At 34.9% G+C, this 55,976-nt stretch overlaps 2 protein-coding genes and 1 pseudogene across 2 annotated transcripts; 1 reads left to right on the top strand and 2 right to left on the bottom strand.

Annotated features, from left to right (window-relative positions):
- Window positions 1-3,166: 3,166 nt before the first annotated feature.
- Window positions 3,167-10,842, bottom strand: LOC106875831 (uncharacterized). Its single transcript, XM_089360343.1, has 2 exons — window positions 10,781-10,842; window positions 3,167-4,469 (listed from the first exon to the last, which is right to left on the bottom strand). Exon 2 carries the CDS (start codon window positions 4,435-4,437, stop codon window positions 3,307-3,309), a length of 1,131 nt encoding a protein of 376 aa, XP_089216469.1. The 5' UTR covers window positions 4,438-4,469; window positions 10,781-10,842; the 3' UTR covers window positions 3,167-3,306.
- A 10,695-nt stretch (window positions 10,843-21,537) lies between these two features.
- LOC106882379 (uncharacterized) lies at window positions 21,538-22,293 on the bottom strand (annotated as a pseudogene).
- Window positions 22,294-28,068: 5,775 nt separating this feature from the next.
- LOC149137809 (uncharacterized) lies at window positions 28,069-32,866 on the top strand. The gene is made up of 2 exons (XM_089360296.1): window positions 28,069-28,132; window positions 31,551-32,866. Exon 2 carries the CDS (start codon window positions 31,598-31,600, stop codon window positions 32,726-32,728), a length of 1,131 nt encoding a protein of 376 aa, XP_089216422.1. The 5' UTR covers window positions 28,069-28,132; window positions 31,551-31,597; the 3' UTR covers window positions 32,729-32,866.
- The last annotated feature ends 23,110 nt before the right edge of the window (window positions 32,867-55,976 follow it).

Genomic DNA, 55,976 nt, shown 5'->3' with positions numbered 1-55,976 from the left:
CTCTTTTCCTACGTGAATTGAGAGTATTGCTGCCTGGGAGACATCTTATGGTAGAGGAATAGTTTTTAACTGCTATTTCTAAATTTCGGTATGTGGTGAAGCTATTTGCTGAACCCTAATTATAATTATGCTTATAATTATAGAATATATATATATATATATATATATATATATATATATATATATATATATATATATATATATATATACAGACTGGAGCGAACACGTTACAATGAAGTAGAGAAATTTGAAAAGACAACACGAAACCGGTTATTTCTCAAAATACAATGTTTATATACCAAAAAGATTTTATAACATTTTTCTAACATTTTTCTGACATAATTTAAATATATACTTTAACCATGTAACACAAGCCTTCTGTAGTTTTTTCACTCTTATTATCTTTTATACATCCAACCACGTGCTTTCACATACCAACTTTCTCACCTATATATATATATATATATATATATATATATATATATATATACGTGTGAGAGTGCGTGTGTGTGTGTATTGTGTGTGTGTGTGTGTGTATGTGTGCGTGCGTGCGTGTGTGTGTGTGTGTGTGTGTGTCTATATATGGGTAAATGTATGTATGCATGAATAAGTACGTTTGTAGATGAGCAAAGAAGTGCAGTAACGATTCTGCCAGATCGCCGCCTGAAGGAATTATTTTGAATTAAAAAGGTGTATGATTGGAGTATCTTGGAATGACGATGAACTGAAGGCGGATGGTTCAGTGGTTAGGGTGTTGATTATAAGATTGTGGTTTCGATTCCTAGAGCGGGCGATATTCTCGTTCGGCTGTTGTGATATAAACACACCATTTCACATTGCTCCAGTCTACTTAGCTGGCAAAAATGAGTAATCCTGCGACAGATTAGCGGCCTGTCCAGGAGTCATATATATACGTCACAGAATCCGGGAATTCCGCCTAATGAACCGAAGGCGTGTAAAGGAACTTTGATCTTTTTTTTTTTTTTTTTTTTTAGTTACGATGATGAAATGTTATAGTTTTTCTTTAACAATATGCGCTTTGACGCTGTTGACGAGTTTAAAAGTTCAGAGAACACCATTCAAAAATTATTTTCCATCATTTTACCGAAAATCTAAATAGTAGGAATGGGTAGATTACTTCAGTACAGAGAATCTCGTCGATCGATTTAGGTTGTCATTAGAATACATCTCTTTTGAGATATATCTAGTTAATAAAATCGGGTTTAGAGGAGATTTTGAGAAGACACGCAGCCATGGAGTATCCTCAAAGAAGGCTTCCTTTCCAATTACGAACAGAGACCATTGCCAGCAATTTAATTGGAAGGTGATAAGGGTTTTATTAACCAATGAGGGATTAATGTCCCTTTATTTCTTTGTGGTATCTGAGCAGATAACCTACTTTCATTAGTTTCCAGCTCATTTTCATAATGGTGACATTACACAGGAATATACACTTATGGATATGAACATAGTTCATACAGTCTCATTTGTACGGACACACTTACAATTTATGCGGTTTCACTTATATGGATTCACACACATATCCACCCCCATACAAATCCTTTCTTGCTTTACACTTCTGCGGATTGTTTCTTGTAGAAAAACGCAGCTTTCTACTTATTGTTTGCTATGAATTATTTCATAAACATTGTAATATCTTTTGAATTGCATGGCTTGCTTCGCCAGCATTACCATTCAGTTGAAATAGATAGTTTTGTACCTTCTGCAGCATTTTTGACATCCGGGTTGCTCACAATGAATACAAGTGAAATATACATTCCATTCGGTATTTCATACAGATTGCAATGATCTTATAAGTCTGTAAGCTCATTATCTTTAATCATAGCCACCGCTGTACATTTGTACTTTGTGTATCAGACACATCTTAATTTAACAGATTGTCTATTTTTCACTTTAGCGACCAGCATAAAACAAGATTCACTACATATATCGCTAAAATCTTTACTTCCTTACCTTTGCAGATTTCAGTAAAAATATAATTAAGCTTCAATTATCAGAAAATCTTTTGATTGTAATATGAAAAGCCTTTGCTAATCGTCCGATTATATTAATTGCCCATAGACAAGACAACAGCTTTTGGACTATCAAGATGGCTGCTGTATCAACTGAAATGGTCACTGAAATATTGGCTTTCCCCCATTACAAAGCAAATACACAATACGTGTGACTAAATATGTCTAAATACACAATTAAACTTATTGTTTACCTTTTATCTAATATGATTATTTGAAGTAATATGATATATATTTTCACTCCCATAAACAAAGTTCAGCCCCGACCACAACCAACAGACTTATTTTAAGTGTGGCCTATGAATGATACCATTTTGTATACACACACTCACACACACACACACACACACACACACACACACACACACACACACACACACACACACACACGTATATATATATATATATATATATATATATATATATAAATCACTTCAGTCAATATCCGGAAGATGATCAAAAGCTCGATGATAAATAAATTAATTTTAGTGTATTTGATACATTTGGTAAGTTTTATCCCAAATATAAACCAAATTTATCAGTTCGTTTCTATTTTATATACAACTACAGTAAAGAGCGACGATGTGACTATGAGCGCCCTTTCAAATTCAATAACTCTTATTCAAATATTTTTTACTGTGATTTTATCTCACCATCATTCTTACTTCCTAGAATTGCTTTTTCATTTCATTGTATTATCATTGTTTTAACTCTGTTGTATTTTTTTAATGACTCTAAAATTGCTGCATTTTATTTGTTAAAACACATTGGTAACAAAAATGTTCATACCTTTCAATAATCAGCAAAAGGTTCTATAAAGTTTAAAAAGTCACAACGTATGCCTTCAATTTCTAAAGGTAAAGGAGTTCAAGCAGCAATTAAACACTTCAAATTAATCTAAATCTGTCACCTACAGTCGCAAACTAATAACAATACAATTTATATATCGTATAAAACTATAGTTTCTTTACTTAAATATAGTGGTAACAAATTGAATAGGAAGGAACTCTTGAATTACCTTAATAAATATAATTCTAATAAGTTTATGAAAACAGTCAGTCTTACATTGATTATTTTTTATTTTACGAATTAAACAAAATTGTAAAGAAAATATTAAAACATAACACAAGATATTCATATGTTGCAACAAAGTTTTATTGATATCAATTTCAATGTGTCCGAATATTGAGGACGCTAAAAAAATTGTCAAGTTTCCAGTTAACATTAGCCAGTAGAATTTCCGAAAAGTCTTGTCGTTTGTGTGATTTCAAAATTAAAATCTGTGCATGTTCATCCAGCGCCCATTGAAGTCCATCTCATAGTGAGACATATCAAAGAATCTTTCTGGGTAGTCGTAGAACCTATGTCCCCAGCTGTAGTTATGGTAGGGATAATGGTTATAGTAATGGCTCCCTCTGTGGTAATGGTCATAACCAAAGAAAGGATGGGAGTAATGATTGTACATGTCCATCCAGTTACCATCGAAATCCATTTGGTAATGGGACATATCATAGAACATGTCGTAATAGTTGTGGTACCTACGTCCCTGACTGTAACTGTGGTAAGGGTAGTAACCCGAATGATGATAACCGTGGTAGCCACTGAATGAATGGAAAGGATGATAGCCATGATCATACATGTTCATCCAGTGCCCATTGAAGTCCATCTGGTAGTGGGACATATCAAAGTACCTTTCTGGGTAGTTGTAAAATCTATGTCCCCAGCTGTAGTTAGAGTAGGGATAATAATTGTAGTAGTTGCTCTCCCTATAGTAATGGTTGTGACCAAAGAAAGGATGGGCATCATGATTATACATGTCCATCCAATGACCATTAAAATCCATCTGGTAATGGGACATATCAAAGAATCTCTCGGGATGGTACATATGACGGAAATTCATATATGGACAATACATATAACGCCTGTAATAGTTGTCATATGGGCTACAGTGACGTCCGTATCTGTCCATGTATCGGCCATACATGTCCATTTGGTAGTGGGACATGTCCATGAATCTCTCAGGACAGAACCCGTAACGACCATAGTAGTAGCTAGGGTTGTAGCCATGTCTTGAAGAATTAAACATGTAGGAGTAGGGGCTAGAGTAGTGTCCGTGCATGTCCATCCACCTTCCATACATGTCCATCTGATAACCGGACATATCCATAAACATATCTGGGAAATTCATGAAATAATCAAATCTATGGAACCTATCGAAATCATGGGAATTGTGATTGTTGTACATAGATCTACCATAGTACCTATCTTGGTCATGATATCTGCCATAGAAGCCATAGGATCTGGGATCAACCATTCTTCCATAAGAATCCATGTATCTGCCATGGAAGTCCATTGACATCATGTGCATTGGTTCCATTCTACCGTTGTACCTGTGCCCGAACATTTCGGAAGAGAATTGGTTACCAAACTTTGTGTCTGAAATTGAAGGATAAATGCAGGAATTAGTGAAAAGTACAAAAGAATATTTATTTTCTGACGGTTTTCTGTGGGTCTAAATACGTATATAATACTTATGTTCAAATACCTAACTATTTCCCCTCACTTTGTAATATTTCCTTACGTATACAAATGCTACCATCTACCATTATATTTGCTTTCTGAACATTAGATTGTTATAAGAGTTCTACCAACAAGAAATTTAAATATTAAAACTTCATTTCTTGTCATTTTTACATCCAATGCAAATTACTACCTGATCATGCTGACTTTTTAATAAGGTATCACTGCTAATTAAACTTTAGAAATGAAACTTTCTCCACTGGTTAAATAAACTAGTCAACTCTAATATTATGAAAAATATATACACATATATATTCATGCATATGTATGCGTATGCATATATATCTCTCTATATATATATATGTATAAATATATATATACATGTATGTGTGTATTTATGTATATATGAATGTATCTATCCATCTATCTATCTATATATCTATATATATATATATATATATATATATATATATATATATATATATATATATATATATATATACATACATACATACATACATACATACATACATACATACATACATACATACATACATACATACATACATGTATGTATGTATACACACATATACACACACATACAAAAAAGAAAACACCAACAGATGAAGTTGGTTATAATGTGACCGATAGGTTAAAAGAATATTGGTGAAACTTAAAAATTAAAACAGTCACCAAATAAAAACACAACCGAACATATATCGTTGTATGGGACCACGATGAAATAACATGCTCTGGAAATTAGCTGCCCATGGATACCAGTGCGGTTAGTAAAATACAAGAGAAAGAGGACGTCTATGAATCATTGATAAGGGATTTGCAAATCCAATACCCAAGGTATACTTTCAGCTTTATATTTATTATTATTGGAGCAATAATTTATGTACCAATCCATCTAGAGCAAAGTTTGGCTCAACTTAGTTCTCGGGGAGAGAACACAACTTCTTCATACCCTACAAATGATCACAACATCTGGGACTATGACATTTTTATAAAACCTTCTTAAAATTTAAAGATAATGAACAAAACAAGACGCTTTCCTTCACAACTTTGCGACCAAGCAAGTGGCCGGTCAGAATTAACTCAAAATTAAAAAAGAGAAAGGGAACATACATGCACAAAATTGCAAACATGATGGCTGTCCCTTCGCAGACGAGTATGACCATCACTGAGAAATTATCTTATCCTAGATACTTAGGACAATGGCTGTCAGCAAGTACTCGCGCTGAAATCAAAAGTGAATAAATAACAGAGCTAAGATTCTACAAAAGCCAGAAACAAGCATGAACAAGATCACCGGCCTCGCAATAAGACGCTTGTTATTTTAGGAATTTACTTCTCCTAGAAAGAGGTCTAAGCAAAGACTAAGGTATTTCAATCTTCATACTGTTGGATGGCCGTTGACTCTTGAGTTCATCTGTTCTTTGTGTAATTTTGTTTTTCGTTCTGCAAGATATCCAAGTAGTCGGCGACGACCAGACCATGACACAGGTTGTAGTGAGTTACGTTTCCAGTCGTATCAAAAGTAACCTGACATATACATATTTTTAACTGGCACTCCGTCGGTTACAACGGCACAGGCTGCAGCTGGTCCGAAGGCAACAGCCTACTCGGAAAATTAACGTGCAAGTCACTGAGCACACCATGGACACGCGTATCTCTAACATTGTTCTCGGAGAAACTCAGCGTGACACAGAATATGGCAAAGCTGGACCTTTGAAATACAGCTGGCTTTGAAATACAAGTGGTTCCTTAGAAATACAGCTGGCCCTTTGAAATACTACACATTTTTGCCAACTGGGTGGACTAGGGTAACGTGAAATAGAGTGTCCTGATCAAGGACACAACGCACCGCCAGGTATCGAACTCACGATCTTACGATCGTAAGGTTGCAAGTTCAACACCTGGTGATACTAAACGAGTCACTCCCCTTTTTCTATCTGCAATTGAGATAACAGCAGCTGTTTTACCATTTTACTTTTTTACTTGTTTCAGCCATTTGACAGCGGCCATGTGGGACACTGCCTTTTAGTTGAATTAGTCGAACCCAGGACTTATTCTATCGGGCTCTTTTGCTGAACCACTGTTACGGGGACGTAAACACACCAACATCGGTTGTCAAGCGATGGTGAGGGAGAAACACAGACACACAAATACTTTTATATATATATACTTTTATATATATATAGCCCGAGGCTATAGTAGAAGACACTTGCCCAACGTGCTTCGCAGTGGGACTGAACCCGGAACCATGTGGTTGTGAAGCAAGCTTCTTACTACACAGCCACCCCTGCGCCTGTGTTTGTTTACATTTGTCTGAAATCTTTTGTTTTAACAAGTTTTTTTAACTGACACATAGAAGATATTTAAGGCTATAGCTGTTTCTTTCTATGAGCAACAAAAGCTATAAAAACGTTGCTAGAACTATTAGGTTGGTCGATATGCCAGTTTATAGTATTTAATATTCACTAACTATAAGGCGGCGAGCTGGCAGAAACGTTAGCACGCCGGGCGAAATGCTTAGCGGTATTTCGTCTGCCTTTACGTTCTGAGTTCAAATTCTGCCGAGGTCGACTTTGCCTTTCATCCTTTCGGGGCCGATAAATTAAGTACCAGTTACGCACTGGGTCGATATAATCGACTTAATCCGTTTGTCTGTCCTTGTTTGTCCCCTCTGAGTGTAGCCCCTTGTGGGCAGTAAAGAAATTAGAAACGTTAGCACGCCAGGCGAAATGCTTAGCAGTATTTCGTCTGTCGTTACGTTCTGAGTTCAAATTCCGCCGAGGTCGACTTTGCCTTTCATCCTTTCGGTGTCGATAAATTAAGTACCAGTTGCGTATTAGGGTCGATCTAATGGACTGACCCTCTCCCCATAAATTTTGAGCCTTGTGCCAAGAGTAGAAAAGAATATTTACTATCTATTGCTTGCTACTTTCATACATTTAGTTTCCAGCGTAAAATACGAGTGATAAGCAAATCAGTTCCATTAGATTCAAACTCAATACAAAAAACAAATAATCTGCACAAAATTCTTCACCATTTTCTATCTTTTTTCCTCTGTTACTTGTTTCAGTCACTAGACTGCAGGCATGCTGGGATACCACCTTCACGAATTTTAAGTCGAACGAATCGACCAAAGTACTTATTTTAAAACCTGATAATATTTTCTCGGTCTTTTTTCCCGAACCGATAGCTTAGAAGAACTTAAATACACTGACGCCGTTTGTCAAGCGGTGGTGGGTGACAAACACAGACACACACACACACACACACTTTCGTTTGGCCCTATTCTGTTTATTGTTTTGTCCCTCGTCCGTTTACTATCAGTCTCGTCTCGAACCCGTCTCGTCTTGTTATGCTTTTGTCCAATTCCCGGCAAGTTTCTTGCCGCTGCTTCCAGAGTGGAAGCAATATTATCGATAATGGCAGAAATTGCGCTTTGACCCTCTGGCCGATAACTGAAGAGGAATTAGTGACCTTCTGTGTATTTAGTATATATTCATATGGGATCTTTCTGATTTGGCGGACACCATTTTTTATTTAGTGTGTTTTCTACCGAAACACTTTAAAACTTCGTATACTTGTATATTTTGTCTTATAGAACAGAGAACAAATTTTATATTCGAAGTTATTTCATATTAAAAGTTGTTGTATTTCGGTAATTTCAACCAATCACTGACGTCTATTGAGGTGAAAACAATTACTGCTGTGGATTGTCAACAAGACGTTGTGGCGGTGTAATGGGATCTTTTCCCTTGAATAGAATTAGTGCCGTTGTTTGTCAACAACGACTATCGGCGGTACTGTTATTTATGACATCGTTCGTGCGTTTGTACTGGTTTTAGCTTTTGGGTTTTAGGGTTAGTGTTCGGGTTTTAGAGTTAGGGTTAGGGTTAGAGTTAGGGTTATGAGTATTTTTGCCAAATTTGGTGCAAATCTGTTCAATACACCGCCACAAATTTTTCACCAAATTTGGCAAAAATACTCATAACCCTAACCCTAACCCAAAAACCCTAACCCTAACCCTAACCCTAACCCTAACCCTAACCCTAACTCTAAAGCCCGAACGCTAACCCTAAAACCCTAAAGCTAAAACCAGTACAAACGCACGAACGGTGTCATAAATAACAGTACCGCCGATAATTGTTGTTGACAAACAACGGCACTAATTTTATTCAAGGAAAAAGATCCCATTACACCGCCACAACGTCTTGTTGACAGTAATTGTTTTCACCTCAATAGACGTCAGTGATTGGTTGAAATTACCGAAATACGACAATTTTAACACGAAATAAAATTTAAAATATAAACTTTTCTCAACAACACTAAGAGTAAAAGATGTTTTATATGACACATTCTACCAGTATCCCAAGTTTGAAAGTGTTTCGTTAAGAAAACAAGTGGCGTCCGCCAAATCAGAAAGATCCTTCATATGTTCATTTACTACACGTTTTTATGAATTATATATATACAGGTAGGCGTAGGAGTGGCTGTGTGGTAAGTAGCTTGCTTACCAACCACATGGTCCCGGGTTCAGTCCCACTGCGTGGCATCTTGGGCAAGTGTCTTCTACTATAGCCTCGGGCCGACCAAAGCCTTGTGAGTGGATTTGGTAGACAGAAACTGAAATAAGCCCGTCGTATATATGTATATACATATGTATGTGTGTATGTGTTTGTGTGTCTGTGTTTGTCCCCCCAACATCGCTTGACAACCGATGCTGGTGTGTTTATGTCCCCGTAACTTAGCGGTTCGGCAAAAGAGACCGATAGAATAAGTACTAGGCTTCTAAAGAATAAGTCCTGGGGTCGATTTGCTCGACTAAAGGCGGTGCTCCAGCATGGCCACAGTCAAAAGACTGGAACAAGTAAAAGAGTAAAAGAGTAAAAGAGTAAAAGAGGTATGTCATATTTTCAGCTTGTTGTCTTTTTATTTAATGTATGTATGTATGTATGTATGTATGTATACGACAAGTGTCTTTCAGTTTTTATCTACCAAATCCACTCACAAGACTTTTGTCGGCCTGAGGCTACAATAGCAGACACTTGTCCAAAGTGCGAAGCATTGTGATTGAACTCGGAAACATGTAGTTGGGAAGCAAACAGGAAAGTAAATAATATTTTTGTGGTCGTATATTAATGAAGTAGTATAAAATATGCTGAATAATTTAAGTTTTCCATTTTTTAAGTACTATGGAAATGTTATCCTACATGTAAGAAATCTCTCTCTCTCTCTCTCTCTCTCGCTCTCTCTCTCTCTCTCTCTCTCTCTCTGTCTCTCGCTCTCTGTCTCTGTCTCTCGCTCTCTCTCTCTCTCTCTCGCCCTCTCTCTCTCTCTCTCTCTCTCTCTCTCTCTCTCTCTCTCTTTTTTTCTGTCTCTGTCTCTCTCTCTCTCTCTCTCTATTTCTCTCTCTTTCTCTCTCTTCCCTTCTCTTCTCTATTGCTGAACAATTCACGATATAGAATGAAGAAAAAAATTCAAGAATCCCTTTTGAACTATGACCTATCTTTTCTCGATGACATACATCACTTCGTAAAATGTTAAATTTAGCTTAATTTATTTGTCTCATGTTATGATGTGTTGACAATTCCAAAGGATGATGAAATATGCTAAACATAGCTATCAATGAGTAGATACTTTAAGAAATTTATAATATGTAGAAAACAAATTAAATGTATATGCTCTGTACCCTTTCGTTATTTTTTACTCTAAATTCCAAACTTTGAAACTTGGCTCAACTTAGTTTAATCTAGAAGAAATTGTCCCCACTATAATAATTAGTGTCCATGAAAGCATCACGTGTTTAGATAATATCAAAATTATCTGTTAATTTGTGTGTTAAAAGTCACTAAAATGCATTATTGTTGAATAGGAATTAATTACAAACTAGCGATTATGAAATTGAGTTGAAAACAAACTAATGTAAGAGAGAAATTAATTTATGAAAGGAAACATGCATGATTAGGATGTACTGGACGTTACATTTGCAAAATGTAAAGAAGAAAATATATTCATAAAGAATTCTTGCAATTCCGCCCAATAAAAGATTAAAAGAATATGTTTTATCATTTAACATTCAAATGCAAAGAGATAGATATGAATTAACATTGAAACGATAAAATATCGAAAACATCGATCATTTACTAAATGAAGGAATTTAGCTACGCTTTGATAAATTGCTTTGTAGAATAATAATAAATTAGTCTCACCTTAACGAACAAGATTTGAAGCCAGCGAAGAACAGGCAAGAACGGTTGTTCTCGAAAGCAATATTTTACAGTTGAAACTTACCACTTTATATACTTTTGTATGATAATTAACAAGGTGTGGTAATTTAATTAGTTAATTATATGAGAAGTATTTAACGAATGTATATTAAATGAATTGCGAAACAGAGTAATTTTAATTACTTTAATGGAATCAAAAAACATCTTTAGTTTGTATATATTACTAAGTATGTGGTATTTACGTATATAGTAAAAGTCATTTCAATTTCATCTGTATGATTCATCATTCTTTCTTTATTAAATGATCACCATTGCCCTGTTGCTGGAATGAAGCTATTTTCCATTGATATAACTGGTTTTGCAATTAGTGTTATCCACTTGAAATATTTCAAACCTATGCCGAAGAGACAAATAGATTATTTTCTAATTTAGTACTTACTTATTGCATACTCGGAAATAATTTCAATTATTACAACACTAAATGTTTAATTTTTAAAGAGATAAATTCTCGTATAGATATTTCATATCGGTTTATCTTTCTTCTCGACCTAGTTTCGTTCACGGAAAAAATGTTTCTGTGGCAGTTTTTACTGTTGAAATACTGACACGTTGTAGTATCCGAGTCCATAAAATATATTCCACAGTACACCTGTATATGATATCCTAAAAGTTATATTTTTATTCATCTACAAGAAGTAATAGTAGACTACCAATATAAACAACAATGTTTTTTTTTATCAAATTTTATAAAGAACAAGGCTAAAATACTAAATTTCAACTAAATCTAAGATAACTTTTTAACCACAAACATTATTTCACCGTCTTCAAAACCACAAAATATACTTTCAAACAAATTAAGGTTTCAAAGAAAAGAAAGTCAAAATATTATACAAAATATTATAGAGCATGTAATTTTATTTTTTATGTTTATTATTTTGCAGGACATCTTAAGTAGTATAATGCACATCTGTTCCAAAATACCAAACCTCTTATTATTTATCGGCGAGCTTGTAGAATCGTTAGCACGCCGGGGGAAATGCTAAGCAGTATTTCGTCTGTTGCTACATTCTGAGTTCAAATTCTGCCGAGGTCGACTTTGCCTTTCATCCTTTTGGGGGTCGATGAAATAAGTACCAGTTACGCACTGGGGTCGATGTAATTGACTATCCCCATTCCCCAAGATTTTCATGGCCTTGTGCCTAGAGTAGAAACAATTATTTATCGACGTTAAGGCGACAAGCTGGCAGAGTCGTTCGCACGTTGGACGAAATGCTTCGCGGTATTTCGCCCATCGCTAAATTCTGCTGTTAGCACACCGGAAAAATTGCGTAGCGGTATTTTGCCTGTCTTTAAGATGTGTTCAAATACCGTTGTTGTCGATTTTGTTTTTCAACCTTTGAGAGTCGATGAAATAAGTGCCTGTCGGGCACTAGAATCCAAATAATCGACCCATAAATTTTAGGCCTTGTGTCTATAATAGAAAGGATTATTTATCTACGCTTTAAGGTGGTGAGCTGACAGAATCGTTAGCACGCCGGGCAAAATGCTTAGCAGCATTTCGTCTGTCTTTATGTTCTGAGTTCAAATTCCGCCATGGTCGACCTTGCCTTTCATTCTTCCGGGATAAATAAAATAAGTGCCAGTTGAGCACTGGGGTTGACTCAACCCCTTCCCCGAAATTGTTGGCATTGTTCCAAAATTTAAGACCATTATATATCTTTTTAAATAAGAATACAACGAAGGGAGAATACATGAATATTCTTAGGTCTTTTATGTCAAATGCACAATCTATGGAGTATCTGTAGGACAGAAATGAAAAAGTGACAGTGAAAAAGTTTTTGTACTTCATGTCATTATCATTATTACCATTTGGTAGAATCGTTAACGGTATTTTGCCCCGTCTTTACGTTCTGAGTTCAAATTCCGCAGGGGTCAACTTTGCCTTTCATCCTTTCGGGGTTGATAAGTTAAGGACCAGTCAAGTACTGGGTTCGATGTGATCAACTTACTCCTCGCCTACCTATTGTAGACAGGATTATTGTCACTATCATGAGCTGGTGACGGCGTCATCGGCACCAATACTGACATAGGAGTACTATTAGGAAGGCTGTTGACTTTCCTGTGTTCGTCCGCCTTTTGACAGATTTTGTTTTTCTTTTCCTGCTTGATGTCCAAATAGAAAGTAAAATACCCTCCTCACAATCTATGAGATTGCCGGTTTAGTCGCCGACGGTGAGAGTTTTATGGATATTGATTTGACATCATTAATCCCACCGTTATGATTTCTCACTTTTTGTCACAGTGAGGGTAGAGAAGCGAATATAAGGCAAATATGAGGCACGTGAGAAAAGAAAGTATGGATTTTCAAAATATTATCTGAATGCCACATAATTGCCTATAGTGGAGGATCTGGGTGGTCGTATCGGTGGAGAGAAGTGGTGAAATCTATCGTTCTGGGTGTTAGAAAACAAAAACATAGCAGCAAAATAACAGGGTATCCATAGCAACCTCATCATCATCGTCATCATCAGAAACGACCACGTGTGTAAAATAAAAGACCACGGTTGTGGCTAACAAGAGGGAAAATATAAGAAAACTTAACTTCTGCAGATTCTGGGATGGTAAGGTAATCGACGCAAAGGTCGATTAACAAGTGGTATAATTTCAAGAAAGCCTTTAAAAGTAACTACTAGTTAAGCGAGAAAAGGGAGTGCGGTATGGAAAAGTGGTTAAGTCTATACATTCGAGGTGTGGGGGATGCTTATATGCGTATGGATAATAAACCAAACGCAAACATCGAGAATAGAAACTGATATGACAACAGACTAGATAACTTACGTAATTATAGGAACCGTCAAAGCTACACTCTGGAAGACCAATTCCTAAGAAAAAATATAGTTTATAAATATTGCGTGATAACACATAAAAAAAAATGTTATTATATGGGTGCTTGTTGCACATAATTTAAGTCAAGATAACATAACCATACCCCTGCCTTTAAGTACACAAGGAAAGAAAACGTCAGATCACTGAGCATATTTGAAATCTCAAAGAGAATAATATCAAATACTAGAGAATGGTTTGTAGGCGCACTAAGTTATAATGGAGGGAATTCCAAATTCCAAATGCACGTTATGCTCAAAGAGATGTTGCAGATTCTCAAATGCGACCCTAACTCATTAAATAAACATGGTTAATAAACATAATTAGCGTACCCCTGATAAGAATAGATAAATTCAATTTCCTTTGTTACTTTCCTATTAGTTATATCGAGTAACATATAACATTGTGCGTAATCGTCTACAAATTAACATGTATTAGAAGTAGACACTAAGATAATGTATCATATTTTATTGATTCTTCCACCCCATCTTTGCTTTACTTAATAATTAAGCCCACTACACTCCGTTCCGAAAAGTTTTTGAAATTCACTATAAGATCATATCTTGACCCGGATTTTCCGAAACTAAAATAACATATTACTCCGTCTAATAACTTCTCTTTTGAATATATGTAGATATATGTGTATGTATCTATGTATATGTCTCCACTGTCGTTTTTTTGTTCCCAGCTTTGACCCTCCATCAATCCAAAATTTTATTTTAGAATTTATGGGGGCAACTGTCTTTGAAGAATCATATTGTCGTTCAATGCTCGAAATGAGAAGTAGGTAGACAGCCGACAACTGATGAAGGGTCCTTTCTCTGTGTTTACTTGTCCTGTTTTCCATTTTTATCTCGTTGTTTATGTATTTCACTCGTTTTTCACTCGTTTGTTTACGTATTTCATGTTATTTGCACCGTTGGTGACGTCCTGTACCCATATATGCATGTGTGTATGTGTGTGTGTGTGTGTGTGTGCGTGTGCATGTATATATGTATATATATATATATATAAATATATATATGTATGTATTATATATTATTTATTATTTAATTGAACGCGACGCATCCATTTCCAAGTAAGTTTATCTTCACCTTTTTGATGCGATTCTCTAATCTTTACTGTTTTCTTCCTCCATCCTTCACTAATTCATTTTTCTCCCCTCCCTCCTTTACCGTTTTCAACCTGTCTCTCTCTCCCCTCTTTCTCTTTCTCTCTCTCTCTCTCTCTCTCTCTCGTTGCTCACACGTGACCATCGGCCATCTTTTCCTCACGTGATCATCTTTCTTTTCCTGCACGGACGTTTAAAAGAACGGACGTGTTTTTTTTTCTCTCTCTCTCTCTCTTCTATCTTTTTTCTTTTCAAAAAGATGTTTCTCCCAGCATTCACTATTTTTCTCTGACTCTCCGTGTTTGTTTTCGTTTGGTTTCTTAGTATGTCTCCACTGTCTTTTTTTTCCCAACTTTTACCCTCTATAAATCCTAAATTTTATTTTAGAATTTATGGGAGCAACTATCTTTGTAGACTCATATTGTCGTTGAATGCTCGAAATGGCGAGTAGACAGACAGCCGACAACTTATGAAGGGTCCTTTCTCTGTGTTTATTTGTCCTGTTTTCCATTTTTATCTCGTTGTTTATGTATTTCACTCGTTTGTTTACGTATTTCATGTTATTTGCACCGTTGGTGACGTCCTGTACCCATATATACATGTATGTGTATGTATATATATATATATATATATATATATATATATATATATAAATCTTTAGTTAAATATATTCTATAAGAATATTATATACTGAATTTACAGTGAGTGCTCTTTTGTATCAAAGTATTAATACAATTAAAGTATTCATACATTTAATACGAGCGATTATATATAATATGTAATATATTGTGAAATAATATCAGGAAATTAATATCAGAAAAATTCTTCAGAGAGATATATACATGTGTAGAATAATTATTGTATTATGAATATAAATATATTTAAGCATATATGTTAATATGTATAAGTATAAATATATAATAATAATAAATATGACAGTTTAAAATTTAATAGTTTGTATCATATATTATTTATTATTTAATTGAACGAGACGCATCCATTTCCAAATAAGTTTATATATATATATATATATATATATATATATATATATATATATATATATATATATATATATATATATATATATATATAATACAGAATGGGACAAGAACGCAAAACATCCAGACAGTTAGGTGATACAAGAAAGGAACAAAACATACAGATAGACGATACAAAGAAAACACGGACATGTCATTCGGAGTTTTCTCTCTTCAGTCGAGATCCAGAATAACTTTGTAATTTCGGCTGGTTATTCTCGATTATTGCTCCAATCTGGCCAGCCCCAAGGAAAAACTAAGCTAAGAGCATTAGATTCCCTGGGGAAAAGCAGCGAATGTATACAAAAACAAGGACGGAAAAAAACGAACAATGTTACACAAATACAATAGGAATAATAACGGGACATAACAAAGGATGTCTTTCGACTGGACAGATAGATTTAAGCAGGCGTATATGGAAATAAGGCCTTACAGCCAGGATACAAGATTTCACAGGCACAGGGAGAAATAACGATATGTGTGTGTGTGTGTGTGTGTGTGTGTGTGTGTGTGTGTGTGTGTGTGTGTGTGTGTGTGTGTGTGTATTTATAGATTTATACCAAAATTTGGTAAAAATATTGTATCTGTTATCAAACGTACCAAAATTCTTATTAATTTGACCATTAACTTATGTAAAATAATATATTTTTAATATTTTAAATACCTAACGGTTTTTTCTTCGGTCTGAGTTTTTATTTACTTTCAGAAGTCCAACGGTTTTTTTTTTTAATGTACAGCGTCCCGTACTGGTTCGTTATCTAATTTCATAGGATAACATCACAAATTAGCATCACTTCTCATTTACTCTGTCTTCTAACGGTTTCAAGACCGATATGCTATACAGTTTCATTACGTATCATGTCTTTTCAACTTGTTTATTTACATGTAACTCTTGGACAACTATGAATGTTGTCTATTTTTACTGTCTGCTATGAATTAATCTGATCCTGAAGAGATACAATATTCCATATTTTATAATATGCATGAATTGATCTGGATATTGCATCGAAATGATCATAGGTCATAATAAAGTTTTTACAATTGATCATCTTTTAGCTCTTATTTAAATCGATACATATATATATATATATATATATTATATATTATATACACATATATATGTATGTATGTATGTTTGTATATGTGTGTGTGCGTGCGTGCGCGTGTGTGTTCTATGTATTTATGTATGCATATGCATAAATATATGTGATACATTTCATTTGATATAATTTTACTTATATACATGTAATTTTACGATATACATACATCGGTCGGAAGCATGTAATTGCATAGTAATCTTAAAAGATGATCATTTTTGCAGTTCATTCTATCTTGGTTTATATTTAACAACAGAAACGAAAATACAATTTTATCACAAGTAACATACACCATGTCAGTAACTGCCTATAGTAGTCACTTATTTAAAAACATCCGATAAAAAAAAAAACCTCCAATGATTATTGAAGAGGCACTGAGCAATAAAACAGAGATGGAGACCTAATATTTATAGCTTGTTTAACCCCTTTCCACTTGATCTCAAACTATACGAAATTTAGTAGAAATAATATGTCTGATCAGTAGTTATGAAGTTTGGGAAAACCACTTTTCTCACTGTGGTATATATAATAAAAAACTAAGGGATAAATTCGGTTTATATTTCAGGGATTGGCACTAAGGAAACTTCCCTAAGAAGGTATTTGAGAATCTTTGGTTATCAGTTTGGTATTGATTAAGCTTTGAAAAGAATGGTTTCGCAGTAAATAGCTCTGTAATGTTGGTTAATTAATCAATCATCTGCGGGATCGATAAATGTACACACCTCAATATGCAACGGTTATGTTTTGCTAGACTATTTGAAACACGTATTGATAATAATCGTTGATAATACAAGTTCATATTTTATGCCTTTTCTTATAAACTCTATGAATAATACACCGAAACTAATTGATGATCAATTTCTACCTGTCACAAGAAATAGGTAACAACTTATACGAATTACACTAATATTGACTGAACAACTTCGTTAGCCTGGTTTCTTTTTGCATAGAATACTTATAGATATATTCAGATATTCGCCTAGATTTGTTTAATCATTATTTTTTATACACAGACACAGACAGACAGGCAGACAGGCAGATTTTAACCTCCTGAGGTTAAAGTCACAGTATCGTCGGTTCCTAGGGAACAGCCGTGTTTAGGTGGCGTTAAACGCTACTTGGCAGTATGAATACTGCTTACATATGTTATTGAAATTTTTCTTGACTAGCTAGTTTGCTTGTTGCAAGATCAGTGTCTGTTTGTCACCTATTTTTCTGTATAATGCGAACTGGAGTGAACGACTGCTATGTCTACCGGATGAGTATCCATCACCGAGGATGACCATAAGAAGGTCAAAACCGTACAGTCTGGTGGTCTCGGGGCTAAAATAGTAGGGAGTTCTCTTCCCGCTTGCAATATATATCAAGTGTAGAGTGCAGTGCATAACTAGCTGGAGGAGGTGTCCCCCTGGGGTTAACATGGCAGTATAATTTACTGGAAGTTCATCTCTATCGTAAAAGCAATAAAATAGACAACTAAAAAAAAATCAATAATATAGACTACTACTAAAAACAGCAATAATATAGATAACAACTAAAAAAGCCATCGTCTTCATCTCGAGGATTTCACCCGCAAACAAAATTTATATGAAATGACCATCAAGCGAATACACAAAGGGTTGTGGATCAACTCTTTCTATTTGATGTCATGTAATCGGACGATTTATACCAAGAATATCAACGAATATTACTGCCTCTTCATATTTCCTAATCTTTAATCCCCAAATCTTTGAACTCTACATCCTTACTTGCAGTTTTGCATTAATTCCGTCAGAATTAATTCCAGGAGAGGAATGATTATTCCTCTCCTCTCTATTTAACAATAAACATTGCTAAATCTATTGAAATTTCAACCTTTTTGCAATTAACACAAAGCAAAACTCACCATGTATATTTCCAACATCATATACATTCATGAGGCGGCGAGCTGACAGATAAGTTAGCATACCGGGGGAAATACTTAGCACTATTTCGTCCGTCTTCACATTCTGAGTTCAAATTCCACCGAATTGATTTTCATCCTATCGAGGTCGATAATACAAGTATCAGTCAAGCACTGGGGATCGATGTAATCGACTTATCCTCTCTCCTGAAATTACTGGCCATGTACCAAAATTTGAAATCAATATCATACTTGTCTATGCGGACTTAAGTGAAAGTATGATTGTGTATAATGTATAAGAAATTTTTGCTTAAGTCATCTAACGAAAAGATTTTGGTCATCAGTACGACATTTTCCTGACGTAGACTATGAAGGTAGTCGCTCATTAGCTTCAGCAAATCATCACTGAAATGCTTATTCTTCAATTACAACGGAAACCATCATTTCAGATCATGCTGTTCACATTGCAAATAACGGTTGCTAGACATCAGTACGAATCAACAATCAGTTCATCAGCTGAAATTATTAACAAAGCCAGTGATTTGTTAAGACTCAATGGTATGGGTACTGCTCACTGGCACAACACAACATACCGAAATACCCGTGTTCAAGAAATGTCTTGCACCAATGAGCCCTGTGTGTTATGAACACACTGCCGTTGTAAGAAGGAGTTGTGTACATCACAGACGTACACAACAGCGACTAACATATTTTCATTCAAATCTGCCAAAACGTATAAAGAATAGATATACAAATATTCAGATCTCGCTGTTCACAATCGAAATAAGGAATTTTTTATATAATCTTTATCATATTAGATATGCATAACCACCAAAGTGAAACTTGCTTTTCCATATTTTGAAATTACTATATAAGCTACATTTGTTGATCCACATTGGCCAACATTACATCTTATTTAGCTTTGGTCTATTAATAACACAGTTTTATGTGCAACAATTTAATCTATACCAAAACGATAACCAAAAATTCTCAAATACCTTCTTAGGGAAGTTTCCTTAGTGCCAATCCCTGAAATATACACCGAATTTATCCCTTAGTTTTTTATTATATATACCACAGTGAGAAAAGTGGTTTTCCCAAACTTCATAACTACTGATCAGATATGTTATTATTAGTCCGAATGTGCTTGATGCACGTTCAAACTGGGGGAACAAGCTACTCACTGCGTTTTGTCACGGAGAATATATCTCGCTTGTTAACAAATGGTGTATATACACCCAGATCAGCAATTCTTCAGTATCATGTTATTCCACTATTGCTCTTACTTCCTATCATTTACTATTATTTCTGTTCCTTCTCTTACAATCAAAACTAAGCTTCAACTATTTGTCGCATTTTTGAACGGCGCTAACATTGTGGTATTTTAGTCAAGAAAATTCATTTATAAAGACGTGTTTATATCTTTCAGGTGACAGCAAATAATCTAAAAAATGTAAATGCCAGAATGTATGTCCTCTATTTCTAAACTGAAAAGAGTTTAAACTGAAGTTAAACCATCAGTTTAATTTAACTCTGTTTCTTATCGTTGTGCACTGAATAGAGAACAATTTGTTGACCGCATCTTTGTCCTTACTTATCGTGAATGTGGAGAATTGCCGAAGTTTTTGAATTAGTATAATTCTAAGAAGCTTATGAAAATATTCAGCATTACATTGATCAATTGCATATTACGAAAAATAAAAAATTATAAAATACGGTATAAGGCATCTTTCGTTGCGACGATTTTTTATTGATATAAATTTAAATGAATCCAAATGCTGAGGACATTAAAGAAAATTTGTAATAAATTTCAAGTTAACATTAGCCAATAAGATTTCCGAAAAGTTTTGGTGTTTTTGTGATTACAAATATATTCATGTTCATCCAGCGTCCGTTGAAAGCCACCTGGTAATGAAACATATCAAAGAGTCTTACTGGGTAGACGTAGAACCTATGTCTCCAGCTGTAGTTATAGTAGGGATAATAGTTATAGTAGTGGCTCCCCCTGTGGTAATGGTTATAACCAAATAAATTATGGGAATAATGATTATACATGTCTATTCAGTTACCATAAAAACCCATTTGTTAATAGGACATATTCATCCAATAACCATCAAAATTCATCCAATAGTTGGACATGTTCATGAATCTCTCAGAATTGTTTTTAAAGTATTAATTCCGAAATGGACAGTTTCTATTACGCCTCTTACTGTTGTAATATGGATTACAGCGACATTCATTTCCGTCCATGTATTGGCCATTCATGTCCATCTCGTGCTTAAAGAAGTCCGAAATGCACAGTTTTTATAGCGCCCGTAGCAGAAGGAATATGGCTTGCAGTGACGACTATTTCTGTCCATGTATCAGCCATTCATGTCCATCTGATAATTGGACCGGTCAAATAATGCTTCGGGATAGTGCTTGAAGAAGTAAGTCCAAAACGGACATTTTTTATAACGCCCGTAGTAGTTGTAATATGGTTTGTAGTCACGACCATTTCTGTTCATGTATTGGCCATTCATGTCCATTTCGTTGTTGGACATGTCCGTAAATGTCCCAGAATTGTTCTTAAAGTAGTAATTCTGAAATGGACAGTACCTAGTACGCCTGTCATTGTTGTAATATGAGTTACAGTGACAACCATCTGTGTCCATGTATTGATCATTCATGTCCACCTGGCAGTTAGACAGGCTAAATAATGCCTCGGGATACTGCTTAAAGAAGTAATCCTAAAACGGACAGTTTATGTAACGCTTGTAAAAGTTGTAATATGCATTGCAGAGGGGACCATTTCTGTCCATGTATCGGATATTCATGTCTATCACGTTGTTGGACATGTCCGTAAATGTCCCAGAATTGTTCTTAAGACAGCAATTCTGAAATGGACAGTATCTAGTACGCCTGTTACTGCTGTAGTATAGGTTACAGTGACACCCATCTCTGCCCATGTACTGGTCATTCATGTCCATCTGGTAGCTGGACAGGTCAAATAATGTCTCAAGGTACTGCTTAAAGAAGTAATTCCAAAATAGAGAGTTTATATAACGCTTGTAAAAGTTGTAATGTGGGTTGTAGAGGCGACTATTTCTGTTCATGTATCAGCCATACATGTCCATTTGATAGTGAGACATGTCCATGAATTTTTCAGAATAGAACTAATTACGACCATAGCGGTAGCCAGGGTAGTAGCCATGTCTTGAAGTGTTGAACATATAACAGTAGGGGTTGGAGTTGTACCCTTGCATGTTCATCAACTTTCCATTCTTATCCATCTGATATCTGGACATATCCAGAAACCTCTCTGGGAAGTCCATGAAAAAACCGTGTCTATGGAACCTATCGTTATCATAGAAACCGTAATAGTTGTACATAGATCTACTGTAATATCTCTCATTGTCAGAATATCTGCCATAGAAACCATAGCACTTGGGATCTACCATTCTTCCATAAGAATCCATGTATCTGCCTTGGAAGTCCATAGACATATATATATGTGCGTGTATCTATGTTTGAAGACAGAGAAAGCAACATAAATGTATATGTCTATATATGTGTATGTATGTGTGCGTATAAATTTTGATTTATCAAAGCTACCATATTTAGTGGTTATCAATAGCTATAAGCTATAATCTATCCGTAGTAAGAAGAGACAAGTACGGAATAACTAACGAGAACTCAATAAATTCTGAAACTAAGTAAAGTCAATGACATTTTTCAGTCATTGAGAGATCAATAACAGCATGCATTTGCTTATTTTTGTCCAACGTTGCATGATGTCTGCAAAAAAAAAAAAAAAAGAAAAAGCAATTAAGCTTACTTTGTTACACATTTAATCTATCCATATACATTGTTTAGTACAATAACAATTAATTAATTGAATTTATAGCCAGCAAAGTATTATTTAGGTAAATAAAAATAATTGATTCATTGATTTCAGCACATTTATTAACTATAAATAATTACAAGCTTATATTTCTCTGTGGAATGAAGAATCAATCATGCGGTTACTTAAACGAACCCAGTAACATTCGAAACCAAGTCAAGCCAGAGGCCTTTTTTTCTGTTCGCAGTAGTTGTAAAAGTAGCAGTTTTTTTACATTAGTTAAAAGTCTTTGAAACGGCGGCAAAAATCATTAAGCTTACCTTAATACATATTTGAAGTTACAATTGTCTATGTAGAGCACAAGAGGTATAAAGACATCATTAACACAACTAGGTCGGTTGCTTTGTTAATTAATAACAGTTAATATTCAGTAATTTTTTTCTTCCTACATTTGGGTAAACTTGCGCGCACTAAAATACGATTAGAATTCATTATAAATACAAATACTGTACAGCAACTTTTCCACCTGTCCAAAGCACTCCACAGATTTCTCTACGAAGATAAATATAGGATTTGCTGATATATATACTAAATATATTTACTAAATAATATTTTCAGTTTTCACATAATTCTCCTTTTTTTTTTACCTTTAAAGTTATCGAGTTTTATCAGTTAAGTCTGTTTGTTGAGGTGGCTGAAATCTAAAATTATTGAGCAGAATTCAAATATCATCTAACGAATATGAAATATATTTCAAATAAAACTAAAGTAATCTAATAGTTTAGTTAATTTATGAAGAAAATGTTGCTTTTAAAAATATTGGACCATACATCTTACAAAATGTGATAAAATATATTTTAACGGAAACGCTGCAATACTGACCAATAGGTAACACCAGATAAATCAGAAAATACAGAAATATGTTTCAGGATATTAATGAAGATTAAAGAGGAAATATAAACTAGCAACGTAACAGCAAGTTAAAGAAAATATCGACCATTTACTAAATGAAGAGATTTTTACGGCAACAAATTTATGCTAAATTCCTATTCACAAAAGTAATAAAATTGTCTCACCTTAACAAGATTTGAAACCGTCGAAACAGTTGTTCTTCAAAGCAATGTTTTACAGCGGAAATTTTTCAATTTATATACTTTCATACGGATAAATATGAAGCTTAGATAATCTAATTTGTAAATTATATAAATATCTAACGAGTGTATAGTTAATTACTGGCTAAACAGAAATTTTAGTTACTTTCATGTGAGAAAAAAGTAAAGATTTCACTTTTTATATTTTACAAAATATGTACTGTTTACGTATATGGTAAAAGTCTTTTCATGTTTCTTCTGTATGATTTAATTAATTTTTCATCAATCTTCATTGCTGAAGCGAAACGATTTTCTATTGATATAATTGGGTTCACAATTAGTGTCATCCACTTGAAATATGTTCTACCTTAGTTGTAACATAATCATTACAACCTGAGAAATAAATTCAATTTTCACAATACATGATATTCAAATTTCTAAGGAGATAACAAATTCGGGATCTTTTCCTTTTCATGGGCAACTCGATTAATTAATTTTATTTAATTAAACACTTTGAAACTTCGTATACTGGTAGAATGTGTCATATAGAACATCTTTTACTCTTAGCGTTGTTGCGAAAAGTTGCTATTTACGAAGTTATTTTGTGTTAAAGTTGTTGTATTTCGGTAATTTCAACCAATCAATGACGTGTATTCAGTTGAATAAAATTACCGCTGTTTTGTCAGCAACAACTTCCGGCGGTGCATATTGCTGTCCTTCTAATACCAGAAAAGCTTTTTGCATTCAGTTTGAAAAAGCTGTTATAAAGTTGTTCGCTTCAATAATTTTCTGTAAAACAACAGTTCTGTTACAGTACACACTGCCAAGATCTGTATTGATAGCTTCTTCTTCAACAATACCTGATTTATCAACAACTTAAGGCTTTTACTTCTATTAAAATAACAAATTCCGCCGAAATCGACTTTGCCTTTCATCATTTTGGGGTCGATAAATTAAGTACCAGTTGCGTACTGGGTCACTCTAATCGACTGGCCCCCTCCCTAAAAATTTCGGGCCTTGTGCCTAGAATAGAAAAGAATATTTTCAAATTCTACAAATAATCTGTATATGATGGCACGTAGTGTTCAACGAGTGATCGCGTTGGTCTCGCCGTTATGAATCAGATGAAAACAATGAAAAAATGTAAATTAAGACCGTTTAAAGTTTTAATATCTGGGGAGAAATCAAAAGCAACGCGTATATTACTTAATGCAAAAATACATGAACTTCTCAAAGTGTAATCAATAACAACAAATCCTATTACATTCAGCCAATATTCTCTCAGAAATAGAGATAATATAAGCGAATATTATTGTTAGATTCAGCAACCAAACATTTATGTAATCCTTTATTTATTCATTCTATTTTGTGATTAATTCTGACTCACCAAAATTTGATGTGTAACAACTGACGCGTTTCTTTACTGCTGCATTCTTCAGGAGTAATAAATATTATCATTTATGAGTAGTCTTCCAAAATACATTTTATTTTTCGATTTGAACGACCACATAAATAAATAGCAAAGACTACTTTTATCCCAATATGTACAACTGGATATTTAATGTTCTGAAAACTCTGTGCACGATAACAATAATTTGATTTTGCGATAACCAAATAATCAAACCTGCTAATAAACAAGGTTCTTTTCAAAGAATACGAGGAGTGCTGAAAAGTTCCTGGCTTTAAGGGTGTCGCGAAAGGTCTGGTTGGAGGCTCAACTTTGTGAGTTCTTTCACAGGACTTAGAAAAATGGAAAAACCGTTGCAATAAATGTGTGAATCTGGGTGGGGGGGATATGTTGAATAAAATCATAATTAACTGATCCTCCTGTATAATCTTTCACTCAAAGCCAGGAAATTTTCAGCATCCCCTCGTATGTGTAAATGGCGGTGCCATGTTGAAATTTTTTCAGAGTAGCAGCTGTCACGATGTTTTAGTTTGTTCTGTTTTATTCTTTCTACATCGTTGGATTATGTTATGGACATGACTACATCTTGTAAACAGATTGTTAGTGTCCGACGACTGTTGTATAATGAGTAATGCAAAGATACGTGCTTGTCTTCAGAAAGTGATCTTTTGATATAGCTGAGCAGTTGATTGTATTATACTGTTTGTATTGCAAGCCTACACAGTCCTCACGTCTCCTGTATAATTGCCCTAATGACTGCTCTTTTTCTGCTTTAATTTTCTAACTGGTTGTATTTGGGAATTTTTTTAGAGATACTGCAAACATGGTCCGTCTGCAGGCAAAAATTTATCCAACTGTTTCATCAAACCCAGTTTGATGTGCAAAGGTGGTCGCAGTACTTTTGTAGGTTCAATCAAGGGCTCATGTTGAATGTTTTGGGATCCAGGTAACAAACTTTTCTTTTGTGGCCTGTTTTTAACCATCCAGTGCTTTTCTTTAGCTCTGCTATCCCATTTACATAAGCAACATGGGAGGAATCAATGAACAGCCTCCGTTCTGAGGGATTGCTCTCGATCTCAAAGTAATTTAGCAGGTTCGTAATATTATAACAAAGCACCGCTGATTCATCCTCAGCAAAGAATGGTAACAACTCGTGTTCTCTGTGATGATGCCAAGAGAAGAAGGTTCCCGGTAACAAAAAAGCTTTTTCATTTTTTAGTCTAGTAGGTTCAAATCACTCCCCAAATCATTGAGCTCTTCCTGTGTATATAACTTTGGACTTTCGATTTTGTCAGGAGTGCAGTCATTACCTTCTTCTTCATTACTATCTGATGTGACATTCTTCAAAGCAAGTGGGAAGGAGAGGAACTGGAATGCCAACTCCATGTGCAATAGGATGTATAACTGAAGGAATACTATGATACACTATCTTATGTTTATTTTTTGCACTATACTCATCATTGTTATTTCTACATCAACAATGTAGAAATAACAATCGTCAGCGTGATTACTCGGCTCTTGCCACACCATTGGTATGCTAAAAGGCATTTCTTTTCTTACTGGCTTTCCAGAATCTCAGCCCTTCCACACAAATGTGACATACTTTGTGTGGATCCCAAGGTTTGTCTTCATCACCGAGTTTACACCAAAATAAGCAAAGTATAGATTTTTTACAAGATCAGTTATATTTTGTTTCTGCTTAATGACAACATATCTGCCACAAATATAGCAGAAGATGTCTGGATTATATCAATATGTACTCATTTTAAATGGAGTTTATAAGTAAATATCACCAACGACTGACCTCTAGTACTACTAAAACAACACTAAAACATCAGTTAGCAATCGTGTACACAGCTTTTCAAGGCCACGTCGTCTGTCAGAGTTGCCAACAACTGTTAAATAAACTTTACATTGGCTGCTATTTTACTTTTACTAATATTAGGTCAGCATTGGTTTATAGCAATCTATTTTGTTGAAGAAAATAAATCAGATAGTCACTGTCATCTGATTCTCTGATACCATAATTTAGAAAAACTTTATCACTGAAAAACTAGACGTGATGGGAAAAAAAAACTAATAACAGAGCTGAAATCAGCTTTAAAAATAGCTTTAAAAAGTTATGTAGACATTTAAACATAAAAAAATCATGCAGACCTGCCTTATGTATTTAATAAGATTTCGTAAAATATCTAAGCTTCTTGTGTTTTGTTTGAAAGTATATTTGGTTGCCTGTGTTGGTAACCTACAACTATTTCTTGACCACTGATAAGTATATCTGTTATCAATGTAAAATTCACTCTATTATATAAAGGTGTACAAACTAGTCATAAATATTTTGTATGTCAGATATTAATTGGAACAATGTTACAACAGTTACAATTTCAGCTGAAACCATTTTTCTTCTATGAATGAAGTAGATCCAGAAGAAGCATAAAGTGGTTAAAAATCGTATCTATACTATAATTTATTTCCATAAAATGTTGAATATTATGCATTGCAAAAGCAAGACGAATGTATTTCTTAGGATACTATGATTGTATTGCTACTAAATTGGAAAATAAACCTATTATTCCCTTCGTCTTATATGTGAAATATTTAAAGTGGATGACACTAATTGTAAAACCAGTTATAACAATAAGAACGCTCTATTTCAGCAATAAAGATTACCAAATAAAATATGAAACATTCAACGTTCAGAATAAAAACTGAAAATACCTTTGCCATATACAAAAAATACAGCATTCTTTGTAATATTTAAAAAAAAAAACACTATTTTGTTTCATTTTTTTATGAAAGTTAATCAAATTACTAAGTTTAGCTAGTCATTAAACATACACTTGTTAAATACTTCGTATATAATTAACTAATTAATCTGCCACAGCATTTTAATTATCGTTGTAAAGGTATATAAAGTGGAAAATATATTTTCTAAACTATTCCAAGAACAAGTGTTCTGTGTTACTCGTCATCTCGATTGAGAGACTTCAGTTCTTCTTAAGGTGAGACAATTTGATTAAAATTGCGAATAGTGATACTGCGCTAATTGTTCCAAATGTTTCTTGTCTTAGTAACTGATATATATTTTCTATATTTTACCGTTTCTATGCTAGTTTATATCTATCTTTTGTCTTTGATTATATTATAAAGCATATTCCTTTATTTTGTTATTAATTCAGTTACAATAATTCAGTATAAATTTATTATATTCTTTACATTTTGCAAATATTCAGTACTTCTAATTTGCATTTTTTCATACATAGCTGTTCTCCAATTTTAATTCACTTTCATTTCAGATTAATTTCATAGCTACTAATTTATAACTATGTGCTATTCATTAATTATACACGTTAGCCACTTTAACATACTAGAAGAATAATAAGTAAAATCTCTAATCTTTAAAAAACACAAATAAATGAAAGCTTAAAACGTGTTCGGTGATTTTTATATTCATTCTTTAACGTATTGGGGCTTTATATTTTTGCCTTCTAATGTGCAATGTTGATGGTGTGGACCCAGAAGAGGTGAACATTTTGCTAAACAGTATTTACTTTCGTATTGGCTTCAAATCTCATTTTCCTTGTGTTTCTTTAATTTTACAAACTTCCTTTCCGTTCACAGTAGAAAGCACAAAGAGGACAATTAGGAAATAATTGCAATAAATTGACATATTAGCTGACCAAGTCGTACTATTGAATGCTTTCTTTAGAGTTTTTGTTTCTTTCTCTGTGTATGTGTATGTGTGTGTGTGATTCGTGGAAGTAATTATAACTTTATTATCATACATAATTATACGCAAAAAAGTCGGAATTTCATTGGCCCAGTGAATATCCTGTTAGAAGCATGTAACTAGTGACACTATTTTTCACCAATTGGAATATAAAAAAGAATATTCCTCCTGCCGTTTTAATATTTCAGTTGACATTCAAATTGTCGTTGATATCATAATCTATAGCAGAAACGGACGAGTTTTAGATACGAGACATATGGTGGCATTTTCTTGTGCTTAAAATCCACAAAAATATTTTTTTAATTATATTTAGGAAAAGAATATATATGACTACAATCTTACTTAAGTATATTGATTAATGATTGCTCATTGAAGAGGTCCCATTGTTGTTCGTTGTAGACCTTTCTTCGTTCAGTCACCAATCTTTATGGGAACGAGTTGTCGTGAGAAAGATTGATGTTGTATCTTTATTAACTGAATGTAAAATCAGGCTGGCTGCATATATTACAACAAAAGCAAACTCGCGAATGTTTAACAACAGATTTTATTAAGAGAAGATTCTGCACGTATCATACATAAATTATCAAAGTTTCACTGGTTATTCGAATAATATGTAAGAACTGACTTAACTGCGTTTGTTCGGCTATTTGTTATCTGAAAAACCAAAGACAAAAGATGTGTGTCCGCCGCACGTTAAGGTGAAAACCGATATATGTCCTGCCTGAATACCAACAGCGCTCTGCTGTGATAGGCCAACCTGCTAAAGTAGGAAAAAACATTCGAGAACATTCGAGATGCTGTTCACACGATAGCTTCAAGTTGATTGGTCGATTTTTATGTTGTTCTTGTGAAATTTGTATGATGCGATTGTGGCTTAATCATGTCCGTGAACTGCTTTTTTCGCGGTTGGACTTCGAATCACTGCAAAGGCTTCTATCAACTCTTCAGTTCCACAGCTGGCAGGATGTCAAGGCTGCTTTAGGAAAAGTAACACTGGAACACAAAATCATCTCGGGAACCGCACATAATAAGTTTGAGAGCCGCGTTTCGATTTCCTTTGATCTTCAGTATATCATTGTAGGCAATATTGTCTAATGTAAACCAGTCCATGAATGTAGCCTAAAAAATCTATATAAATTATTTGCAATTAATTTAATCGATTTTCATAGGGCAACGGTCATTTTTAGAGCTACAGTTATAGATAATCATTATGTTGTTATGATATTGTGTGCATATTTATTTAACAAAGCTTATTGTTATTTTAGTAATTTAAATTTGAGTGACGTTTCATGCACAAAAGAACCATCCATTTTTTTTTTTTAATGATTTGGTTTGTATTTTCAATTTGTGCAGTTTCTATTTTGAACAAAAGATATTTTAAAATTTTATTTAAAATGAACTAGACACATTTGCTTTCTTTTGCTGCATCTTGATATATTCACACGCGCGTTAACATCCCCCTCCACACACGTACACATACACACAATAAATACACATACGCAGGAAGGAGAAATTATGTTTAGTCGTTGATATCAGTAGATATCAACATGTGAACATCTCATCCATACTCAGTGACAAGGAGAATATTTGTAGGCAACTGCTTCAAAACTTGCAGCTTCTCAAACCTTATTATAAATTCACATTTACATAGTATAATTATAATTATTGGTGCATTTGGCTATGTTAGTAAATGTTTCATTCTTGAAGGCTATCATTTTCTGTTAAACAAAGTAACCAATTAGCATGCACCTTACAAATACAATCTGTAAACAGAGCAGTAAAAATATGCAAGAATTTTCTAGCGTTCAGCGTTTAGCACCTTTGTTGTTATCCAATTCCAACGATTAAGCTTTGTTTTTTTGTCAGAACTAACTTCTTAGTGGGAAGAATTAAAACCGAAAATACCGCACATACATACATACATAAATACCCTGTTGTTGATGATGAAATTCCAATGAAGGAGCCTTGGATCTAGGTTAGAAACCGGTTCTTTCTCTATTGGCAAGAAATCTTGAAATAAACTGAATATTGACATATATGCACACGCACATACATACATACATACATACATACATACATACATACATACATATGGTGAATTAGTAAGGAACTCACAACACTTGTACTCTGACTATAAATCTTCATTTGTACCTCTCATCATGGATGAAATAGGCTATGTACCAAAAGAAATATAAGGTTTTTTTGTGAAGAAAGAACACAAGAAGCTGCCGTGGATTCTCCAAGTCCAACTATTAGTGGCACAGTGAATATTTGTAAGATATTCCAAAGATTTCCAGCTGAGATTCTTTAGATGAATACATGCACCAACCCAACCACATATTTACAAACAGCGGGAACTCTTTTAACTCAAAAAGTCTTGTCGCTTTGTTAGAGACTGGCTTGAACTCTCTAAAGAAGAACTTAAAACTCAATGAAATATCATACACACATACATACATACATACATACATACATACATACATACATACATACATACATACATACATACATATGTACGTGCATTCATAAATGTGTGCGAGGTTATACGTTGTCTATATGTTATCTGTTTGCCTGTATAAATAGGTAGATTTGTAAAGAGCACATTAATGGGAAGAAAATGCAAACCATAAAATTTTTCAGATATATATTGTATAATTTTTCAGCAACTCCCTCATATTTTCCAATTTCAGCTTGAATTGAACTTACAGAGATTGGTAACCAGTTTTTGTATTCCATCATGTACGGACACATATACAACGGTAGAATGGAACCAATGCACATGATGTCAATGGACTTCCATGGCAGATACATGGATTCTTATGGAAGAATGGTTGATCCCAGATCCTATGGCTTCTATGGCAGATATCATGACCAAGATAGTTACTATGGTAGATCTATGTACAACAATCACAATTTCCATGATTTCGATAGGTTCCATAGATTTGATTATTTCATGAATTTCCCAGATATGTTTATGGATATGTCCGGCTATGAGATGGACATGTATGGAAGGTGGATGGATATGCACGGACACTACTCTAGCCCCTACTCCTACATGTTTAATTCTTCAAGACATGGCTACAACCCTAGCTACTACTATGGTCGTTACGGGTTCTGTCCTGAGAGATTCATGGACATGTCCCACTACCAAATGGACATGTATGGCCGATACATGGACAGATACGGACGTCACTGTAGCCCATATGACAACTATTACAGGCGTTATATGTATTGTCCATATATGAATTTCCATCATATGTACCATCCCGAGAGATTCTTTGATATGTCCCATTACCAGATGGATTTTAATGGTCATTGGATGGACATGTATAATCATGATGCCCATCCTTTCTTTGGTCACAACCATTACTATAGGGAGAGCAACTACTACAATTATTATCCCTACTCTAACTACAGCTGGGGACATAGATTTTACAACTACCCAGAAAGGTACTTTGATATGTCCCACTACCAGATGGACTTCAATGGACACTGGATGAACATGTATGATCATGGCTATCATCCTTTCCATTCATTCAGTGGCTACCACGGTTATCATCATTCGGGTTACTACCCTTACCACAGTTACAGTCAGGGACGTAGGTACCACAACTATTACGACATGTTCTATGATATGTCCCATTACCAAATGGATTTCGATGGTAACTGGATGGACATGTACAATCATTACTCCCATCCTTTCTTTGGTTATAACCATTACCACAGAGGGAGCCATTACTATAACCATTATCCCTACCATAACTACAGCTGGGGACATAGGTTCTACGACTACCCAGAAAGATTCTTTGATATGTCTCACTATGAGATGGACTTCAATGGGCGCTGGATGAACATGCACAGATTTTAATTTTGAAATCACACAAACGACAAGACTTTTCGGAAATTCTACTGGCTAATGTTAACTGGAAACTTGACAAATTTTTGTTAACGTCCTCAGTATTCGGACACATTTAAATTTATATCAATAAAATTTTGTTGCAACATATGATGTCTTATATTGTATTTTAAAGTTATCTTTACAATATTTCTTTATTTCTCATCAAATAATATGAAACAATAACCGTAACACTTTTTGTTTTCATCATCATTCGCAATATTTTTCTTCTCTTTTATTAGTATTGATAAATTCAAGATGTTTTATAGTATTTTGTGAGTAATCACGTAGCGTCGCTCATAGTCATTAACATACAATATATAGTTATGCCTAAGCAATAACTACTTTTCGGGGATTTAAGCAGAATTGCAATAACATCCTTTCCACAACTGACATTGATCTTTGAAAATATACATTCCTTTATTATTATACTAATTCAATTACTTCAACACTTCTCTCATATTCTATTTGTTTCCACTGTATGAAAAAAGTAATTATATGTGATACAGAAAATAGGGGCAATAGGTAACGTAATTAAATTGATGGCATAGGATTATATGCATTTTGACACTTTTTATGATTAGAAATTGATGATATACATTCAACATTTGAAATTTTCTACATTGTTTACTGATCGTTGAAATATATAAACTTGTCTTTCTTAATAAATTTTGCAGAATGAAATACTAAAATGTTAGTGTCATTCAAGAATTACAAAAAAGAATTAGGGTTTAGTAATGATGATAATACAGGGAACTGTATTACACTGTTCTTGCACAGACATAAATCCACAAATGAGAGAACAATCGATTATATCGATCCTAATATTTGATTTGTACTTATTTTATCAGCTCCCCCTAGAACCAAATTTAATTATCACAAAGCATTTTGTTCGACACTCCAGCGGTTCTTTCAAGAAGAAGCTAAAATAATTCTTTCTAATTTTGACGGAAGCTCAACATTTTCGAGGGAAGAAAGAAAATCGGTCCCAGTACTTACTTTATCGATTTCGAAAGGGAAAAAAGACAAAGTCGATCGCGATGGAAATTGAGCTCAAAGTTAAAGAGCCAGACGAGATACCACTGCAGACTTTGTCCGGCGTGCTAACGATTCTGCTAGCTCGTCGCCTTAAAGGTGGAACTAAAAATAATAGTAATTAATACGAAGTAACAGTAGAAATAACAACACAATAAAGAATATACAAACAAGATTTATGAAGTCTGGAAATATACCATTGCCATATCGTTACATATCAATATAGTGGCGTATGAAATAGAAACGTAGTGGTAAATTTGGTTTATATTCCATAAATTAGTAGTTTTACGATGACTAATTTAGTGATATTTTAGTCTTTGATTATCTTCTGGATATTGATTAAAAGATATATAAATTGATGTCACTAATAGACCATATGGAAAGAAAGTCATGTTACTTGTTATTGAGACTGGATAAGGATAAACGTAGTTTGGATGGGTAATAAATAAATATGACAAATCTTCAAAGTATGATGTTAGGTAAAAGAGAGAACGAAAACTGTTTCACTATGATAACTAAAACATCAATAGAGTCATAAACAATATAGGTTTCTACAAGTAGCGTATTTGTATGAAGCCACAGTGTTTAAGTATGGTAATTGTGGTGTTGACCTGTTAGCAAAAAAAAAAATGTCTTTTCATATAAGAATACACACTGCATAATATAATGCTTGGCTAATTAATATTGAGATTTTTTTGTACCATAATCAAGACATGATAAAACAATTTTCTTCCTTTTATATTAAACTTGAATTCATCTAATGAAAACATATAGTAGTCTGACCAGAAAGAAAGATAATACTGTTTTCATAGCCACAGTTATTAACACAATGAGAACAAAACGTCAAATATAAAAGCTATCAAAACCTTCACAATACTGATTTAATAAAATATAGACTTATTTTTACATATAGTTGTGGAATAAACAAAATTTGTGATTGAAACAGTCAAAATGCAAAATAGAAAAAAAAATAGATGAAATAAAAATTGCGACAATGTGTGAGTGCCTAGAAAGTCACTCACTTGGAAGAAAATATTGATTTCAAATTTTGGCACAAGTTTGGGGGCGGGGCCAAGTTGCTTAAATCGACCCAGTGTTCAACTGGTACTTATTTTATCGACCTCGAAAGAATGAAAGGCAAAGTCGATCCCGGTGGAATTTGAACTCAGAACGGGCGAAATGCCGCTAAACATTTCGCCTGGCAGGCTAACGATTCTTTCAGTTCAACACCTTAAATGGGAAGAAAATGTTAAGATGGAATGAGTAAAAAAATGTAACAACTTTGCCTTTATATTGCAAATAATGGATGACTACGCTTGGAAGGGAAGAACACTTTAAACTGTCACCTAGATAGTGTCTGAAATAGAAGACATGATCATGGTAGTATCTTCAATAAGTCTGCTCGATAGGGGCTAAGCGCTAAACCACAATAAAAACATTTATCGCCTTGAGACCAAATACAAGTAACTTCAAAGACACAGGACGTGAATGAAGATACAAGCCGAGCGGCTAGCGTCACTCTTGTTTTCAGAATATCACTGTATCTTATGTTAGACTACATGCGCAACTAAAACAGCCAGCCATTCTCAGCAGACGGCAGAAAGGAAATATCTGAGTCAAAAAATGTTTTAAAGTACTAGTTCTTGGATTATGAGTAAAAATATATAAGGGTCGTATCGTTATGTTTTTGATACTTCTATTTATGTTATTTGTCTGAGTTTAACTGTAACAGATACAAGAACTCGTGAGAACATTTACTTCTGTGAAAGACTAACAAGTTAACATGTACATTCTCATAAACTTAGTGTTAGAAGAACGTCGATTTAAGCAGCAGCCAAGGAACCCAATATTAGGGTTGGTATAAAGATGAAGTTTTCAAAGCGAAAGACATGGGAATTAAATATGATATTCAAAGTTATATTTAGAGGACTAAAAATAAATTTGTATCTAAAATAATCACATATACTTAAATATATGTTGCTGTTTCTAAAAAGGTGGATATTAACGGTAACAATGAAACTAAATTTTGTGTGTGTGTGTGTGTGTGTGTGTGTGTGTGTGTGTGTGTGTGCGTGTCTGTCTATCTGTCTGTCTATCTGTCTGTCTGTCTATCTGTCTGTCTGTCTATCTGTCGCAGTTTGCCTTCTTGAGCTGATATAACTGTGAAAGTCTACTGCACATTTTGCAGAAGCCAATCACTTTGTGGTGAAAATTTGCTTCCCATGCTATCAAAGTCAATAGTAGATGTGAAATTCCACTGCGCATGTTGTAGAAGTCGTCTGCACCTGTAAAAGTTGGCTGTTTTATAAGTCAGTTACACTTGTTATAAACTGCTGCACTTATAAAGTCTGAAGCACATATTCATGCCATCTGCACTTGAAAAAGTCTACTGCGTTTGTACAACTTAACTACACGTATTAAAGTCAGCTTTCTGTATTGGTTGCACTAACTGCCATTATGAGACCTTTGCTTATGAATGTCAACAACATTTGTAGAAGTCAGCCGCAAAGGCAGCTGCACTTGTAAAAGCCAGCTTCATTTATGAATGACAACTGTACTTATGAAATCAGCAACAGCTAGAGAAGTCGCCTGCACTCATTGAAGTTAAGATGATAAAGTGTAACTCTATAATGTTGTATTCCACTTTGTTCTAAACACTCACAAAATAAACATAAGGAATTATAATATTTCCTTGGAGAATGATTCCTGATTTGCATTTAGTCGCGAGAAGAGCAATTTATTTTTACGCGAGTTGCAGAGTTTTTCCCTTTGGCGGATCCATAAATCAGAAAAGGTAAGAGATTTGGATTCACCCAAAATGGAGATCTTTTTAGCTCAATCGTCTTTGATGTAGGAATGCACGGAAAATAAATATTGTAGAAATATTCAAATAACTAAAGTATAACTGAAGGAACAACAGAAAGTTGTATTTGAAATTCTGAAGGTTGCTAACCATATACATGTCTTTACGAATGCATGTAGGTACGAATGCATGTAGGTACGAATGCATGTATGTATGTATGTATGTATGTATGTGTGTGTGTGTGTGTGTGTGTGTGTGTGTGTGTGTGTGTGTGTGTGTGGATGGATGGATGGATGGATGAGTGGTTGGATGAATGCCTGTATGTGAATGCGGTATAAGTGTAAGAAGAAATAATTTATCGAAATCAAATCAATTTTTCAAACCCACAAAATAACGATTGAATTAAATATTTATAAAAGAAATAACCAACAAAATATCGTGAAAAAACCATTCTAGCCATTTAATGCCGCAAAGATATTAAGTTCACTATAAATTTAAACTTATTTAATGAAGTATCAAAATTTTCGTTGCACGACTGCGACCTGATTACAAACACATCTCTGCTGCAACTCATGTAACATACTTAAAGTGTATTTTACTGCTGTTTGTTATTAAATAGCGAGAACGACTCTTCCACGGTGTAGTTGCTCCAGTTTCAATTCACCAACATCACGTATAACTCCGAAAGGTCAAATATAGCTTCGATAAAAGATTTAAGACATTATTCTTCCCAGTGGAAACATTTAGATCATTACCATTTGAAATTGTATATAGTGAATATATGCGACATTTGAGAGCTATCATGAACATAAATGACGGCAACATATCTGAAACTCCGAAGTCCTCAGGAAGACTGGATTTCAAACTATGCACTAACTCTTGATACAAAGAAATCTCCGTTGGACAGATCACATAACAAGACTTGGCGATGAGAGACTCCCAAAGAAGATCATGTTCTCGAAACTGGCAGATAGCTATCGAAACATTGGTAAGTCTATACTGAAACTCAAGGACACTGTCAAGCGGAACCTGAAATACCTGTCTATCCCCACACACGAATGGTATCAACTAGTTGATGATCGCTCTAGCTGGCGAAATTTGATTCATGAATTCAGTCATAATTGTTAACTATGGTCTGGATGGACATATGCAATGCATGAGATAAGCAGAGTTTTAGAAGATGAACTAGTGTATATAGTAGCAACTGTAGCAGATAAGTGGTTACACAGCGTACATCTGATGAATGTACAGGTGTTGTATTGGATGATAGGCAAGGGTACTTTAGGAAGTAGTGATCATAGAGGAAGCATAGTGAACGGATGACTTAGACTTGGTTGAAGTAGAATTACATTCGTGTCTCATAGCTTGGTAACAGCTTTGTAATATTCGAACCCAATGCAGTAGAAATATCCTGAAAGTTGCAAATCTATTCTGTGTCGCTCTAGAAATTCACTCTTACATCTGCCGACATGAAATCCTGTTGTTTTATACATATACATATACATATTTACATACATACGTACCACGGTGGTGCACCAGCATGACCGCAGCCACTTGGCTGAAACACATAAAATAAATAAAAAATACATACATACATACATATATGGATGGATGGATGGATGGATGGATCTTTTCTGTATATACATAGTTAATTAAAAAAAAAACAGAGAAAGAAACAGGGGAAGAAGTAAAAAAACGTGAGAACGTAGCAAAGTATTAATATGACGCTCGGAGAAGGAAAAGAGTAGTTGTTTTACGTTTCGAGCATAGCTCTTCTTTGGGAGCAGGAAAAACAGCAAAGTCCAAAGGAAGCAGGAAAAAAATCGCCAATAATCTACGTGCGGTCGCATTTTTGAAGTGACCGGAAGTAGAAGGACAAAGAGAAAGTGCTTTTTGGGACAGAAGAGTGTAAAAATGGTCGGTATGTGTTTGCGTGGGGGGGGGGGGGCGTGTGTAGATACGGTAGCACATGTGTGTTTGTGTGTGGCAGGAACTGCGTGTGTGTGTGCGTGATAGTGTGTATGCGTGTGTATTGGCATATGTACGTAGACAGAGTGGGAATGTGTATGCGTGTGCACATGTGTATGGGTGCGTGTGTGTGAGTCTGTGTTACTCTGTCGCTCTCCCTCTGTATATATATGTGTGTGTCTACGTGTGAGCGTGTGGAGATGTGTGTCTATGTGCGCGCGCGTGTATGTGTGGAAGTGTATGTACGTGCGTGTATATGTGCAGGTGTATGTGTTAAGTGTGTGTGTGAAAGAGAGAGAGAGAGAGAGAGAGAGTGAGTGAAGATATAAGTACATTCATGTGTGTGAGCGTGCGTGCGTGCGTGTGTGCGCGTGCGTGTGAGCATGCGTGAGATGGAGAGAGGGTGAGGTGGAGTGTGTGTGGCTGCGCTGGTGTAGACATACATACATACAGATAGACAGACAGACAGACAGACAGACAGACTGACATATAGATAGATAGATAGATAGATAGATAGATAGATAGATAGATAGATAGATAAACAGACAGACAGACCGATAGATAGATTACAAATAACTGTAATAGATTGCTTTTTAAAAAGAAACCAGAGGAATAACATCAAATATCGTCTCACGGATAGATTATGCTTCACAACAATAACAGATCCTACTGATATTTTAGAATACAAATTTATTTTTAATAGCCACAAAGCCTCAGATTTATAGACGCGATAGAAGATAAATTTTATATCTTTTTCGAGGGCATTAGTAATATGAGAACAATTAAATCCTTGTCACGTGTAACTTTTGAAAGCGATTCACAATGAAATTGGGCTCACCACAATAAGAAAGTCCTGCTACTCTACGTTGCTTGTCACTAGATACTACAAAACAATTTTGTGCGTGTGTGTGTGTGTGTGTGTTTTATTGATTAAAAATTGATTTAAAGCAATGAGTTGACCGCTATGTTAATCACCACTTAATGTAAAAAATACAAGAGACAACTATCATTATTTAAACTACTTCATCTGTGAATGTTTTACGCCAAAATTGCTATGTTCTCAGTCATTTTAATGCTTGATAAGTATCCTCTAGGTAATGCTTTGCTGAGGAGGTATAATAAGACCGAAACGTATCCGAGAATGCTACTGCCTGAACCAAATATCAAACTCAGCCCCCACTGCATTTCTCCATTCAAGTTTTAATTAAAAATATTTTCAGGTTTTTTCCTCTATCTCAGTCCACGAGAACTCTCATAAATACTAATGGTTATTCTTGTAGTGGCGCGAAATTATGGCCGCCATTAAGGAAGTTCAATCTACGCATGCGCAAGGGACTTGCCTTCCCGGAAGCCCCTCGAGTGCGCATGCGTAGTAAACCAGTATTTAAAGCGCTTCGCACGTTTTCTAAGCCTCTTTAGCATGGTGCCTTCTATGTGACAACAACTTGCTCCTCAACGAAGCTCTTAATCTCAAGATGCTGATTACAGGTTAACCAGCGTCTACCAGGCTGTATGACACAGGATTTGTAAAGCCAAGCATCACCAAAATAAAACTTATTTTTATTATGTTGTTAATTGTTCTACTGTTTCCTAATGAATAATTTTGTTAAAATGTGAGAGAGAGATTAATGTCTCTATTGTTACTATCAACCTTTTACATTCTTCTCATTCTGCCAATTGATTAAAACTTCTTTCTTTGCTCCCTACATTAAGTATGTTAGATTCCATCTAGGTATACCTTTAGGGAAGAAACAAAGTTAATATATTCAATTGATTTCGAAAATACGAAGAGCTAAAAAACGACTCCAGTAGGATTTCAAATCAGGCATAATCTGGAGAAACTACATCGTATTAAATATTTAATCAGATGTTCTACGATATCAGTCTCAATCGCCTTCCTCAACGGAGGGAACTTTTCTTCAGTTGATTAATCCTCTAGAAACAGCTGTCGAATCTCTCTCAAGTTACACACTATTTTTTTTTTCTGTATAGCATAGTTCTGGCTACACCTTGTCTGGTTGCGCATACATAAGCTGAACGAAAGGAGTACAATATTGTCTCCTTAAGGAAATTTTAGGGTACATTAAAAACAAAATACAAACTTGAAATATATTACAGGATACTCCAACATATCTATATTACCAGCTACAGTGATATTACCAGCTACATGATGATACTCTTATCATCATGGCGTATGTATAAAGAATATATTTAAGAGAAGGGTTATATTTCTTAACGACATAGATGAATTTCTCAGGGGTGCCTTCTGCATGAACAATGAATAGTTAAATGCTAATTAAAACTATAAATGTATAAGCACAGGCGTATACATAAATTACCTTTAAAATGGAAAATTTCAGAAACAAAAAAAGAATAACTTTGTATGTTGCGTACAACCAAAATAATGAGATTGTATCTTTTACTTTGTTTCAGTCATTGAAGTGATTGTATAATCATACTGTTTGTTGTTTTTGGTGTTGTTGTTGTTGTTGTTGTTGTCGTCGTCGTCGTCGTCATTGTTGTTGTTGTTGTTGTTGTTCTTCTTCTTCTTCTTCTTCTTCTTCTTCTTCTTCTTCTTCTTCTTCTTCTTCTTCTTCTTCTTCGTCGTCGTCGTCGTCGTCTTTTGCTTCGCTTTCTTCGTCTTCTTTAGCCTTTGACCGGCCCTGACTCAACAAACCTATGATAAAAAACATCCCAGTTATAATCATCCCGTTTTTGTTTGTTTATTTATTTGTTTGTTTGTTTTTTTTTGTTTGTTTGTTGGTGGGTGGAGTAACATTAATGCGCTTCTGACTACATTTATACATGGATGTTTTTCTAAGATTATCAAGTGTAGTTTGAGAGAGAAATTTAGCTACTATTTCTACCAGGTCGTCGGCTCATTTATAAAACCTTGTTTTTCTCATAGAAATAGTATATTTCATAGAAAACAGAATATAATCAAGTAAAAAGTTTATGTCACTTGATGAAAGCTCACTGAATTGATACTGTTAATATAAGTATTAATAAAATTCCTATTGCGCTGCAGTTCTCATGTCCCCGTTCTTTGAGTTCAAAAACACTTATACTGCCATCTGAGATCACAGATACTTGATTTTATAGAATCAAATGCTCAACACCGAGAGATGCCAATGGGTTTAGTAGATTTAGTACACTAAAAATTATACACACACACACACACACACACACACACACACACACACACACACACACACACACACACACGCGTATATATATATATATATATATATATATATATATATATAGAGAGAGAGAGAGAGAGAGAGAGAGAGAGAGAGTTATTAATATTTCTAAGTCTCTCTAAAGGAGACTTTCGTCCTAATTTTGGGACTGCCATGTTGGCTTGGCGATAACTATATATATATATATATATATAAATAACACAACCCCACTATTTACTGACATATATATATTCACTTCTAGTATCAATTCAATGAATGTCATCAAGTAGTAGTAGTAGTAGTAGTAGTAGTAGTAGTAGGAGGAGGAGGAGGAGGAGGAGGAGGAGGAGGAGGAGGAGGAGGAGGAGGAGGAGGAGGAGGAGGAGGAGGAGGAGGAGGTGTTTAGTTCCTGGTCGGCCTTGACCCAATAAACCTATGATCAAAATCGCTCCATTCACGACACCACTGAAGACACCATTATTTAATGTGGTATGAAGTGTGAAACCGATTGGTATGTATGTATGTATGTATGTTTGTATATGTGTGTGTGTGTGTGTGTGTGTGTTTGTGTGTGTGTGTGTGTGTGTGTGTGTGTGTGTGTGTGTGTGTGTGTGTTACTCTTTACTTGTTTCAGTCTGCGTCAATGTTGAGGCACTGTCTTGAAGAATTTCAGACAAATAAATCAGCCTCAGTACTTATTTTTTCAAAGCCTGGTACTCTTTTGCTGAACTGCTAAGTTTCGAAGACGTAAACACGCCAATACTGATTGTCAAGCAATGGTGAAGGACAAACTCACACACACATAATTACATGTTTATATATATATACGTGTGGTTACTAATACCTTAAAAGTGTTTATGTGACATTTGGCTACTCTAGTAACTATTTCTACGGATCTTTCCTTGAAAATTAAATATATATATACACACTACGGGTTTTTTTCAGTTTCTGTCTACGAAATCTATTTACGAGGCTTAGGACGTCTTGAGGCTCTATAGAAGACGTTCGTCCAGAGTGCTTCTCCATGAGACTGAGCACAGAACCAGGCGGTTGGGAAGCAAAATTTCTTGCCACACAGTCAGAACTAAACATGAACTTTTGTATCTAAGAAGAGAAAACAAGTATTTAACACTTAATCGGAAATAATGTGTCATCATCCTTTTTAATGATATTGATGATATTACGATAGTGAAAATGAGGAAGTTTATTTGTTTTTACATTATTTACATTCGACGGATATTTGTCCTCATCTTGTTTGTTGTTAACACAACGTTTCGGTTGATATACCCTCCAGCCTTCTTCCGTCGAGTGTAAATAATGCAAATAATGTAAATAATGTACATAATTCGGCATCTCTTAAATATAGAACTGTTTTATTTGTCTTGACGTCAACGCGTGAGAGAGAATCGTTTGTTAGCGTATATTCCAAATATCAACTTAGCAATAATGAGACACTGGTTCTATGATACGAATAGTTCGTTTTAGAGTGTTCGTATTTGAACCTTTTGTTAATGTATATTCCAAATAATAATGGTGGGTAGAATAAACTGAGCAACCATTCGGGCTTATGTAATAGAATATGACGGACAATAAGAATCTAAGTGCACCAACTGAAAGTGAAATGACGGTACTGTCATAGTGCATGTATGTGTACCTAAATGCGGTTTGTATAGCTGTGTGTGTGTGTGAGTACGCGCGCGCTCATGTTTTATACCAAAATTGATTTCGTAAGTTTTATTTCTATTTTATTTTCTGCCATGAAACGTTCGTATAAATAAGTTTTAAAAACAAAAAACAGAACTATTAAAATAAATCAACTGCATTTTACGAATACCCTTTATTATCAATTATTGATATCTTTTACCGATTATTAACGATTAATCGTTCCCTATTCCCTTTCAATCGATACAGTTTATTTTGTCCACTATATTATGTATACAAAATTCGAAACAGCACCATGAACATTTCTTGATTATTGTAGGGTTACACTATTCCAGGGTATCTAATAAACCAATAAACAATGCTATAAGTAAATAATACTATCAAGGGAGCATCAACAGGGTAACACCACTTTCTGAGGTACTCGACCCTGACCTCTCCAAGAGAAAATCCCACCGTCAAGTCATATGGTCTACAACCCCATTTTCTCTGAACGAAAGAATTGTGTAAGCAGTATCTGTCTTAATTTAGTCCATAAACTCTTTTCCCAAACACATTAGTATAAAAAATATTTAATAAGCACAGCTTGAGGGTCCCTCTTAGAAGAAAATATTAACAAGTAGGCTCAAATCTAAAATAGGGGGAGGCTGCCGATCCAGGGATAACACTGTATATCCACTTAACGGCCATTGCAATGTAGAAACCGTCCTGTATGAGGTTGCGATGATATCAAAGGATCCACATGGAGTGACGGACGTGTGAAAATATATGGGTGCGACAGAAGATCCCTTTACAGCCAGACTCAACAACCACAAATCCTCCTTTTTACCATCCAAGAGAGGGGGAACGTTACATCTCTAGCGAAGCATATATGGTTGTTGAGGAAAAATGTTGCGTATTTACGACCTCAAGTGGAGGATATTGGAAAAGTGCCAACCTTACGATAACAATTGTAGGAGAGGCAGGCCCTGCTTAGCCGCGAAAAGGATCATACTAAAGAACTATCTCCACCCTTTCATTGCCTTAACTGTAAGAGTAGAATTTTCCGATCCTGTCCTTGTGAATGCAGATTTGTCCTACAATGCTGGCCGACTGCACCATAGATATAAGCATTCGAGCACCCCTATCGGTTCTTTTTTCTCACCGAAATCAGTATAAGGCTTACCACACTCAACTGCTACACACACACACACACACACACACACACACACACACACACACACACACACACACACGCACACACACACACACACACATACACACACACACAAACACACACACACACACACATGCACACAACGTTACATGATGAGGAAATTAATCTTCCTCTATCCTTTATTTCCACTTTCTTGCATTTCTATTTCACCCCGGCCCCAACCCCACGCTAGAAGCAAATACCGTGTAGTGGCTTTTTTTGCTCCCAATTCTAGGATGTTACTCCAGTGTACAAAAAATTTCTTTTCTCCCGGGATTTGGACCTGGACAATTTCGTTGCAGCTTTTACAATAGCTGTACGACCAGCTGACCGGATATGACCTTTTCAGATTTCCTGGAGCAAAGAACCCACGTCATACTGTTCCTTTCATCCTTTTCTGATGAATGCCAAAATTGTCTTCAAATCCTAGTATGTAACCAATTTACCAATTTATGAGTGCTTGGGTTTATCTTTTTTTTTTACTCATGAATTGTTCGACAACTATATATGCATATATGTCTATATATATATATATATATATATATATATATATATATATATATATATATATATATTCTTTTATTCTTTTACTTGGTTCAATCATTTGACTGCGGCCATGCTGGAGCACCGCCTTTATGTGTAGATAGATAGATAGATAGATAGATAGATAGATAGATAGATATGTGTGTACAAATGCATATATGTGTGTATGTACATATGTGTGTATATATAAGATCAGCTTACAAAATTTTCTTTTCTTGCTTTGCTGCTGTTAAACAATTGGGTTGTTTTAGCTTCAATTTTAAAATACATTGCAGAGCATACGTAACCAATAAACTCATGGTTAGGTTACCATTAAAAGGAATCAAATAACATGAATGGCCTACGGCAAAAGTTTTAGATTACAGTTACTAGGTCACTAGCAAAACGTTTCCAGTTCAACATTAGATGCAAAGGATAAAAAACGCACAAGATCATTTCAGTTGACAAAATGCAAGATGGCACGTGTGTGTATGTATTGATGAATGTAAAAACATGTATATATACTGTCATATACATACATACATACACACATACATACACACACACATGTATGTATATATATATGTGTTTGTATATACACACACAAACACACACACAAACACACACACATACATATATATATATATATATATATATATATATATATATATATATATATATATATATATATATATAATATTTATATATAATATTTATACACACACACACACATATAGTAGTGTAATATAAAGAATATGGAGAGTTTGAATACAGCAAAAAAGATCTCCATTTTGGGTGAATCCAAATCTCTTACCTTTTCTGATTTATGGATCCGCCAAAGGGAAAAACTCTGCAACTCGCGTAAAAATAAGTCGCTTTTCTCGCGACTGAATGCAAATCAGGAATCATTCTCCGAGGAAATATTATAATTCTTTATGTTTATTTTGTGAGTGTTTAGAACAAAGTGGAATACAACATTATAGAGTTACACTTTATCATCTTAACTTCAATATAACTGTCGATTATATGAGGCCTACGATCGTTTCAATATCCACCTTCGTTCATTTTACAATTAACAATTGCATTATGAATTCAAAAGGTAGAGATCTCTTCAGGGCTAACACGAATACCCTTTATTATCAATTATTGATATCTTTTATCGATTATTAACGATTAATCGTTCACTATTCCCTTTCAATCGATGTAGTTTATTTTGTCCGCTATATTATGTATACAAAATACAGCAAATTACTCATGCTGCGAGGTTCTACTATATATATGTGTATATATATATATATATATATATATATATATATATATATATATATATATATATATATATATATATATATATATATATATATATGTATGTATATATATATATATATATATATATATATATATATATATATATATATATATATTACTGTTCCATTATAGGTGCGATCAACCAAAGGGATCCAAGGGCCATGCAGTAATGTTAAAATAGACAATGGTTTCAGTGTCCCAACCAGAACATGTCATAGTTTCCAACAATCAAATCTAATTCACACAAACTTTTAATCAATTTGAAGTTATGGTAGGTGTTACTTGGTTAAGATACCATGCTGAGAGGTTGCTCCTGAAACTACATAATTGCAAAGCAAACTTCTTAACCACACAGGCATACTTGTCCCTGCAGCCACACGTATTCCTATATGCAGTGATTAAATTCCTGGCAAGATTACAACCTATGATAAATATTCCTTTAATTAATAGGTTATTTATCAAAGTAATTTGGATTCGATGCCTTACATTATATTACATTTCAATTATTATCATTGTCTTTAATAATTTTCAGATGCTCAATTTTTTAAAATAATTATTCTTTGATCTCATAATGTTTATTCCTAATGAGAACGTAATAAATAAGAACTTTAGAATCCTGAGGTCAGAAAAGTTAAATATAGTTTAGAGGGATAATTTATTCATATAAAAATCAATCATATACTTTACTAAATTAATATTCACACTTGCTAAAGTGGCAAGCTGACAGAATCTTTACGGTACCGGGCAAAATGCTTAGCTGCATTTCAAGTGTCTTTATGTCTGAGTTCAAATTCCGATAAGGTCAACTTTGCTTTTCATCCTTTCAGGGTCGATAAGATAGTACCATTGAGCACTGGGGTTGACGTGATCAACTTAGCCACGGCCTCCAAATTTCTGGCCTTGTGTCAAAATTTGAAACCAATATTCACTCTTGCTGCAGAGATGATCCAAGCAAATACTGAGAAATGGTGGATGCAGCGATATGCTGCAACAATGTATGCCTCTAACACTGATCTGCTCTGACACTTGAAACAGCTTTAGATTAAAACATCGGTGTGTACAATATTTATAATGGGTGGAGGAAGTTCAGAGAGCTTCTAGAATAAGAATTGGGTGGAGGCAGTTCAGAGAGCTATTACCTCTGTTGGCAACAAAAGGACTCTCTTTGAGTGGAAAGTAGACTATATGATGCTTGTGTATAGACAGCTATAGTCCATGGTAGTGAGACATGGGCTCTGAATGCAGAAGACATGCGTAGACTGGAGAGAAATGAAGGTAGTATGCTCCATTGAGATGTGCAACATTAGTGCACATGTACGGCAAAGTGCAAATGTATTGAGAGAAAAGTTGGGCATAAGTGGAATCAAATGTAGATTGCAAGAGAGAAAACTACGCTAGTTTGGGCATGTGACGCGTATGAATGAGGACAGCTGTATAAAGAAGTACCGATCACTGAAAGTGGATGGTACTCGTGAAAGAGGGAGACCCAGAAAGACGTGGGATGAAGTGGTAAAGACAGATCTCAGGAAGTTGGGCCTCACGGAGGAAATGGCAATGGATCGAGATGTCTGGCGATATGAAGTTCTTTAGAAGACCCGCTCACGTCAGCGAAACTGAGTTCTAGAAGCGCTGTGTGTCCCACCTACACTTAACAAGAAAACTTCTCACCACAACAAACCAAACTACGTCTCTATATCTCTTCTCTTCCTCACATTTCCGCTTCATGTAATTTGATTACCTCCCACTCCCCAATCCTGTTCTCTTGTCCCTGTGCCACTGTATCATTGCTCTCTGCTTGCCCCCTGACCTGTGTGTTCTACCCACAAACCCTGTCTCACTCTATTATTGCTATCTGCTAGCCCCCGATCTGTGTGTTCCACCGACATGTAACTCCATACACTATGCCTAGCTCTCACTCCCCAATCCTGTCCTCACACCCCTGTTCCTCTGTATCATTGCTATCCAGTAGCCCCCTCCGCCAGGTCTTTCGCCACTTACTCGTACTCTTTAATCACATTCCCTTCTCAATATCCTTCCATTTATATTATGGCGTTTGAACTTCAAGGGTACGCCCTGGCACTTGCCATCATCTATATCTCTTTCTTCCTTTACTCAACCATCCCTTTTATATTCTAATCCCCGTTCATTCTGAGTATGCCCGGCGTTTTACCATCTCTACCATGCTGTCTCCCACTCTCTCTCTCTCTCTCTCTCGCTCTCTCTCTCTCCCTCTCTCTCTCTCTCTCTCTCTCTCTCTCTCTCTCTCTCTCTCTCTCTCTCTCTCTCTCCTTCTCCTGCACTTCCCACAGGCTGAGTAACCGTGTATTTCCTTTGCGGTAGCGCACCTGTTTCTGTCTTCATTCCTGATCTTTCTCTCTCCGGCCGGGTAACCTTGTACATCCTCTATAGCAAGACACCTGTATCTATCTCATTATAACCTTTTCATCATCCACCACAAGATCACCTCCTTCAATGCCTCCTCCTCTCTTGAAAGATTTTTATCTTTTTTTTTTCCAAGTCTTACAAGTACTTGGTGATCCAGTCAGTGCAGGTGCCACTTAAAAGCACTCAGTCCACACTGTAATGTGGTTGGTGTTCGGAAGGCCATCCAGCTGTAAAAACCTTGCCAAAACTGACCTCGCCTGTGCTTGTGCCACGTAAAAAGCACTACTCACCTTGCCTGTGCTTGTGCCACGAAAAAAGTACTAAGTCCACTTTGCTGAGGAGTTAGTGTTAGGAAGGGCATCCAGCTGTAAAAATCCTGCTGAAACAGTCACAGAAGTCTGGTGCAGGCTTCGGCCTGGCCGGCTCTTGTGAAACCGTCCCACCCATGCTAGCATGGAAGGCAGACGTCAACTATAATGATGATGATGATGATGATGATGATGATGATGATGATGATGATGATGATGATGATGATGATGATACAAATGTGGATTGCCTCCAGTATTCAGAATGAAGCCTTGTGTTTTTAACATACGAGCCTCTCTGAGATGTTTCTTTGGGACAAAATATTATGCTAGTACGATTCTCTGTTTGCATAAACATTATAAATGTCACACACACCAATAAATAATATACTAGCAATGCATCCCGGCGTTGCCTGGGTGTTATGGCCTACAAGCACATTGTATTATTTGCTCCTTTCTTATGGGCAGAATCGGCACAGTTGATGTATAGTTAATAGAATAATGGAAGTTATCGTTTGTTTAATAGTGAAGGGCGAGGATACAATTTGCATGGGTTTGCATGAAATTGCTTTCTGTTCTTGAGAAGGATCAGAAACTATGTATTCTTTCATCATATAAAAGGGGGTTAATGCGATTTTGTCCAGAAATCACGTTTTCAAATTTTTAATTTCCCCCTATCCCCATCGCTATTTCTTAATTTGTAACTTTTTTCAAATTTTGTTTTTTATCCACGTAGATTACGAATATGGGAAATATATATATTTTTTTATAGTTTATTTTTTCTTAAAGAAACTCTCAATGCCCCTTCCCCACCTCGCCCACCCATCTTTCAAAAAGCTAAAATCTCCCAATCTTTTACTTTTGTCTGATATTTCCCGCATGTGTAGAATTCTACTGAAATAGTAGACTTGAAAAATACCAGACCACCACCAGAAAACCCGACATGCTAGAAACAACAGGTAAACGACATCATTTCTGAAGAAACTTCTCTGCTTTTCAAAAAGCTAAAAGTGAAACATTGGGAGCGTGTAGCTTTTTGAAAGTGGTGAGGTGATGGGTAAATTCTTAAAGATTCGTACTCTCTATTTTTTCTCCATGGATTACGAAGAATAAAAATTTGAAAAAAGTAAAATATGAATTTGGTGTGGAGAAGGAGAAAATTAAAATATTGATAACGTGTTTTGTGGATGAAATTGTAATCTCCTGTATCGCAAACATAGGAATCGGAAGAAATTTAGGAAAAAAATAACGAATGGGGACGGAAATGTCACCTCGGACATGTCAGAAAGAAGAGGTAAGGGACAGGATTTCTGGGAAAACTTCCTTTTAAGTTTATATCGAAGATCCTGTTTTTAAATACGTTCATCACAAACAAAAATTACACAATAGAAAAAGATCATTTCAATTGGATTTGAGCTGTAAATTTACGCATTCACACTGCAAGAAATAGCATAATTCGCGCAGAAGTTTTACGTAGAGTGTGTGTATGTGTGTGCGTGAGTACATGCGTGTGTGTGTCAAAAGAAGTTATTTTATGGCATTCATTCATTTCAAGAAACAAAGTTGTCAACTCGACATATATGGGATCATATGATTGTTCGTTAATTTCCGTAAAATTGTTTTAATTTCTGTATGCTTCGAAAAGAGTAGAAATTGAAAGAGAGGAGAAAGTGTAAGATGCACGTGCATATGAAGTGGACGTGTGTGTGTGTGTGTGTGTGTGTGTGTGTGTGTGTGTGAGGGAGAGGGAGAGAGAGAGAGAGAGAGAGAAAGAGAGAGAGAGAGAGAGAAAGAGAGAGGGAGAGAGAGAGAGAGCGTGTGTGTGTGTGTGTGTGTGTGTGTGTGACGTGAAGACTGTAATATAATAATAGTGTGGAGTACTGTAGGCGGTATTTCATGCTTCACTACACAACCCAAAAGTCGATGAGTTTCAAGAAACTTTCAGAGACTTCATAACTAACATGAAATTGACATATCACTCTGCAAATTATGTAATACTATATTAAATAAGAAAGAAATAAAAGCCTAATGGAGAAAAATAAGAAAAAACATATTTCGTTTTGGGATTTGGTTTGCAAGATTTTTTTATGTGATTTCGTGTGTTGAAGCATATTCTGTTGTGTTTGGGGAGAATCATTTTCTTATTGTGCCTTGAAATTTAACACACACACCGTTAAAATTTCCACTTATTTCTTATTTTTATTTTCCTAAAATTTTCGTTGCGTCTTACAACCTTTTCAATAGTCTTGACTGTCCGTTATTTACGCTGCGTTCTGTTTTTGCTTTTGTTTGTTTTTGCGCATGTGTGTGTCGCAGCTTTTGTTTGTTTTTGCACACGTGTGTGTCTCAGTGTGTACACACACACTGAAAATACTGGCGCCCCCGTTTTGAACTAGATCCAAGACTATTGAAAAGGTTGCAAGACGCAACGAAAATTTTAGGAAAATAAAAATAAGAAATAAGTGGAAATTTTAACGGTGAGTGTGTTAAATTTCAAGGCACAATAAGAAAATGACTCTCCCCAGACACAAAAGAAAAACATAATTTGAAAGAAAAAGAAAAGAAATAAAAGCAGTGAATTAAAAGAATTGTTAGACTGACACTGCGTCAGGAAAAAAATGCTTACGGGTATTTCTTCTGGCTTTATGTTCTAAATTCAAATTCTGCCGAGGTGGACTTTTTCCTTTCATCCGTTCAGAGTCTATAAAATAAGTACCAGTTGAACACCGGAGTTAATGTGATCGACAAGCCCTCTCTGCTAAAGTTTCACACTTTGTGCTTATATTAGAAAGCGAGGGGACGCTGGACTCCCTTGTTCGAAAATATAAGGGCACAGACAGTGTCACATATCCAGCTGGAGACGATGTTACATGGGGCTAAATAACAGTAACATTCGTCCCAAACAGGACTGCCACATTATGTTGACAAATAATCTTTACTTTAGAGTACTATTACTGAATGTCTCTCGTTGAAAGATTTAGAAATAATAATTTTTCCGGATCTTTTTTAAAACGGGGGCCATATTTTTCATAATGTTTTACGTAGTGTTTTTGGTACCGAAAGACTTTCAAACTTCGTATACTTATCTATTTTGTGTTATAGAACAGAAAAATATTTTTGTATTCGAATTTATTTCATGTAAAAAATTGTCTTATTTCGATAATTTCAACCAATCACTGACAAGTATTCAGTTGTTTATATTTACTCCTTTGGCTGATTAAGCCAAGTAAAGCGTATTTAATCTCCATAACTTCTTTTTTCATTTTAAATTTGCTTTTTTCATTTTCTTTTTTTTTTCTTCGTTTTATTTGCTTTTTTCTTTTTAAATTTGCTGTTTTACCCTAACCCTAACCGTTTGTTTATGTAGTCGGCACTTAATGTATATCGGCTGAATGGACGTCAGTGATTGGTTGAAATTATAGAAATACGACAACTTTAACATAGAATAACTTAGGGATTTCTTTTTTTTTTTAAGAAGACTAAGAGAAAAAGATGTTTTATATGACACATTCTACCAGTGTTCCAAGTTTCAAAGTGTTTCGTTAATGAAAAATGTGGCCCCCGTTTTAAAAAAGATCCATTTTTCCATTTATCAATATTTATTAGGTGGATAAGGTGGTGAGCTAACAGAATCGTTAGCACGCCGGGGAAAATGCTTAGCGGCATTACGTCTGTCTTTACGTAATGAGTTCAAATTTCGCCGAGGTCGACTTTGCCGATCATCCCTTTTGAGGTCGATAATATATGTACCAGTAGAACACTGAGGTCAATGTAATTGACTTATCCCTCCACTGAAACTGCTGGCCTCGTGCCAAAATTTGAAACCAACATATATGTGGATTAGGTAAATAAGTGGGTAGAATTCCAAGATCAGCAAAGTTAGTAACAAAATTCCTATTCTTTTTAGTTCCTATTTCAAATCTCACCGAGGTTGGGGTTCTTTTGCTTTCATAGTTATGTAAAACACAAGTCAAATTGTGAAACTCATCTCACGGATTTTGAGTTACTTGTATTTTATGAAATTTTGGAATTTGAAGTGAAGATTTTAAGCGAAAATAATCATAGTATAATTTACCACCATAAAACGAATAATATTTGAATTTTTAGTATTATCCAATCCAAATGAACATTTCCTATCTGTCTTTATTTGTAACTTGAGCGAGAATAAAATTCTAATGGTCTTTTACCGAATAACCATTAAAATAACACGAATTGGATAATCAAAAGGCGCGCGTCCAAGTTTTCATTTTTGACATTGTGTTCTACATGTCCAGATCGTACGAATAACCTTCTCGCAAGTTAGATGTGAAAATGAACGGCTTAAAAAGGATTACATGTGGAGTCCCCACCACGAAACTTGATATGCTAGAAATAACAGCTAAACGCGGACAATCCAAATCTTGCATTGGTCCAGATGGACTATATGTAATCTGAACCTTTCCCCCCCCCCCTTATTTATTTAATTTTTTTTTTTACGGAATCCCACGTTCTAGGCTATGGAGATTCCGATTCTGAAAAAAAAATTTTCAAAAATCTCAAATTCAAAATTTCGATTCCCCCCCCCCCACCCGGTTTTTATATAGATCCACACCCGTTGGAAAAAGTGAAAAAAAAATAGTGTAGTAGTTGAAGTGCACCTTATATGAAATAAATATGAAGGAAAAAATGCGCTTTGGCAAACGGGGTTAGGGTAAACCTAACCCTAACCCTAACCCTGACCCTAACCCTAACTCTGACCCTAACCCTAACCCTGACCCTAACCCTAACCAGATTTGGCTGTTATTTCTAGCATGTAAATAGCCTGCTTGGTGGGGCGGAGAATTGAAATTTTTCAAACAATTTTTTTTCAGAATCGGAATCTCCATAGCCTAAAGGGGAGTTAGGGTTAGGGTTAGGGTACGACCTGGACATGTAGAACACAATGTCAAAAATGAAAATCGCCTAAATAAAATAATAAATACCCTCCCCCCCCGTGTGTGGGGGATGGGGGGAGTTGGGTCCAAAATTTTTTTTAGGGGGAATCGCATGACCGTGACATGTAAAACACATTATCGAAAACGAAAATCGCCATAACTTTATTAACATCGTAACAAAATAGTTTACAATTAATCGGTTTTCCCCACTTCTGTGGTGGATAATGCACTTCTTTTTCTATTACAAATAATTTTTTTAATAAAGCTTTTCAATCTCAAACATTTTGTTTTTATTTTTAGCATTAAAATCAAACAGAAGTTTCTAGAGATAACAGTCACACTTATTTCTGAGTAGTTTCAGATCTTTAGACTATTAGCATCTTCTTTATTGTTGTATGGTGTACCGAACTTCGATGGGAGTTTTCTTAGATTATTGTATCCTTTGGCTGGGTTTTATCACAGACACTATCTTATTTATTGTGATTATATTATTTTTCTGGAGTAAGTACAAATCTTCAGTTGTGTTATGTCTGTGCATCAGGGTTCCAAGCAGTACACCTAAAAAAACTTCAAGATAGAAAAGGCAAGCTGTTTTATTCACACCCCTCTCATGCTGTGCTTGTATTGTGTGTATGTGTCTACAATATACATCATAGAATTTACTGTACAGGTGTGTTCAACTCCTACTCAGGCTCACCGATAATCACAATGCCCAAACCGTCCTTTCTAACAATGTTGGCCCTCTGGAATTTGCTCTCTGCTCATAAATTTCCAGTTTCTATATTTTACTTACAAAGATTTAAGAGGAATATTAATGTAATGAATCTCATCATGCCTGGAGGGCCTTTGAAGACCATGGGTACTGTCCCTGTCCCCAAATCTAAGAATTAAAAAAAAAATTAGTCATGTTCTCAGAATTTGAAACTAAATCCATTCTGCTATAGAAAACCTGCTTCAATGAAGTTCATCTGATCATTTCTGCCAGCATAAATTAAATGATGTTTATCTGATGGAAATTCCATTATATTGTTCTTGTAATGAACCATTTGTTCAACCTTGTTAACTGACTACCAAGTAATTTCTCAGTTGGAGATGACTTGCACATACTATGATATCTCTGAACTGAAAACTTGCATTGTAGATTTGATTGCTTTCATTACTCTTTCCACTGCACCATTAAATTGTGGATTATAATGTCTATTTTCTTAAAATCATGTCAATTTAATCACTCCTTTAATTGAATTAATTCCAACCCATTGTATGCTAGCATTGTCATTGGAACTTCAAATCTAGGGGTTAATGAAAAATAAGCACGTTGATTTTCCTAGCTTCTACTGGAACAGTTGCTGAGTCAACTATGATCAATATATCCTCTCCATGGTTTACATCACCCGGCTGTATGTAATTTTTCCAAGTCTGTATTACTCAGGCCATTTATCAGTACAAGGAGTGCCCTCAAATCTGGTTTTAGCATGTTAGTCACAAATTATGATAAAACTCAACTAATATTAAACTCACAAAATGCAAGCTGTTGCTTTCTTAAGTATTTGTGTGTGTGTTATAAATTATAGAGAGAATTTTTGCACAATAAGGTAGGATAATTCTCTGCTGTGAAGTCTTCCAGTTATTGTTCTAAAAGAGTTGGTCTGGAGCTACTTTTTCTAGCAATTCAGTTCTTTATGTGAATATAAAGGTTGGAAATGTTAAAATTATTTTTAATATATTCAGCTGTATTAGCATCAGAAAAATTAATCCATCATCACCAATGTGAAAATATGTTTTTGTGAAGAACTGATGTGAGTCATATTTAGTCATGTTAGAAGATCAATGTAAATGGTGATTGATTTTCACCAGATATGTGAATGATTTGAATTCATGTAATAATATAAAGTCCCATCTGTGGATCCTGAGAAACTTTCTAGAAAAATCACTCTCTTTTGAAAAAA

Source organism: Octopus bimaculoides, chromosome 1 (assembly GCF_046866305.1).
Source record: "Octopus bimaculoides isolate indiv1 chromosome 1, ASM4686630v1, whole genome shotgun sequence".
Lineage (NCBI taxonomy): Eukaryota > Metazoa > Mollusca > Cephalopoda > Octopoda > Octopodidae > Octopus > Octopus bimaculoides.
This window is presented reverse-complemented; position numbering and strand designations above follow the sequence as displayed.

Excerpts from the sequence above, each read along its gene's own strand:
- LOC106875831 (XM_089360343.1), bottom strand. The coding sequence starts at position 4,437 with ATGTTCGGGCACAGGTACAACGGTAGAATGGAACCAATGCACATGATG.
- LOC149137809 (XM_089360296.1), top strand. The coding sequence starts at position 31,598 with ATGTACGGACACATATACAACGGTAGAATGGAACCAATGCACATGATG.